The sequence below is a fragment of the Myxine glutinosa genome, chromosome 7 (genome assembly GCF_964187855.1).
Source record: "Myxine glutinosa chromosome 7, kmMyxGlut1.1, whole genome shotgun sequence".
In the NCBI taxonomy this organism is placed as follows: Eukaryota; Metazoa; Chordata; class Myxini; order Myxiniformes; family Myxinidae; genus Myxine; species Myxine glutinosa.
The window spans coordinates 120811786-120883874 of NC_136267.1; the positions used below are offsets into that span (position 1 = coordinate 120811786).

At 46.2% G+C, this 72089-nt stretch overlaps 1 protein-coding gene across 1 annotated transcript; it reads left to right on the plus strand.

Moving 5' to 3' along the window:
- The first annotated feature begins 12305 nt into the window (after positions 1-12305).
- Positions 12306-57590, plus strand: LOC137430810 (receptor-type tyrosine-protein phosphatase beta-like). Its single transcript, XM_078782224.1, has 13 exons — positions 12306-12602; positions 12979-13079; positions 32040-32145; positions 34053-34121; positions 36596-36677; positions 39290-39380; positions 40013-40089; positions 40325-40459; positions 43184-43306; positions 43410-43573; positions 44169-44304; positions 44510-44624; positions 56903-57590. Exons 1-13 carry the CDS (start codon positions 12328-12330, stop codon positions 56926-56928), a joined length of 1500 nt encoding a protein of 499 aa, XP_078638350.1. The 5' UTR covers positions 12306-12327; the 3' UTR covers positions 56929-57590.
- Positions 57591-72089: the final 14499 nt, after the last annotated feature.

The window sequence follows — 72089 nt, forward strand, 5'->3', positions numbered from 1 at the left end:
TGTAAGCTAAACTAAGCTCTTGGGTTCGTACCCCAAAAATGTAAGTAATACCTTTCCTTTATTACTTGAATCCTACAATAACACCAATCCTAATCTTCGGGATTTTTCTGGGTACCATAACCACAATATTCAGCTCTAGTTGGTTTTTTGCATGATTAGGGTTAGCAATCAATATAATAGCTATTATTCCTACAATGCTCTACCCTTTATCTCAACGATCTTTAGAATCTTCTATAAAATATTTTATTTCTCAAGCCGTAGCCTCATCAACAATTATTCTAGCTTCTTCATGAAACTACTTTTCCCCTGGGCAATGAGTTATTTCATTCATGTCAGATAATTTAGCAATTACATTAATTATCCTAGCCCTTCTCCTAAAACTTGGCCTAGCCCCCCCTTACATTTTTGACTCCCAGAAGTATTACAAGGAGTCAATCTTCATATAGGACTAATTATTTCAACATGACAAAAACTAGCACCTTTAACCCTCCTTATTCAAGTTTCCTCTAATCTTAATAACATATATATTCTAATTACTATTTCTGTAATATCAGTTTTAGTAGGGGGCTTTGGGGGCTTATATCAAACACAACTACGAAAACTTTTAGCTTATTCTTCTATCTCCCATATAGGCTGAATTGTGGGTGTAATAGCAGTCTCTTCTCTATGAACCATAGGCCCTCTTCGTAGTTATTTCATTATTATGTGTTTCAGTTAAGGACCTGTTCCCAATAGTTGAATCTGCGTTGCATTAATCAAATAAGAGCAGGCCCACTTCCCTTCAAAAGCGGTGCGAGTGGTGTTCTAACTCCCCACCAGCCGCCATTGGCCATGCGGTCGGGCCGAGAAGAAGCGGGAGGAGCCGCCAGATCACATTCCCAAAACATTTGCAAAAATCACAAAACAACCATGGTGTGGAGTCATGTCATCACCTCAGGTGAGTGGCTGCAGATGGTGCGAAGGGATTTCCATCCTAACTATCCTCTAAATGACTTTAACACTTTTACTCTACCCGGGGTCTTTCCCTGCCAAACCATTGGCCATCTTACACTATGTGGTTCGAAGAACCGAACTCCCATTGACCAAACTGTGGTGCTCACCAATTTGGGGTCTCACTCCCCCGACTCAACTCCCTGTGCCTTCGCACAATTTCGGGGCTGAGTCGTGTGGCTCCCCTAGCAGGTCTACTCACCTGCACACCTCCGCCACTGCAGTTGCCTCCGAGCTTACCTGCTCCTTTCCCTAACCTATCTACCTGGGGAAGGCCCTCTGGCGCTCTCCCCACTCGGTGCCCTCTCTGGCACTGGGCTACCCGGGTCCGTCCTCCGGATCCTCGGGCCCCACTGAACAACTCTACTGGCTCCCAGAGCCCACCTGCGGACTCACCTGGCCGGCATCCTCACAGTGGCGGAGTGCCCATTTAACCACACACTAACAGGCCACACGCCCAGCCATTTCCACTTCACTAATGCACCCATCCAAACACCATTCTACCACACGCACCACAGGTGCCAATATCCACCACAATTTACCGATACCATCTACCTACTCTTAAACTACCCTCCCCGGGTATTCGTGAGGGGGGTCCATCCTCCCCATCCGGTAGGGACGAGCTTTTCTCCGCTCCGTCTCCAAACGCACCTCGCCTTGCATTGCCTTGTTTGATGTGTACCCTTGTGACCTTACCCCTCACTCACCTGTCTTCTGTCTGCCAACCGAGGACTGTGCTCGCTGGGCACCGAGGGGAGCGTGCGGGAGTCCGCCAGGGTGTACCAGAACTCCCACAACCAGCATGCATTGCATTGATGCACCACTTATGGACCACCGTCTTGCGGACAAGCACCACTTTATGGACCCCACGTTTTGGGGCTTGCCACCTCTGCTGGAGCCGGCCACGATTGCCCAGGCTCTTGCTTGCAGACCTCGGTAAGGTGGCACCTATGCCAAACAGGTGGACCACCCTTAGTTGGCCCCTGTGGCCCTAAATAAAAATGGACACGTTTTGTGCTTTTTATTTCCAAGTAGGCCGCATGAAGCGAGAAAACATCAGGAAGAACATCGGCCCAGCAGAAAAGAGGAAGACCACCACCAGTTGTTTTTTTATGTGTGCTTATTATGAACTGGTGACTGTTGCACCGAAGGGTGCTTTTGGTGATTGGTGCTTTGGGTGTATTGGTACTGGTGCGTCGATGCAATGCGTGCTGTCTCCTCCCTCCCAACAGGAATTTCTTTTTGTCTCCCCAAAAGAAAAATCACAGGTCCTGGGTTGCGTCTTGTAAATAGTCAAGTAATACCAATGTAAATAATGCTCCCCCACCGTAAATGTTTAGTTTTGAAAATAATTCCGCAATTCGGTTAGCTGTGGGTGTGAAACTGTTAGGCAGGGTGCAACGCAATTAGCGGGACATATTTATTCGTGTTTTAAAATTATCGCACTCAGGGTCAGATTAATTGTAGAGGGAATTACACCTATGTGCCACACTAAAGGTAAAATTTTCGGGCCGGGACGTCCCGTAAGGAAGGAGGGTGCAGTGTTGGGGATTTGGGGATTTGGGAATTGTGTGTGTAATTTGATGTAAATTTTCCCCTTTTGTATGCTGTAAATATTCACTGTAAATATCACCCTCCAATTGTAGTGTCAAAGATCAAAGGTCGTCTGTAGTTAGGCCATCGCACACACGTAGCAAATCTATGATTTCCCTCATTAGTTATGTCCTTAGTAAATGTAGTTGAAGGTTCTGTGATCCACTAGTTCATTACGTTGCATCGAATTAAATAAGATAGATCCCTCCGACATGGCATCTTCAAAGTGCCAGGTTTATCCACTTTGCTGCATTTTCATCTCCCGTCCACTTTGCTGCATTTTCATCTCCCGTCCACTTTGCTGCATTTGACTCCATTACGCACGAGGTAACCTTGGAGAAGAAAGGCGTGTCTCCACCTCGTCATCGGGGGGGGGGGGGGGCGGGGGAGGAGTCAGCCAAGCGCGAGGAACAAGGCGTGGCTTTGCCAACGCCTCATCAAGAGGGGCGGGATCGGTGAGCCCTCGCACCAATCACGGCTGAGGCGAGCTCACCGAGGGGCGGATCCAACGCACGCGGGTTGATCCCAAAAGCACGTCATAAAAGGGCAAGCGGGGGGTTTTATAGGAGAGAAGCGGACACGAATGGTTACGTGCGCGGACTGCCTCAATGTGCTGCCCCCTTGCGCTGGAGCTTGCGCCGCCTCGTGTCATCTTGGGCCCTGCTGACTGCGGGATCGACGCGGGAGAATCCAGCATCATGCCACCGGCCCCGACACCTTCTCAAAGCGACCTCCATGGACCGTGCCCCGTCCTGCTGGCATTCAATCCAATCGGCAATTTCCCCATTGTGTGAGTCTGCCCGTTTGACCGTCTTTCATGTTGTCTTGGGGTTATAAGTAAGACTGTTCATAGATAAGCTAATAATTTGCACTGTGTCTCCTGCTCTTTCCATTGCCTTGTAAATCATATTCCATTTCTTTTCTGCTTTAGTTGTGTGTAAATAGTAATAAATCCTGTTATTCCCTACTTTGTCTTTTTCTTCTTCATGCTCTTTCGGTCGCTTTAGAGGTTTCCATCATTGCACACCTGTGGCACGATTTGGCCAACGTTTAGGATCGGGTTTAGTACTGTTAATGGCTCGAACTTCGGGTTGCTAAAACCGCTCGGCAACTAGTCCATCTAAAACCGGGGTTCGAGCGGTACTTGTCTCCCTAGTCTGCGGAGGGACGGATAAAGGTATTCGGGATAAACCCTGGACCCATAACCCTGATCCGTTCCATCCCGCGGGAGAGCGTTACAAGTACCAGGACCGGGGAGACGGCCAGCTTAACAGGACAAGGGGCTAGTCACCCCTTGCTAACGGGAGAGCCGTCCCCCGTATCCGTAACAATATTATTGAAACACAGAATACAATTCTTTTTCACAATTCTGTAACTTTGATTGTGCTTTCACCCTTCATGAAATATATATATACAGTCACCTGAAAAAGGGAGTACACCCCATGTAAAGTTTTGACTTTTTCAACATATTTCAACATACAGCTATTTGATCTTCATTTCAACAATATTGATAGATAAAGGTGATATAATATAACAAATATCATGAAACATTTACATTTTGTACTCCATTGTAAAATTTAAATAAACATAAATGCAAATTTCGCATGTGGAAAAAGTAAGTACACCCTTGGCTCTAATAGGTGGTATTGCCCCCTTTGGCAGAAACAATCTCAAGTGGGCGTTTCTTATAACTATCTACCAGTCTCTGACATCGACTGGGAGAAATTTTTGCCCACTCCTCCATGCAGAATTCTTTCAGCTGTGCGATGTTTGAGGGGTTTCTTGCATGCACAGCTCGTTTCAAATCCCCCCACAACATCTCAATGGGATTTAGATCCGGGCTTTGACTTGGCCATTCCAGAACCCTCCATTTCTTTCTTTTCAGCCATTCATTGGTGGATTTACTGGTATGTTTAGGGTCATTGTCATATTGCAAGACCCACCTTCGGTTGAGCTTCAACTTTCTGACAGATGGCCTCACATTATCCTCAAGCACCCTCTGGTACAATGAAGAATTAATAGTGGATTATATGATGGTGAACTGCCCAGGCCCTGATGCAGCAAAGCTGCCCCAAACCATAATATTTCCACCACCGTGCTTTACAGTTGGTATCACGTTTTTGTGGTCAAATGCTGTCTTTGGTTTTCGCCAAACATGTCTTCTGGTACTGTGGCCAAATAGCTCTGCCTTTGACTCATCTGTTCAGAGCACATTGTTCCAGAAGTGGTGGTCTTTGCCTTGGTGTTCATTGGCAAACTTTAGTCTTGTCCTCATGTTTTTTCTGGACAGCAAAGGTTTCCTCCTGGCACACCTCCCATGTAGATCAAATTTGTGCAGCCTCTTTCTAATGGTAGACTCGTGAACTTTGACATCAACAGTGGAAAGAGCGACCTGTAGGTCCTGTGATGACATTCTGGGGTTCTTAGAGACTTCTTTCAGCTTCTTGCGGTCTGCTCTTGGGCTGAACTTGCTGGGGCGGCCTGGCCTGAACAAGTTGGCAGTTGTTTGGAATCTTCTCCACTTGTAGATAATCTTCCGGACAGTCGAATGATTGATTTGAAATTGTTTGGAGATTTTTAAATCCCTTCCCAGACTCGTAGGCATCTATAACATTCTTTCTGATCCCCCAAGGGGGGATTAATCCCCTTGTTCTTTCTGGGCTTGGTGGAACCGAGACTTGAAACGCCCCTTCCGGGCAAACGCAAAGTAGGGTTTCGGGACCAACTCTCGCTCGTACCTAATTCCCTGCGCCGCCACGGAAGTGAGGAAGCAAGCCTCGCACGAGCCACGTGTGGTTTGGGTTTGCCGAGCGGATTGAGTACCACGTGGTCCATGCAGTTTGGGTCGTGGAACCCGATTCGAGCGGTTCTATTCGTACCAAGCTTAGCCAATGAGGAAACCACAGGAACGATCGAATGGAAAAAGGAAGAACACAGGTTTAATTATTCCCACACGTATGTATAATGATCGGGACGCAGAGACACAGAGCAGCACTTAGTCAGTCTTATCTTATCATCCGGACGTGGGCCCGTCACACTCACACAGGGGATTGCAGATAGGTTGATGTTCAGCCAAACGCGTCGACGTGGTCGTCCAGGAACGGCCCCGTCCGGCTCTCCACGGTCCCAGCACGTCCCGCGAAGATGTTAGCAGGCGGTGGAAGGCACCTCGTAGCGCGTCTCCCGAACAAAGGCAGCCGATGAAGTGGAACGGCAAATGCGGGACTCTCAGCATGGCTGGCGATTACACCGCCGTTATCACTCGCGCGACTTAATGCACTGTATACGGATCGGCCTCCAACTCAACCGAGCATCACTTTATAATAGCACGTATTCCGGTTCATGCGCGTCTTTCTTCACCCGCGTATCTCTCACAGTTTTCTGATGCTCACAACTCCTCTTCAACGATTCCTCCAGGTTGGTCAGTGCGCGCGAGTCCTCCTCTCATCACCGAGTCCTTGCGAGTCCTCCAGTCCTCTTACTGCTGCGAGTCGAGTCCTTGTGAGTCCTCTCGGGGGCTTTGTGCAACGGGTTATATAGCTACGCCCACGAACCTTCTGGCGGAAGAAGTCTGGCCACACGAGGCGGAACGGACGCCATTTGGAAGAGCTGAGAGGACTCAGTCGTGATAGAGTGAGCCTGAGTGAGTATATCAAATAGAGTGAGCCTGAGTGAGTATATCAAGACAAGAACAAGATCTAGAAGGAGGTATGTACGGTGCGATTCATATAATATATTGTTTAGTTATCGTCGATGAGGAATATGGGGTCGGAATGGGTGATCGGCCTGGGTGACTTGGTCTCGACTAGATGCTAGGCCGCACCTCATTTTGTTAAATAAAGTGGTCACAAAATATTTTTTGATGGTTTTAATGCTTATCATTAGATGCAGAACGTTCGTAGTGAGGTATAGATATATGGATTGACATCGGATGGCATGGGATTTGGGATTTAGGAACTCCGGGGTTTTTTCATTAGGAATATATTTCGTTAGGAATTAGGAATTAGGAATATTTCATGAGGAATATATTTCGTTGGAGGTATTGACTTATATAGGGTTGGTTTTCTAAAGCTTATATCAGAATATTAACTTATATCAAATGGGTCTTTTGAGGGGAAAGTGTGATGACGTCACCACGTCACGCGGCACGAATGCGTGCCTGTGTCGTTGGAGATACTGACTTCTATAGGGAGGCCCCATCACCCTCCCCCATCACCCTCCCCCATCACCCTGCCATCACCCTCCCATCACCCTGCCATCACCCTGCCATCACCCTGCCATCACCCTGCCATCACCCTGCCATCACCCTGCCATCACCCTCCCATCACCCTCCCATCACCCTGCCATCACCCTCCCATCACCCTTTATTGGACCATTTGACTTCTGTAGGGTTGGTTTTCTAAGGTTTATATCAAAATATCAAATAAATCTTTTAAGGTGAAAGCGCGATGACGTCACCACGTCACGCGGCACGAATGCGCGCCTGTGTCGTTGGAGGTATTGACTTATTTAGGGTTGGTTTTCTAAGGCTGTAGGCCGCACCTCATTTTGTCAAATAAAGTGGTATTCGGGTGGTTCCGGTATTTGGGACCGCAGGGACGGAAAGTGCAGGTACGGGGTGCTTGGCACTCCCCAGCCGGCCCGCTCTGAAGGTTCGGATCGGGACACCGGGATTCATTCCGGTCGCCCGGTCGGCCCGGAGGTGGGGGTGCGGGGCCTGTCACGGAACGTCAAAACAAACTCCTCCCTCCCATCCCATCACCCTGCCCCATCACCCTGCCCCATCACCCTCCCCCATCACCCTGCCATCACCCTCCCATCACCCTGCCCCATCACCCTCCCATCACCCTACCCCATCACCCTCCCCCATCACCCTCCCCCATCACCCTGCCATCACCCTCTCGTTGGAGGTATTGACTGATATAGGATTAGTTTTCTAAGGCTGTAGGCCGCACCTCATTTTGTCGAATAAAGTGGTATTCGGGTGGTTCCGGTATTTGGGACCGCAGGGACGGAAAGTGCAGCCGGCCCGCTCTGAAGGCTCGGATCGGGACACCGGGATTCATTCCGGTCGGCCCTGAGGTGGGGGTGCGGGGCCTGTCACGGAACGTCAAAACAAACGGCCTGCCGGGGCCGCCCAAAAGTCGGGCGTGAGGGGCGCGTCCACTAATGGAACGCGCCTCGCTTCCCAGATCGAGGGCCACGTGGTCAGGAGAACCTCGTCCCTTCTGGTTGCCCTGCCGTCCCGCCGTGGGCGCTGGCAGGGTGTACTTCAAACTAAGCTTAAGTGTCAAGTGTTAAGTTCCTCCTTGCCCTCGCAAGGGAAAGGCTAGGGTCAAGCTCTTCCAAATTTCCAAACACTAGGAATCGGACATCTCAAATTAATTAATTAATTTGTTAACACAGCTCAGTCGCCCGCGACCTCTCCAGCGCGGGCGTCGAACCAGTTCATTCCCGGTGCGGCCGGGCCGAATATCGGCCCGGACGTGGCTGAAGCCATTGATTCCGCCGTAGCCCGCTAACGCGTAGGCTCGCGCGTCCCCGGTCCGCCTGGGCTCCGCGGGTGCCCTACCGTGCCCGGCACTGCTGATCTCTCTTGCTTCCGGGAGTAGGTGCCGGTGCCCGGGGACGGAGTTCGCTGTCTAAACATGGTAGCGCTAGGCCAGTGGGACCGCCGGAACCCACGTGCACTCACAAGTTGTTCTGCGCGTGGGCGGCAGTATCAGACTGGGGCGCCCAAACGCTCCCCGGCTAAAGTTCATCCTGAAAGCGCCCACATTGTGCGGACAAACCAAGTCAAGGGCCACGTGGTCAGGAGAACCTCGTCCCTTCCGGTCACACTGTGCCTATCGGCCGGCCTCGAAGACCGAAATTGTGACGGTGTCACCCGAAATTGTGACGAAATTGTGCCTTCTCTACTGTTATGGTCCGACCATCCAAATCCTTGCCATTCAAATCCTTTTCTGCATCTTTGGCGTCCTTTGTGTTTTCAAACGTGACAAAGCCAAACCCTCTCGACTTTTGCGTCTCCCTGTCTTTTATCAGCCGCACTTCCAAGATTGGTCCATATTTGCCAAAAATAGAGTCCAGAACATCTTCACTTGTGTCAAAGTTCAGTCCACCTACAAAGAGCTTGCCAACATTGCCTCCATCCATGACTTGTGTGTGCTGACACTTAGTTTCAAGGTACTCGACAAGAAGTGCCTGTGCAAAGCGTGACATCAGTACCTTCTCCTTCTCTTCAGAGCGCTTCCTACCCATAGCACGAGTCGCGGCACAGGATGGAAAGATACCCGGAATCTCCCGCTCCAACCGTGCGGTGTTATTATCCATACTAGGCTTTTCAACCAACATCGGATTACCAGAAACTCGACCACCGGCCAAATCATTCCCGATAACAAAAGAGATTCCCTTTACAGGAAGAGTGGCTTGTAAACCTACGGTGACCGGTGCTGACACCAAATCAGACTTCAAATGGATGACATGAAGTGGAGCTTTAACATAGCCACAAACCCCCTGTAAAAGAACACTAACACCAGTTGCCGACTTCTCTGACAATGTCAAAATGCCCTCAAGCATCAAAGATTGATGTGCTCCTGTGTCCCTCAATACCCTAACAGGTCTCTGGTTCGTTAAGTCTCCATCCAGTGACACAAACCCTTCTGAAATAAAAGGTTTGTAACCCTCTTGAACAAAGTCGTTCTGTGATGCCGTAACTTTGGCATGGGAACCTTCACAAGGCACTGTCCTCCAAGGACGATTTCTCGCATTGGCCAATGCATTCAGAGTTGTACTAGTCTGACTCCGCTCCTGATTTTTCCTTTTCAGGGCGTAACATTGGGACATCAAATGCCCAGGTTTCTTGCAAAAAGCACAAGTAGGCCCGGAGGAAAAACTCATGGTCTGCCTCGGGCCCCCCAGAAGATAAGTCTGTCTTGGAACTGTAGTCTTCTGATCCCTAAAAGTCGCGGTATCAGATTTGTCCCCATAGTCATCTCTGGGCCGCCTCCATGAATATTTGTTCTCCACACTTGATTTACCATAACTCCCCTGGATAACTCTAGGCGGGAAGTTAGGTTTGTGGAATCCCATCCTGTGTGTCAAGGCATAGTCATCTGCCACGGTTGCTGCCTCATACAACTCTGGTACTTTCTTTTCATCCAGATGTACTTTAATGTCCGCGTGGACACAGTTTAAATTCCTCCACCAAGATCAATTGTCGCAACAGGTTGAAGTCTTTCCCAATCCCCTTCGAGTCACACCACCGATCAAACATGGTTTCCTTCATTCTGGCAAACTCCACATGGGTCTCACTCTCCCTCTTCCTGGCATTCCTGAATTTTTTCCGGTAAGCTTCAGGGACCAATTCATAGGCTTTGAGAATGGTTTTCTTCACTATCTCATAATCTGCACATTGGTCAATCGGTAAAGCCGAAAATATATCTTGAGGTTTACCCACCAGAACACTTTGCACTAACATAGTCCAGGACCCCACAGGCCATTTTAGCATTTGAGCCACTTTCTCAAAGTGTAAAAAAAACTTGGCTACCTCCTTTTCATTGAAGGGTGGAACCAGCTTCACATGCCTACCAACATCCCAAGTGTTCTGACTAGTTGTCGAACTAGCCGGCATGGATACTACTTCTCTCCGTTCTCCCATTAATTCCAGCTCCTTGAGTTTTAAGTTCCTTCTGATACTCCATGTCACGTTCCTTTAACTCCCTTTCGGCTCTCCTTTCCTCTGCTCTTTCCTCTGCTCTTCTTTCTCCTTCAGCTCTCCTTTCCTCTGCTCTTCTCTCCTCGAGTTCTTTTTCAGCTCTCCTTTCCTCTGCTTTTAACCTTTCCTGGCTCTGCAGTTGCATCTCCATTTTCCGGAGCTCCACATTTTCTTTTTCCTCTGGTAACCAATCCAAGGCTACCTCTTTCCATGTTCCTTATCCCACCAGAGATTCTACCACCAATGTCTGCATCTCTGCTTTCTTCATATTAACTCGGACCTCCAAGTTCAAATATTTCGCCAATATCAAGAGTTCCGATCTTTTTAACGCTTGGAACTGTGCCTCATTAGGGGACGCCGCAAACTTTTCTGCGTCAAACACCATGGTGACTATTAGTTAGCACCTGTTAACCTTCACACAAAAAATTTCAAATTTTCTTTTTTTGAAAAATTTGGGAATGCTAGAAAAAATTCAAAATTTGGGAATTTTGGGAATGTTAGGGAATTCTATCCCGAACGAGTGTGTTAGGGAATTTAATCCCGAACGAGATTTGGGAATTTTGTCAGCAGACGAGCCCCCAATTTCTGTTTCGTGCTCCTCCCCAAACCCCGGTCACGGTGTATCTCCGAGCCCCGAGAGTCACGGCAGAAAGATGTGTTATTCTGTATGTCAAAGATCAATGGTGTAACCACACCAATTGCTACCAACAAACAAGTATTGTATTAAGATCACACAAGAATAACAGTACAACAACAATAGTAATCAATTGTACAACCAATATATATTTCCTATGATGGTACCATCAGGTTCGTACAATATAACTCACTGTGCTCCAAGTGAGCGAAAAGAAGAACATTCCCAATGTCTCTTTTCCGGCATCAAGCCAAAGTCGAAGCATACATTCAAAGCAAAACTGGAATGGCTTCAGAACAAGAACATGAAAGTCCTTGAGTGGTCCAGTCAAGGCTTAGACTTGAATCCCATTGAGAATCTGTGGAAAGACTTGAAGATTGCTGTTCACCGACGCTCCCCATCCAACTTGACAGAGCTTGAGCAAATCTGCAAGGAATAATGGGAGAAACTTCCCAAATCCAGATGTGCAAAGCTGATACAAACATACCCAGAAGACTCTAAGCTGTAATTGCTGCCAAAGGCACTTCTGCAAAGTATTGACTCAGGGGATTGAATACTTATGTAAATTATATATTTCCGTATTTCATTTTTAATTATCTTGTAAAAATTTCCTGAAAAGAAAATATCCACTTTGACATTGTGAAGTATTATCCGTAGATCAGTGACAAAAATTTTCAGTTGAATCCATTTTTAATTCAGTTTGTAACACAACAAAATGTGAAAATGTCAAGCAGTGTGAATACTTTCTGAAAGGACTGTACATACATGTCTGCTGGCATTAGTTGGTGGACGTTAAAGATCCCACAGTGTCCTTCGCGAAACGTAGGCGATCTGTCGTTGGTACCCGAAACAAATTACAAGTTCCTGCCTTGACTTCATGTGTCAGAGTGGCAACCCATCCAGGATTGCACCCCTAGCCAACAAACTGCTTCTCCAGAATGGACTCTAGACACCCATGAAATCGAATGTTTAGTTGTGTGGTATGAGCTTGATACATCGTCAAAAAGGTGTTGTTTTGATATGGAGTGAAACCTCTTAAAACCAAACCCTCCAGAAATTGGAAAATTCATCCTATCACTTTATTTTAGATCAGGGTTTTTCCTTCTCAAGCTACGATTCTTGGCTTTGAGCACCCCGTCGCCCCAATACTACAAATAGGACCAATATATATCCTTCTTTTTTTGAGAAGGATATATACCTCCACGTTTCCGGAGCAGTGAATGAAACTGCTTCATCATGCACCTGCTATCAGGTGACATTAAAGTTGATTATCTGTTGATTAAAATAAAAATCAGCTTATCCTGCTCATTCCTCACAGCTTGTACTCAAACCCTGAAGATGTAAGAAAGTTCCTAATGCATCTTCCTTTTTTCAAAACAAAACCCTTTGTTTGATGTGTACAAATCGTCCAAAACGAGCTGATGCCATTGAATTGTCATTTTCAGACACTCGTGAATTGAGACCAGAGCTGAGCGAGACGTTTCCTTCATACTGGGAATACACTTCAAACTCTTCACTAAGAACATTTGAAACGAGGCCTTTCCCGAATAGGTGTGGACGAGGTCATCGAATGTTCGGCGTCATCGTTGGCAACGAAGATTCTGGGGTCATTTGCGATCAAACAGATTCTCAGTGCCACGGCCCATTGAAGCCAAAGACCCAGTACAGGTCTCGCCTTCCATCACTTCATGTCGGTTGCTTTACTTGTGTAAATTTATCTTGTCAAATTGATCAACGCAATCGTTGGTGTAATCACTAAATTTAATGTTTTTCAGTGATGTCTACTTATTGCATATGCACGACCTCAAAGGGAATTATTTGGGATATTTGAGGCGGGTGTGGTTGCGATCATCGATAAATCTACATATCGTCATTGCATTCCAAATCTCTCTTTCTAAGTTGAATCTCACTGGAAATGCTTGCTATTTTGTGGCATATCTCTGGTTTTTCCATGGTTGTACCTACATTATCTCCAGATCCATTATGATTTGATCAATTTTTTAACTAACTGAACTGTTTTTTTTTTTGTTTTTTTTTTTCTTAGGTTTAGTGTGCGAGCCTTCACCTTCCTTGGAAAATCACCGGACTTGCGTGGATCTCTCTACTCAGACACCTTCTACTCCCTTCCGATTGTCACTGCCGCAGGTGTGAATGCAGTACCACTGACATTATTCTCTCGGCCAACCTGAGGTCCAAAACAATTTAAGGATACTTGCAAAGCAGCTGATCATGACCAAACTTAATCCTTTTATGTTGTGAAACGTCTGGAAAGGAAAATGTGATCGGAACCTTTCTAAACCGAAACATTATTCTGTGCAGCTCCACACACTAACTTTTTATGCGTGGTGTCACCAGTGGTGGATGAGACAGGCTGACGACCATGATAGTTCATAAAACAAAATCGTAGTATTTTTAAACATACTTTTAAATAAAAAAATTGTTGTTTTTTTTTGTTTTTCTTTTTAAAATTTATTTATAAAATATATAATTCATTAAAAATATATATTTATATAATTAAAATCTAAGAAATTATATTTATTTATATTTATAAAATATGTATATAGTATATATATATATATTTATATAATTAATTTTAAAAAATTATAAAATTTAAATTAAATGACATTTTTTAAATTAAATTTTATTTCAATTATTATTATTATTATTATTATTTTTAAACGGCTGAAAATGCAAGTAATTTGCATATAAATGTTATCTTACTGTTGATACTGTTAAAGAAAAGTCCACAGGTGCTCACCATTGATCCATCTACTTTGGGTTTGATCTTCGATAGGTCATATTGATTGACCTACTCCTAGGCCAAAGTTTTCTTCTATTTCATTGCCAGGAAGGCTGTGTCTTGTGCTTTGTCTTCAACATCAGTCTGGTTATTGGCATTACAATTTTATTTTTTTAACCAAGTTAGTCGTATTGTGTGCAAGAATTATTTTGGTGTTCACGGGCCAAGTTGTTCATACACACAGTATACACATACACACAGTTCCACTTCTGAACTGTCGTTACTCCTATGCCCATCTACGGGCATTGAGCTGTTCGGGTTAACGTTAACCCACGTTTCAATAGCTAGTAATTTACCCATGATGAGGTTGCTCCTCCATCACAAAGTGCTACTGAAGCATTCCCCAACCAAAGCAAGAATTGATTTGGCCAAGGGTACCAGCACACCACAATGGTCTACACATTTATACAAGTACCACGAGGTCTTCGATGTCTACAAGTGAATGTTAACAAATAGGACAGCCAGCTTAACATCCATTCTGAAGGGTTAGCGTTAGATGACTGTTTATATTGAACTCAGACTGGACAGCTCAAAGGTAAGGTGTAGGGCCGAGTGAGGCCGCTGTGGGTGGGGCCGAGGAGGCCTGCGTTGCCTTTGCCTGGAATAAAGATGGCGCTTGATGCTCTCTGCGTGTCTGCATCTTTATAACAGACATTACAATTGGCGACGACGATTTTTCGGACCATGGCTACGTCGTATGGAAAGGTCCTGGAGTATGCTGGGGACAACTTTGAACTTTTTGAGCAGCAGCTGAGCTTTTATTTCATTGCTAAGGACGTCGTCGAGGTGGGGAAGCAGAAAGTGATTCTTCTATCATCCCTCTCGCTGGAGGTTTTCCGTTTGCCGTGTGACTTGATTTTGCCGGCGAGGACTTCGGATGACGGTTACCTACAAGGTCCATAGTGAAGACGCTGCATGATCATATTAAACCAGACAAGTCACCACAGTTATCGCAGTACGAGTTCGACAACCTGGTTCAGTTTCCCGATGAGAGGGTAGCTGATTTTGTGGCCAGGATCAAGCATCTGGCGGGGGATTTTTGTTTTGGTGACGATGAACGATCACAAAGATTGAAGGATCGTTTTATCGTGGGTTGCGAGATGAGAGGATGGTCGCGTCAATTTTACTTATCGTTCAAAGAGATTATGTTTGCCAAAGCGGTTGAAACTGTGGCTGTTGTGGAACAAGCTAGAAAGGATGTTCGCGCCATTGTTGGGGAGGACTCGGCTGTTAATGCCATAGCTGCGGGAAGGTCACGTGTTTGCAATTCTTCTGCGGGAGGGTTACATGCTTACAATTCTCCATCTTGGTCAGCGGATCAGAGATCTTCTTCTTCCCGGGTACATGCAAGCAGTGCGTTACAGGGACAACTACCACAGCAGCCTTGTCAGGGGTGTGGTGGTTCACATTCTCATGGGAGCTGTCCATTTCGGATGCGGTGTGTTACCAGTGTGGTAAGACAGGCCATGTGTGGAGGACCTGTCGGGGCCGGGCACCATCATCGGTTGATGTGGTTGGGGCTGGCAGTGAGTTTGATCAATAGGGCTTGTTTCCGATGACGTCAGCTGCGAATCACCCCTTTGTGGTGGCTGTCAGTGTGAATGGCAAGCCAGTCAACTTCACAGTGGACACACTGTCAGTCTCGTGAGTAAACGGATCTGGCGGCAGTTGGGTTGTCCGGTGTTAGCCTTGATACACACTACCCTTCGTACTTACACAGGGGAGATGTTAAAGCCATTAGGCTTGATGGATGTATTGATTCGTTATCGGGACCAGCAAGCGGTGTTGCACTGCATGTGGTTGATAGTTCTGGACCATCTCTACTTGATCGTGATTGGTTGCACACCAATCGTCTGGATTGGGCAAACATTTACAGTGTCCATACGTCATTTGTCTCCTCCGTGCTTGGAGAGGATCTTGGAAAAAACACCAAGTTCTATTTGGGCCTGAACTTGGGAAGTTCAAAGGTGCTCAAGGTCACCTGCACCTGAAGGAGGGTGTCGGTCTGCGATTCTGTAAGCCTTAACCGGTGCAACTTCGCCCTTCTCGATCGGGTCAAAGCAGAGCTCTATCGATTGGAAAAGATTGGGGGTCATTGAACTGGTGGAACACTCTGAGTGGGTGATGCCCGTGGTCACAGTGCTTAAGTGGAATGGAGGTATTCGCCTGTGTGGTGATTTTAAAGCGACTGTTAACCCCAACCTCTGTGTGGAGCAGTATCCACTCCCATCCATTGACGAGATATATTGCAAAGTTGGCGGGGAGTCGGTACTTCACGAAGTTGGACTTACGCGATGCGTACTTTCATCTTGAGATCGCTCTGGAGGATCGTCACCTCCTTACCATCAATACGTGTCAGGGTATGTACCAGTATACCCGTCTTTGTTTCAGGATCACTTCAGCTCCGGCCATGTGGCAGAAGGAGATGAATCCTCTTTGTACCGAATTACCTGCACAATGCTACTTGGATGACATCCTCATTGCGGGCACCACGGCCGAACAACAGCTTGAGAACATTGACAAGGTGATGTCTAAGTTAGCTGCTCATGGCCTTCTCTTGAACAAGGACAAATGCTTATTCTTTCAGAAGCGAGTGGAGTACCTGAGGCATGTCATCACCCCAGAGGGGCTGTCAAAAGCCCCTCAGAAAGTCGTCGCTATAGCCGACATGCCCAGCTCAAGGGACAAAGTTTAGCTTCGTTCCTTCATTGGGCTTGCTCATTATTACCTGAGGTATGTCAGCAACCTGAGCACTGAGCCTGCTCCGCAGACTCACATGCTGCATCGAGATGTTCGTTGGAGGTGGAGTTCGGTGGAACAAGCAGCATTTGAACGAGTGAAAGGTCGCCCTACTGCAGACACGGTACTCGCACATAATGAACCTTCACGTCCTCTCATTCTGGCGTGTGATAGCTCGTCGTACGGCATCGTTGCCGTCTTGTCTCAGGTAATGAATGACGGTGCTGTTCGGCCGGTGTGTGTTGCGTCACGTGCTCCGACAGCAGCAGAGCAGAACTATGCTCAGATTGAGTGTGAAGCACTGAGTTTGGTATGGGGTGTGTTTAAATTTTGTCAGTACTTGATAGGTCGGAATTTTCTCCGACAAACCTATAATCGGCCGCTTCAGTTCTTGTTTAATCCTCAGAAAACCATTCCAGTCACTACCGCTGCTCGACTACAGAGATGGTGTCTTGTCCTCAGTGCGTACCACTATGAAATCAAATTTTGTGCCTCCAAACGCTCGCTAACTGTAATGGCCTGCCCCGATTGCCATCTACAAAGGCCGGTGCCGAACCTGCGGATGAGGTCGAGGTGTTCATGTTGGGACAGATTTAATCTGGTCCGGTAATCGCTGCGGAAGAGGCTGCTGCCATTCGTCGTGATCCTGTGCTGTCACATTTTGCACACATTGTTTTGTCAGGTTCTTGGCGTGAGTTGCCCTTGACGTCAGAGTATGCTCCATACGTATCACGTGCGTCCGAGCTGTCTTTAGCTCAAGGTTGTGTAATGTGGGCCATGAGGGTGGTCATTCCTGCTGCTTTACGTCAACGCTGTCTCAATGAGTTGCATGAGGGTCATTTGGGTATGGTCAAAACAAAGTTTAGCCGGGAGTTTGTTGTGTCCCAGGCTTGATGCGGACATCGAGCGGACGGTAAAAACGTGATACGTGTCAAACTGATGCTGATAATCCCTCACGCGTGTCGTTGTTATGGCCGCCTGTTGATAGAATGTGGCAGCGCGTTCCTGTGGATTTTGCAGGGCCAATCATGGGCCGCATGTTTCTGGTGGTGATCGACGCTTTCTCAAAGTGGCCAGAAGTAGCTATAATGGAGTCCACCTCGGCAGAGAACACGGTGGAGCATCTGAGTATTTTTGTGAACAACGGGGTTCCGGAGATTTTAGTTTCGGATAATGGTTCACAGTTTGTATCTGAGGTGTTTGCTGTGTTCATGCATGCTAATGGTATCAAACACCTGAGGTTGGCACCTTACCACCCAGCTACAAATGGCCAGGCTGAGTCATTTGTCAAAGCGTTGAAACATGCCTTGCATAGAGGCCAAGCGGTTCGATGTGTGCAGAGTAGGGTTGATGTGTTTTTGCATGTCTATCGTAATTCAGTGCATTCTACTACACAGGAAACGCCTGCATTCCGCATGTATGGCCGACAGTTGCAGTCGCGCCTGGTTTTGCTTCGACCTGGTACACCTGAAGTTGTTATGGCAACCAATGTTCGTTCATTCATGGTGGACCAGCCAGTTTCGGCACGGGACTATGTACACCGACAGAAATGGGTGCTGGCTGTTGTGGTCCGACTTTTCGGTCCGGCTAACTACCTTGTTTATACTTCGTCCGGGCTTATCTGGAAATGTCATGTGAATCAGTTGTTGGCTCGCTGGTCTGGTCATTCACCCACAACCAATTCCGTTCCGCCGTGCGATGTGTCCTCATCCATTGAGGTGCCCGTGACCACGTTTCGGCCAGCTGCCCATCCATCTGTGGAGCCTGATGTTCATGGCAGTGAGAGTAGTGTGGATGTTCCTCCGGTTTAAGTTGAGCCTAGTTTAGTGTCCGGCGGGGAGCCGTCATCTGTTTCCAATGTCTCACCGTTGCCGGTCGTGTCCACGGCTCAATGCCCGCATGTTTCTTCTCAACGCATTGTGTGAGCAGCATATTTGAAAGACGATGGGACTTACGGGGGAGGAGTGTAGTGCCGTGTACGGCCGAGTGAGGCCGCTGTGAGTGGTCCCGATAGAAGCTTCTGTGGGCGGGGCCGAGTTTGGCCTGCGTTGCCGTTGCCTGGAATAAAGATGGTGCTTGATGCTCTCTGCGTGTCCGCATCTTTATAACAAAGACCAAAGGTGGGCACAGTTAATACTCGTTGTGTTAAAACCACTTGTATGACCATGCATTCTGGTCCTTCGGGGTCAGGATGCATGTGTTTTGAATGACCATGCGCTTCAGCCTTGGGGTTGAAGTGCATGTGTATGCTAATGGGACAGTCTTGATAGACAGTGTGCCTTGGCCGTGGGGTCAAGGTACACGTCCGAGGCTGTTCAAATGTTTGATTTTTTACCTTTTTTATTATAAAAAAGGCAGGCCAAAGCGCTGGCCTCAAAAAGCACAGTTAATCAAAAAGTTAACTTCGTTATCCGTTAATCCGTTGACCAAAAAGTTAACTTCGATAACCGTTAATTAGTTAATTCGTTTAAAATGTGACGAAAATTATCGATAAACCGTTAACGTTAATTTTTACTATTGAAAAAACCCCCCCAAAAAACAGTTTTTTGCTCTAAAACCACCTAAAAAAAGTGCCAAAACTATCAAAGAAGCCTTTTTTTGGGTGTTTTTAAGGGCTTTTGAACATGGGCCGGCCTTACATGTTAAGGGGCCTGATTTAAAAAAAAAATTGCGGGGCCCACATACCACACTATAGCACAGCACAATACAGAACAGCACACGACAGCACAGTACAGCACACTATAGCACACTATAGCACAGTACACCACACTATCGCACAGCACAGTACAGCACACCACAGCACAGGACAGATGCGCGTTCATTGTCCCCCGTCGCTCAGCGGAGCGAAAGGGAGACTATGGCTTTCCCCTCCGTCCGTGTGTCCGTCCGTGCATGCGTGCGGGCGTGCGTGTGTGCGTGCGTAAGCGAAGGACCGCATTCGAATTTGGTGTGTGGGTGCAACCCACGTCAAAATCCAAGATGGCCGCCGCCATGTATGTCTGATGCCATGTATGTCTGAACCTTGTAACCTGCATATCTTGAAAAATAAGCGAAGAACCAACTTCTAATTTGATGTGTGGGTGTATCTCGCCATAAGGAAGAAAGCTATTGAAAATTGGGTCGCCACGTCAAAATCCAAGATGGCCGCCACCATATATATGTCTGAAACTTGTGAGCGAAATATCTCGAAAAATAAGCGAAGTACCAACTTCTAATCTGGTGTGTGGGTGTGTCTAGGCACAAGGAAGAACGCTGTTTAAAATCAGGCCGCCACGTCAAAATCCAAGATGGCCGCCTCCATGTATGTCTGACCCTTGTGAGCGAAATATCATATCATAGCATGTTTTCTGCGTGTTCCACTTTGTCAACTCACATCACTTCCCCGACGGGGGACCTAGGCGTCACGCTTGTTACCATTCACATTGATATCGCTCGCCAAGCCGATCGTTCCGAATCGAACTGTAATGTATGTTTGAAGTGCCTGCACCTGCAATTGAGAAGCAAGTACATGGTTGTTGTTGTTGGTTGTCCTAAGGGACCCCGAAAAATAAACGGAGTTCCGGCGCGGACCGGAGACGCTGCCCGTGCTTAGATCCCTCCCACAAACCGATCCCTCGCACAACCCGATCCCTCCCACAAGCCGATCCCTCCCATAAGCCGATCCCTCCCACAAGCCGATCCCTCCCACAAGCCGATCCCTCCCACAACCCGATCCCTCGCACAAACCGATCCCTCCCACAACCCGATCCCTCCCACAAACCGATCCCTCCCACAAGCCGATCCCTCCCACAACCCGATCCCTCCCACAAGCCGATCCCTCCCACAAGCCGATCCCTCCCACAAGCCGATCCCTCCCACAAGCCGATCCCTCCCACAAGCCGATCCCTCCCACAAGCCGATCCCTCCCACAACCCGATCCCTCCCACAAGCCGATCCCTCCCACAAGCCGATCCCTCCCACAAGCCGATCCCTCCCACAAGCCGATCCCTCCCACAAGCCGATCCCTCCCACAAGCCGGGTAGACCTTGAAATTTTTGGGTTAGCGGACTTGAGTTAACGGAAGTTAAATGTAACGGAAGTGAGTTTGTCCGATTATGATTTTCAAAGTTAACTTAAAAGTTAAATCGTCAACGAAAAGGTTAACTTCGTTAATTAACGATTAACGGTTTGGTGCCCAGCTTTGACAAAGACATTACAAAAGGTACATTACAGCTGAGCCATTGTGACTCTCCAACACGAAAAATGTTCAGTTGTAGGAGTTGCGGATGACGAGAAGACGAGGCCGTTTCTTTGCTGTTCAAAGCTCCTTTATTCCAACAGCACTCTCTACGCGAACGGAACTCATACAGCTTTTATAACGCCAAAACCCTCTTCGGACCTGCCGAAGTCCGAAGTTGAATGTGGCTCCAACAACCGCACGCATGAAACACCCACACCATCAAAAGCCCCAGTGGCCCGTGCCCGTGGATTATGTCCCAATAAGGTAACCGCTACATGCGCCCCCACAGAATGCACTCGCACGGGCAATGTCAGTTTTTGGGGGGCCTTAACCACCCGGCCGAAACGACTGATGACCCGAGCAGGGACTGTGAGCGGCTTGTCGGTGGGCGGGCCAACCAGGGACTTACCTGACGGGGGACGGCCCCACCGTGGGGTTGAGCCAACCGAGGGGGCTGGTCAAGGCCTTGGGGGAGGCTGCTGAGTAGGAGTTGTAGTTGCGCGAGTTGTCGTTTTCTACACGCGAGTTGTAGTTGTAGAGTTTTCGCGAGTTGTAGTTGTAGTATGTAGGAGTTGCGCGAAGGTGACGAGCAGCAGTGCCGCCAGCGTCAGTGCGCGCGAAGGTGACGAGCAGCAGTGCTGCCAGCGTCAGTGTGCGTGAAGGTGACGAGCAGCAGTGCTCGGCCGCAGTGCGCGCGAAGGAGAGGAGCAGCAGTGCCGCCAACGTCTCGTACCTGCGTCCCTTCGGAGGATCCTGGAGAAGGCTCACCACTCTGGTCGCAGAGGAGGTGTTCGGCCACAGTGCGCGCGAAGGTGATGAGCAGCAGTGCTGCCCACGTCAATGCGCACGTCAGTGTGCGAAGGAGACGAGCAGCAGTGCTCGGCTGCAGTGCGCGCGAAGGTTATGAGCAGCAGTGCTCGGCCTCAGTGCGCGCGAAGGAGACGAGCAGCAGTGCCGCCAACGTCTCCTACCTGCGTCCCTTCGGAGGATCCTGGAGATAGCTCACCACTCTGGTCGCAGAGGAGGTGCTCGGCCGCAGTGCGCGCGAAGGTGACGAGCAGCAGTGCTCGGCCGCAGTGCGCGCGAAGGTTCCGAGCAGCAGTGCTCGGCCTCAGTGCACGCGAAGGAGACGAGCAGCAGTGCCGCCAACGTCTCGTACCTGCATCCCTTCGGAGGATCCTGGAGAAGGCTCACCACTCTGGTCGCAGAGGAGGTGCTCGGCCACAGTGCGCGCGAAGGTTTCGAGCAGCAGTGCTCAGCCGCAGTGCGCGCGAAGGTTTCAAGCAGCAGTGCTCGGCCTCAGTGCGCGCGAAGTAGACGAGCAGCAGTGCCGCCAACGTCTCGTACTTGCGTCCCTTCGGAGGATCCTCGTCGCAATGGAGGAGCCGAGCGCAGACGCGACCCAACAATATGCCGTGTCGCCCGCGGAAATGTTCCGAAGGGCGGACTGGGCCTCAGCCTGCGTGAACCAAACGGCCGCTTGTCGTTCCCAAAACTCCGGCAGTTCGATCGAAACTGCGTTTGCCATGTTCGTTTGAAGCCCCCGAAAACGTTCAGGAACAGCCGGGGTCACCAATGTAGGAGTTGCGGATGACGAGAAGACGAGGCCATTTCTTTGCTGTTCAAAGCTCCTTTATTCCAACAGCACTCTACGCGAACGGAACTCATACAGCTTTTATAACGCCAAAACCCTCTTCGGAGGGCGTGGCTCCAACAACCGCGCGCACGCCACGCCCACACCATCAAAAGCCCCACTGGCCCGTGCCCGTGGATTATGTCCCAGTAAGGTAACCGCTACGGCGCTACACAGTCTTCAAATGCACACCAGATAGTCCTTGAGCCAGACCAAAAGTAATGCTGCGGCGGGGGGAGTAATTCTCATTATGATTTTCCATTAGACCAATGTCTCAAGTGTCAGAAAAGGTGTGATGGACATCTGAGAACGGTAGCTTAGTGCCCGGATGGACGCCATCTTTGAAACCACCCAGCTCGAAAATGCCCATTTGGTGGGGTACATTGTTGCACGTGTATCTGGACTTCTATACTAGCTATCGATGTGCGGTTGACGACTAAATATACGTCCGATGTGTACCGTCTAAATAAAAAATAATATGAAGCATTTTGTTTTAGATTAATTATTATAAAAATCAATTATCGAAAAAAAATCATATATTTTTCAATATTTTATTATTAGACTTGTACTTTTTTTAGTGAAACAACACTGGTATGATTTTCCAAATTATGCATTGTGCTACACCGTTTATCTGTCTATAAAAATAACTCAAAAACGAAAACTTATCATCCACCACGAGTTTACAACAAATAAATGTAAAGAGGCATAAAATGACTTAGGCCGCCGCTGGCATTATCTATTCTGACGATAACGCAAGTTAGGAATGTCGTACGGAGAGGATTTTAACACCATACGATATCTAATAAGCAGGCGGAAATTGTTACATAGGAAATCTGCACTTTGGTGGCCATCTTGGATTTCAAAATGGCCGCCAATTATATTAATTATTCATTACTAGAGTTTGGAAAGACGTATGGAGCTGATTTTAACACCATACGATGTATATTCCCAATAAGCAAGCGGAGGTATCATTGAACATGTCATGTTTTAGTCAAATAACACCGGTATGATCTTCCAAATTATACATTTTGCTAAACCGTTTATCTGTCTATAAAGATTTTCAGGCAATTTGGCCTGCATTATAATAGAGAACATATGCTATACAATATACAGTGCACACAAAGTTAATCATCAGAGTCGCCATCAGAGTCATTGGCATCCTGAGCCACGATAGCATCATCCTGCACCATGTTGGAGCATCCCTGCAGCTTACACACAACAGTGCACTTCAACCCATTCAGTATGCAGGAACAATCTGACGGTCGACACGTCCTTCTGCATGTGCATGAGATGAGATTCAAGACGACATCTGGAGCTGGTAGACCCGCTATCCATCGGATTGTGAGCGAACCGCCATCATCGAGTTCCCAACCATGTCCTGCTGATGGTGTTGGGACGTCTGGTAGGTTTTCAAGGCTGCGTCGCCAGATAGCCGCCTGATAGTTGGCCCTAAGCGTATGCTGCATCAAGGAGTCTTCACAAGGCGGCAATTGTCCAGATTCGATCTGGCCCTTCTTTGCACAGAACATGTGATAACGGAGCGAATTAACACCGACGATCTTCGTGTTCTTGGCGTACAGCTGACACGTGAAGGCCTGAATGCTATTGAAGACGTCTGTTGGTACATTCCACGAAGATCCCAGATCTGTGAATGCTTGAAGATACAGCTCATTCGCTTGCACAAGCTTCAAAGCCTTTATCTTTCCTTGGCTAGCCAGAGCACTCACAGTGTCACACCCGCTCCATGCATGAAGCCCTGGCAATGCACTGCAAACTCCAGACCCCAATACCGCAGCCAACTTTCCAACGTCGATCATTCTGACTCGAACCTTTGTTCCTCGTCTGATGAAGAGCTGACTATCGATGGTTCTGCTGAGATGAAGACTGATGATCAGAACGTCGGTGTCATCTGCCACTAAGATGATCGTCTTGTAGTGGGTAGCGGCGTGCTTTGCGTGGAGAAACATACGCGTGTCTGCTTCCTCGTGGCTACATTCGAGTGCTTGCACCAACTTCCACCTATCGCGGGTCAGTACCAGACATTTTTGACCACAGGTGACATACAGTGTTCTGTTGCCTAGCTTTTCGCGATTTGTTTCATGTTTCCACGACTCCGCCAGAAACACAACCAGTTTCTCCTTTGTCTGGCTGCAAGCAAGGAGACGCCGCCAGTTCATGATTTTGTGTGCGGGTCTGATCTCGCTGAAACTGATGCCTTCATTTGAACCGCGGTTCACACGCTCAGCTGCTTTGATGGATTCTTCTGTGTATGTGTCAAAGACAACATCGATGCGCTCACTGCCTTGACCAGCGTGAAGCGCTGCAGCAAGGATGCGGTCAGATAGTTCTTCGAACGTGTCGTTCTCGCCATGCATCTTTTGTATGAGAGCCATCGCATCAATTATTGTTGCACTTCGCTTGTCAACGTTCTCGGCTGGTTCCACAAGACCTTCCATGTGTTTCGCAAGTGCAGCTTTGTTCGTTTTTTTCATTGACCCATCAACGTTTGCCAAAGACCATGGTAACGGCCCTAGTGGGTGACAAAGGACAAGTTGCATGTCGAGGTTCCTTGTCTTGGCGATGAGTATCATGGTGGCAAACAGTTGTCTGTCAGCTCTCAGGACGATCTCCTTGTTTGTGCCCTTCACAACTTTCTGCTTGATCTTACCAAAGGTCTTCAAGTTTAGCTTGTTCAATGTGTCATGAAAGCCTGTTCCCTCTTCAAGACGTTTCTGGAAGCTTTGATACGCCGCTTCCCCCTTTTGCAGGGTGTTGAGTAGGTCATTAGAAACGTCCTCCCTCGCAGCCGCTCCGGTAGATATACTGAGAAGACATGACGGATCATCGGCGAATGGATTGGTCCAGTCATTTTCCAGTAGATCACAGATAGCTGTGACGCCAGACTCATCACGTTTGATGCGAGAAGTAGACAAGTCAGGGTGCTTGGCGTGAGATGTGTCGCTGCCATTCACAAGGATAGTTTCTCGTAGTTGCCTCAGTGCAGTAGCCCGATTTTCTGCAGTTAGATAGTATCGTGACACAGCCCCTTGTCGAAGACTAAAACCTCGTGTTCCTCCAGCTGTTTGCGTATCTTTGTTTACTGTTTCTTCTGTTGTCTGATCAACAGCGATTCTGGCAAATGGATTCCCTGGTCTAAGCTGTACGGAGAAGTAGCCTTGATTGAAATGCCTGTACAACTCGGGGCATGTTTCGTGGAGTTGCGTCATCTGTGCATAGTACACTGGTAGATATCTAGCATAGTTCACCTTGTTCATTGCGAAACACCAAGGGATCACTCTTCTGACACAAGCCAAGTGAAGCATCCAGTCGCCTTCTCTATCCGCACGAATCAACCCCAGCAGGGTCTCTACCATATCAATATACATCATCCAGAAGCGAGCCAGGTCTCCATGTTTGGTTCGCAGAAAATGTAGGTATTTCGCGAACATGTCAAAGCTCTGTACACATGAATCATCATCGAGAGCAGCAGCGAGAGTCTCGTGGCAAACATCCTCCTTGATGCTGCGAATTTTGAGGTCAGTGCTTCGAATCTGGGGTTCCTTGTCAGGATGATTGCTTTCTATCCACACCTGGAAGCCCTTCCAAATGATGCGCATTAGTGCCTCGTACATCAACTTGTGGAGTCGCACAGCACGGTTGTATTGCTTGCCTTCCAGAACCCTGTTGATGGAACCTTCAGCGATTACTCCTGACTCAACAGCTACATCCCGAAGGCCTGCATCTCCAAACATTTTCCCAATGCTCGACATGAAGTTACAGATGGTATGGAAGTTCCCCATCATGAGCACGATTCTTCCATATCGATAGACATCTTTCCATGCTATTTCGGTCGCCTTAGCAAATAGTGCCTGGTCTAGCACCACCGGTATACGCTCAAGCTGAAGTGATGACATGATGTTCAGAGCTTCTCTGAGGATTTCTTGCACTGTTGCCATATCTGTGGCAGGCGCGTTTATAGTCGGCAGGTAGCCAACTACATCTTCCGTCACCTGAACACGATCTCTAGTCATGATGTTGAAACCAGTCCACGAACTGATTGTCTGGTCGCATGGTTCCAGCATGCGAGTCATAATCCATACGTGATTTCGGCGCTGCGCAAGGGATGTTGCGCCTGCAAGAGTGTCAGAAAGATCTGCAGGCTTGATTGCAGGTGGGCCCTCTCGTTTCCCACCGCTGTATATTGGAACTAAATCGCTGGATGACGGGATAGATCGCTTCTTATCTGCTTTGAATACTGCCGATGGAGGTTGGGGCGGCAAACACGACTGCGACTTCGGTTGGACGATGATACCGTTGACGCGATGCGATGTTCCGCCACCACTCAGCGATTCCTCTAGCCTGTCGATGTTATCGAATGCTAATACAGTCGGGACCGAAGGGTGCACATGTGACGGAAGTGGTACTGTATCTTTCTCCACACTTGCTAATTTGTCTATGCATAGCGCTGTCTCGATTTCTTCCAGAACTGTGTACGAACATCCGTGCCCGAGTCGATTCAATATTCTGATGACCTCTGTATTACCGGTGAGCGTTTTCATGACCCACGGAAGTAGGACATGCTTCGATGTTCTGATGGTACCCCGGTGTACAGCATTGATGATATCTTGAGCCATCGACCATACCAGTGTGTCGGCACGCGCAGAGCTACCCCCACTCCCGCAAATCAAAGTATGCAGAAATACACGAAGAGAATCTGGTATCTTCACGTAATCTGAAGTGAGTTCTGCTGGCTGAGGCGGCCAACGTTCATTGTAATGAGCATCTTTGATCTGGTGTCGCAGTGAAGTAGCTGCACGCACAATGTTACTTTCACCGTCCGTTCGTTCAAATGCTTTCACTTCTGCTTTCAGGTTTACGCACTCTGCAGCAATCTCTCGCTTTGTCAGATTATCGGGCATCAAGTATACACGGTGTTTCACATTGAAGAAGATGAGCGATTCTCCAAACTCTCTTTGTAATGTGCGCTGCAGATTCTTCTTGATGGAGTCACGAACATCAACTGAAAATGTATCTGAAGACAGGATATCTGTTGCAACATCAACTATTGGAACAATCCTCGGGTTCAAGAACAAGTCAGTGCGAATGAAATTGAATATACATCGTATCATTTCTTTTTTCTCGATATTATCTTCAATGTCAGTTTCTACTTGAGGTTTTTGGGGCCGTGTGTAGTTTCTATAGCAGGAGAAGTGGTAGTGAGCCTCAGCTGCAACCATATCTCGTGTAGTCAATGCCAAAACTCTCTCATCATTGCGAGCTGTCGCAGCATCTCTTATTGTCTTATCTGCTCGAAGTTCAACAGCCAAGACAACTGTTTCACGGGTACGACTGCCTGATGGTATGGAAGTTCCCCATCATGAGCACGATTCTTCCATATCGATCGACATCTTTCCATGCTATTTCGGTCGCCTTAGCAAATAGTGCCTGGTCTAGCACCACCGGTATACGCTCAAGCTGAAGTGATGACATGATGTTCAGAGCTTCTCTGAGGATTTCTTGCACTGTTGCCATATCTGTGGCAGGCGCGTTTATAGTCGGCAGGTAGCCAACTACATCTTCCGTCACCTGAACACGATCTCTAGTCATGATGTTGAAACCAGTCCACGAACTGATTGTCTGGTCGCATGGTTCCAGCATGCGAGTCATAATCCATACGTGATTTCGGCGCTGCGCAAGGGATGTTGCGCCTGCAAGAGTGTCAGAAAGATCTGCAGGCTTGATTGCAGGTGGGCCCTCTCGTTTCCCACCGCTGTATATTGGAACTAAATCGCTGGATGACGGGATAGATCGCTTCTTATCTGCTTTGAATACTGCCGATGGAGGTTGGGGCGGCAAACACGACTGCGACTTCGGTTGGACGATGATACCGTTGACGCGATGCGATGTTCCGCCACCACTCAGCGATTCCTCTAGCCTGTCGATGTTATCGAATGCTAATACAGTCGGGACCGAAGGGTGCACATGTGACGGAAGTGGTACTGTATCTTTCTCCACACTTGCTAATTTGTCTATGCATAGCGCTGTCTCGATTTCTTCCAGAACTGTGTACGAACATCCGTGCCCGAGTCGATTCAATATTCTGATGACCTCTGTATTACCGGTGAGCGTTTTCATGACCCACGGAAGTAGGACATGCTTCGATGTTCTGATGGTACCCCGGTGTACAGCATTGATGATATATTGAGCCATCGACCATACCAGTGTGTCGGCACGCGCAGAGCTACCCCCACTCCCGCAAATCAAAGTATGCAGAAATACACGAAGAGAATCTGGTATCTTCACGTAATCTGAAGTGAGTTCTGCTGGCTGAGGCGGCCAACGTTCATTGTAATGAGCATCTTTGATCTGGTGTCGCAGTGAAGTAGCTGCACGCACAATGTTACTTTCACCGTCCGTTCGTTCAAATGCTTTCACTTCTGCTTTCAGGTTTACGCACTCTGCAGCAATCTCTCGCTTTGTCAGATTATCGGGCATCAAGTATACACGGTGTTTCACATTGAAGAAGATGAGCGATTCTCCAAACTCTCTTTGTAATGTGCGCTGCAGATTCTTCTTGATGGAGTCACGAACATCAACTGAAAATGTATCTGAAGACAGGATATCTGTTGCAACATCAACTATTGGAACAATCCTCGGGTTCAAGAACAAGTCAGTGCGAATGAAATTGAATATACATCGTATCATTTCTTTTTTCTCGATATTATCTTCAATGTCAGTTTCTACTTGAGGTTTTTGGGGCCGTGTGTAGTTTCTATAGCAGGAGAAGTGGTAGTGAGCCTCAGCTGCAACCATATCTCGTGTAGTCAATGCCAAAACTCTCTCATCATTGCGAGCTGTCGCAGCATCTCTTATTGTCTTATCTGCTCGAAGTTCAACAGCCAAGACAACTGTTTCACGGGTACGACTGCCTTTTATGAATTTTGAAGCACGCTGGCAAAAAATGCATTTATCATCGTAGACCGTTGAAGTTGATCCTGTCTCTTCCCGTGATGATCGCCGTCGCACCGCATCGCCAGTATCAACTGAAGAACTTCTAGCTGCATTGGTCAAAGTAGCTAGGTGGTTTTTGTGAGTGAAGTCTGATCTACAAGCCCTATGGTATAATATTGGAATATTAGGAAGTTCAACTGCGCCTTCTTGGACTAGCTTTAGAATTGGATAAAAGTTTCTAACTGCGGCTGCGTCACACAATGTCTTCCAAGAACTGTTGCCCGCTGCCTTGCTTAGTTCAGAGAGTGGCGACTTCTTGCTGCACAGGATGCACGTTCCGGACTCAGGTTCAATCTTCGCCCGTTTCGCCTCGACACCGGCCATCTCAGCTGAAAGAACAAAAAGACTGACGTTAGATTACTCCGATATCCGAAAAGCTCGCCAGCTTACATAGACATACTCATCCAAGTCAGTGACCATGTTAGATGGCGCCACAATACAACTCTATAATAGAGTTGTATGTGGCGCCATCTAACGTGTTCACTTTTAGTTCTTAAGCCACCCCCCCCCCCCCCCCTCAGAAATTAATCAGGTCACCGCAACAAATCTCAGACTGAGATATAGAATATAGAATATAGATATAGAATAGACTGACGTCACTTTCGGCACTGGGTTCTGTGGGTTGATTTATCGGCGGGAAATTCCAACTGACATAGTTTCGGTTTGTGGAAAGTGCATGCCTTTTCATATATTTTTTGTGTACACTCGTGGTGGATGATATGTTTTAGTTTTTGAGTTATTTTTATAGACAGATAAACGGTGTAGCACAATGCATAATTTGGAAAATCATACCAGTGTTGTTTCACTAAAAAAAGTACAAGTCTAATAATAAAATATTGAAAAATATATGATTTTTTTTCGATAATTGATTTTTATAATAATTAATCTAAAACAAAATGCTTCATATTATTTTTTATTTAGACGGTACACATCGGACGTATATTTAGTCGTCAACCGCACATCGATAGCTAGTATAAAAGTCCAGATACACGTGCAACAATGTACCCCACCAAATGGGCATTTTCGAGCTGGGTGGTTTCAAAGATGGCGTCCATCCGGGCACTAAGCTACCGTTCTCAGATGTCCATCACACCTTTTCTGACACTTGAGACATTGGTCTAATGGAAAATCATAATGAGAATTACTCCCCCCCCCCCCCCCCCCCCCCCCGGAGCATTCACTTCAAAAAATGGCCGGTTGGCTCAAGGACTAAGATGTCATGAAGCCAAAAAGCTATACGAAGCGAAAAAAAATTCCTGCAATTTCTGGCCCGCTGGAGGGAAAGGTGTGGCCTGTAGAATGGCAGCACTTGTGGCACAGACCACGAACTGACTTTTATATCCAAGATTGAGGCTAATGGAAGAGTCCTCACCTGTATTTACAAGGTTGACATTTCTTCTTCCATACGCAGCACAAGGCTACAGGGTAGCAGAGTTGGCTCAGGGAGCAGCGGTGCTGCTGATGCAGTGCCCTTTGTCAGTTGAGGCAGGAATTTGTAATTTGTTCAGGGTGCTAGAGATGTCACACCTACTCTTCGCGAAGGACACCGTGGGATGGTTAAAGTCCACCAACTAATGCTGCACAGAACTCCCATTTGACGTCCATTAACGAATCACCCTGCCTGTGAAACACATGGAAGACAATTTATAGCTGGGTCGGAATTCAAACCCAGGCTAGATAGCTTTGCGACAACGAGTGGGTGTACCTCCAATCCATCCTTTCAGCCAGATTGAGGCTAATAGAACAGTCCACACTTGTCAATACAAGATTGAAGCTTATGCCACTGTCCACACCTGTATATAATAGTTTGAGGCTCATTAAACAATCTACACCTGCATATACAAGACCGAGGCTCATGGAACAGTCCACACCTGTATATATATATATCAGATCGATCCTGAATGAACAGTACACACCTGTACATACAAGACTAAGATCCATGGAACAATCTACACCTGCATATACAAGTATGGGGCTCATGGAGAACAGTCCACACCTGTATATACAAAGTCGATGCTCATTGAACAGTCCACACCTGTATATACAAGTATAGCCACATTATTTGCCGATCCATTGAAGATTTAGGAACGTTTATCAAATGGTGCAATATTCAGTTGAATCTCGAAAAAACCAGGTTTATACACACAACACACCAACTACACACACACAAAACACCCACCAAAGTAAACACCAACACACACACACAACACACCCACCAAAACAAACACCAACACACACACACAAACACAGGCAACAACATACACGCAACACACCCATCAACATACACACAGCACACCCACCAAAACAAACACCAACACACCCACACACACACCAACAAACACAACACACACACCAACAAACACAACACACCCACCAACAAACACAACACACACACCCACAACACATATACAGACATACACACAGACATACACAAACACATACAACACACCCACCAACACACACAACACACCCATCAACACACACACAGAAACACACACACAACACACCTACCAACACACCCACAACTCCACCTCAAATTTGTCATTGTTCCATGACACCTTGTACACCATTTACAATGAACTCGTGTCATTATGGAATGAATGTCTGTGTTTCCTGTTTGTAATTCGGTGAAAGACCAGGATTTGTCATTAACTCGCATCTTCACTGACTGGTGGATCATTGTGTGTTGACCTTCTTTGACAGAGCCATTGTGGGGAATGATCGGCGGAGCAGTTTTTGCTTTCGTGATGTTTGTGCTCATCTGTACAGTGACAGCCATTTTTTTCTGGAAGAGAAGGTCGGCACAGATGTGAGTCTTTTTTGGAAAGATCAGATATCTATGGTGTTGTGTTGAATTATTATTCGTTTTAAAGGTGTAAAAGGCAGTTGTTGGCTTAATGGTAAACGTGGCTGGTTTAAGATCTCAAAGTCCTGAGTTTGAGCACCTGTCAAGCCGTTGAATTAACACCAGGTGGGTTGACTCAGGCTGTCATCCTTCTGAGGTTGGTAAAATGACTACCAGCTTACCTGGAAGAATGAGCCATTTGAGTATCCTGCGTCGGAGTGGCAACCTGTCCAGGATTGTGCCCAATAGCCAAGAAACTGCTTCGGCAGCCCTTTGCATCTGAAGATACAAAAGCAATAGTCTTCTTCTTCTTGAAGGTGTGAGGAATCATCTTGTGCAGGAATTTTCTCGAATTTGTTTGGGCTGTTGGTGATAACTCTTACTCTTTATGTAAGACACAGTGGGATCTTGAACATCCATCGTAATGCGAGCAGATGGGACACCCAGTTTAACGTCAATCCGAGGGAATTTGCATTTTGTGATGCAAGGACCAATCTGACAGTTCATGATATGGTTAGAAATCAAACTCAGGTTCAATGGCTCGTAGGTAAGTGCACCCACCTGTACACCATGCTGTGGGACGACCTGGCATCGGATACCCCATCCCATTTCTCTTTTCCTTGAAAAAGATTATTTAATGAACATGTCTTATTTAGTTTCCTTGACACAACAGCAAGAAAACAAAAAGTGTATGAGTGTTTGGGAGAGGAAGCGTGGGAATACCGAGTTATAAATAAAGGCTCTGTGATGATGGGGGCATCACTGTGGAATCTTTATTTATAGCAAAATTAAAGTATATTTGTCAGTTGCGTTTCTTATTCTGTCTGTCTGTTTGTCACCCGCCTACAAGTCACAATTCTAAACCGATTGTCAAGAAACTTCACCAAGGTATAAAGGTCGTCACAATTGAGAAGTCTATTGATTTTGAGGTCAAAGGTCACCTGGAGGTCAAATTTCGCAAATCATCATTTTCAATCCAATTGACTTGAAAATTGAACAGAATTCGTATATTATGTCACTGAATTGGGAAACCAACTATTTTAATGTCAAGGTCAAAGGTCAACTCAAGGTCAAACTTCTATTTTCATCTGAAAAATCATCAATTTCCATCCGATTGGCTTGTAAATTGAACAGCATTTGTATATTGAGCCACTGAATTGGGAAACCAACTATTTTAAGGTCAAAGGTCAACTCAACGTCAAACTTCCATAATCATGAATTTTCATCTGAAAAATCATCAATTTCTATCCGATTGACTTGGAAATTGAACAGCATTTGTATGTTGTCACTGAATTGGGAAACCAACTACTTTAAGGTCAAAGGTCAACTCAACGTCAAACTTCTATAATCATGAATTTTCATCTGAAAAATCATCAATTTCTATCCGATTGACTTGAAAATTTAACAGCATTTGCATAGTGCCTCACTGAATTGGGAAACCAACTATTTTAAGGTTAAAGGTCAACTCAAGGTCAAACTTCTAAAATCATCAATTTTATTCTGAAAAAGAATCAATTTTACTCCGATTAGCCCGAGCTTCGGTTAAGATAGTCAATTTTAATGTTGATGACATGGACATTTGATGTATCTATTGCAACTTTTTTGGGGAGGCCAGGGGTGGATTTTGCAAGTATCGTGCGAGCACGTCTTTCGAGTTTATTCATTAGTGTGTTTGTTGAGTGTTTTATTTACACCTCATTTGTTCCAATTGTAATTGGAAGGAAACGTTTGTGCAAGTCATGCTTTTTCATGTTTGTTTAGCAGTTATAATTGAATATAACTGCATGTCTTATGAGTGGTGGCCTGCGTTATTTTCTTTGCATGCCATTTGTGTTTTCAACTTGATAACAACGTTGAATGTTTCGTTCCAGACATCGATGCCATGGTCACGGCGCCATTAAACTTCAAGATAACATCGCTTGTCAAAAGCCTTGCCGTAGGTCAGTGTGGGTCAGTTGAGAGTCGGAATGGGGAATTCAGTTGTTTGCTTGGATGTCTGGATTTAAAAAACCATACGTTATTAAATCATCATGATTTATTTGGTTTGTACAAAGTTTAATTCAACCCATTCTGGCCAACACTGTATAATTGTAAATTGGTGCAAGTACACAAGGATACAGAAGGAACTTTGATGCAGGAGGATGCCATTTAGCCCATCTTCTCTGTGACATATACCTAAAATATATACACATTTTGAAGAACAATACCTGAAACAAACAACGAAGTTTATTATTGTTCTTTGGTGCAACACAAAACAATGAATTCAAATTCAAATGAATTCAAATACTTGAATGCTGATAACCATCTTGAATGCTGATAACCATCTTGAATGCTGATAACCATTTTGAATGCTGATAACCATCTTGAATGCTGATAACCATTTTGAATGCTGATAACCATCTTGAATGCCGATAACCATCTTGAATGCCAATAACCATCTTGAATGCCAATAACCATCTTGAATGCCAATAACCATCTTGAATGCCAATAACCATCTTGAATGCCAATAACCATCTTGAATGCTGATAACCGTCTTGAATGCTGATAACCATTTTGAATGCCAATAACCATCTTGAATGCCAATAACCATCTTGAATGCTGATAAGCATCTTGAATGCTGATAACCATTTCAAATGCAAATAACCATCTCGAATGCTGATAACATCTTGAATGCTGATAACCATTTCGAATGCAAATAACCATCTTGAATGCTGATAACCATCTCGAATGCTGATAACCATTTCAAATGCAAATAACCATCTCGAATGCTGATAACCATTTCGAATGCAAATAACCATCTTGAATGCTGATAACCATCTCGAATGCTGATAACCATTTCAAATGCAAATAACCATCTTGAATGCTGATAACCATCTCGAATGCTGATAACCATCTCGAATGCTGATAACCATTTTGAATGCAAATAAGCATCTCGAATGCTGATAACCATTTTGAATGCAAATAACCATCTTGAATGCTGATAACCATCTCGAATGCTGATAACCATTGTGAATGCTGATAACCATTTTGAATGCTGATAACCATTTTGAATGCAAATAACCATCTTGAATGCTGATAACCATCTTGAATGCTGATAACCATCTTGAATGCTGATAACCATCTCGAATGCTGATAACCATTTCGAATGCTGATAACCATTTCGAATGCTGATAACCATTTCAAATGCAAATAACCATCTCGAATGCTGATAACCATCTCGAATGCTGATAACCATTTCGGATGCAAATAACCATCTCGAATGCTGATAACCATTTTGAATGCAAATAACCATCTTGAATGCTGATAACCATCTCGAATGCTGATAACCATTTTGAATGCTGATAACCATTTTGAATGCTGATAACCATTTTGAATGCAAATAACCATCTTGAATGCTGATAAACATCTTGAATGCTGATAACCATCTCGAATGCTGATAACCATTTCGAATGCTGATAACCATTTCAAATGCAAATAACCATCTCGAATGCTGATAACCATCTCGAATGCTGATAACCATTTCGAATGCAAATAACCATCTCGAATGCTGATATCCATTTCGAATGCAAATAACCATCTCGAATGCTGATAACCATCTCGAATGCTGATAACCATCTCGAATGCTGATAACCATTTCGAATGCTGATAACCATTTCAAATGCAAATAACCATCTCAAATGCTGATAACCATCTCGAATGCTGATAACCATCTCGAATGCTGATAACCATTTCGAATGCAAATAACCATCTCGAATGCTGATAACCATTTCGAATGCAAATAACCATCTCGAATGCTGATAACCATCTCGAATGCTGATAACCATCTCGAATGCTGATATCCATTTCGAATGCAAATAACCATCTCGAATGCTGATAACCATTTCGAATGCTGATAACCATTTCAAATGCTGATAACCATTTCAAATGCTGATAACCATTTCAACTGCTGATAACCATCTTGAATGTTGGTAACCATCTCGAATGCTGATAACCATCTCGAATGCTGATAACCATTTCAAATGCTGATAACCATCTTGAATGTTGATAACCATCTTGAATGCTGATAACCATCTTGAATGCTGATAACCATCTCGAATGCTGATAACCATTTCGAATGCAAATAACTATCTTGAATGCTGATAACCATCTCGAATGCTGATAACCATTTCGAATGCTGATAACCATCTCGAATGCTGATAACCATCTTAAATTCTGACATGAGAATAATATTTTAATGCACAGGGGAGGGTGTCAGGTACACTCTGTACATGGGGGAGTAAGGCCAATAATCCTGTTGCATATCATATGTAAGAAATGTATGAGCTACTCGCTTGCTCTGTATCTTAACGAATAGTAAGTTTGGTAAAGCGTTATTATCATTATGATGGTCATTATTCATTTTCCTTATCCTCAGGCCTGTTGAGTTGCTGCAATTTGAAAACCACTTCAAGAAGCTGCAAGCCGACTCCAGCTACGTTCTCTCGCAAGAGTTTGAAGTAAAATTACTTCCTTGTATTTTTATTTTTTCAATGCGGATGAGAGATGAGTTTTAGTGGTCAAATGGCACATCTAAACTGGTACATTTTAGGAACCCTGACCTTGGTACATCTAAACCTTTATTTACTTACAAGGCCTTCATCCGCAGTTTGATGGAGTACTGCTCTTTTCTCTGGGCCGGCCGCCCTGCTCCACACCTTGCTCAGCTTGATGGCAAGGAAGCCAAGACCTTCAAAATCGTTTGAATCTGCCGTGGTGAAGCTGAGTCTCTGGGCCGATCACTTTCACATCGCAGACAGGTCGGTTGTCTCTCTGTCTTCTATCGCCTCCTCTCCGGTCTTGCACACTCTGGCCCTTCCGTGCTCTGCCCCAACACAGGGGTGGGAGGCAGTTCAGGGTGAACACCATCTGCCAGAAACCCACTTCTGGTGAGACTGGTAAAATCCAGACTCACTACTCACCTCCACTCATTTGTTGCCCTTCTTTCCCACCTGTGCAACCAATGTCCTCAGTCTCTTCAATCTCATTCTTCACTCCAAGTCTTCAAGACAGCTGTACACCACCATTTCAGATCGTCCCCAATCAAAAACCATGATCGTTTCTATCCTTGTTAAGTATACTCCCCCTCCTCCCCTACCCCAAGCCCACCTCCTTCCAAATTTCCATTTTTTTCTTCCCGAGAGTTTGCTTCTGTATCCATCTTGCCCATCCCATGCATTTGTCCAGGTCTCCCTCTATTTTATCCTTCAATCCTGCTGTTGGTGTTTCCACCCTCTCTCTGCTGTTGGTGTTTCCACCCTCTCTCTGCTGTTGCTTTTGTTCTGTTATGAGCTAGTTCAGTGTACTGAGCCTTGACCCTGCACATGAGCGCTTCCATGAGCCTTGACCCTGCACACAAAAAATATCTTGAAACCCTTCACCGTTTCATCTTATGAAGAAGGAATCTACATCAGACTATCAGGCTTCTGGGCCTTCTATTCCTGGGCCCTGCCTCTTTGAGGACCTCTGACCATGTTCCTGTCAAAGGCCACATCTCTTTGTCTACAGTGAGGGAGGAATCTGAATGCCACAGCATATGGCTCTTCACCTTTTACAAACTAGCAGGGACTGCATTCTTCCCTCTCACAAAAGGATTGCACCACCAGCCATCTCCACAGCACCTGGTGTTGATTCCACTTGGGAATACCTTCACAAAAGTCTACTTTCTCTCATGCGCCTGTGGTGAGGCAGTTTCATTCTGGAAGTTTTTTAAATTTTTTTATGGAAGGTTAGTCTGACTAATAAACTTTAGTTCACTCCATAAGGCTCCACACCAAATGTGTGTCCATAGCGAAGCAAGCCATAAAACATCAACTTACAAATCTCAACGCTGAACTCTCCAACGTCCAACCAGTCTCCTTCCTCCAAGTCATGGTGGTGCCCTGTCAACACTGTACCTGGTGTATGTTTACTTCTATTCCATCCCTCACCTTAATTGGCTGCAATGCAGACTCTGCCCAAGATCTTGCATATAGGAACTTAAATTGCAAGAAACTCATTATTATTATTACTTATTAGGCTTCCAAGCAGACAGGTGGGAGGCTTATTGTCGTTGGGATTATTACTATTGTAGCTCTTTTGTTTTTTTGCAAAATGTCCGATTTTTGCGAAATGATTTTCCAATAAACCGTTACACTATGCCAATCTATGAATGATTCGCTATCTATGATTCGATGATTCACTATCTATGCAAATCTATGATTGGCTATGCCAATGTGCGAATTTTTATAGCACACCCTTGGAACATGATCCGAAAGGTTTTTTTTTTGTTTTGTTTTTTGACCCTTTATTGGTGGCCATCTTGGATTTTGTTCCAAACAAACAATCTCCAGAACTACTAAACCGATCGTCATTAAATTTGGCAGATGGCTCAAGCACCCCAAGGAGGTATTTAAGTGTGAGTTTGAAGCTTCTGCTCTAAAAACTCTGAAGGCTTGCTATTGGTAGAAGGTGTGCAAAATGCTTTCTCTGTGTAGTTTGGCCAGCTGATGCTGAATGGGCCACAAAAAGTAACATACTTTACATATTTCTTCCTGCTGATGATGGATTTGGGCTCCATTTTCCCCAAAAACATACGAAGGGGCTCCATGTGGGTGGCAGATCCGTAATGCTTGGATTCTGGCAGCCCTGCTCGCAGTTCTAGTTATTCGTCCCTACCCGGAGGGGACTATAGGTTTGCTTTCCATCTGTCAGTCCTACCTGTGGTTTTCTGCACCTTTTTTCCAAATCCTTTAACATATTCATCTGAACCCTGGAACATGGCTTTATTATGATAAGTTGCAGAACATGTTTGAGTTTTGGGACGTTTTGCCAATTTTTCACAGAGTTATGCTCTTTTTGCTTGGAACAAGAACATTCATAGGGACTGTTAGGGGACATTTGTTGCAAAGCAATTCTCCCTCTAATTATTATTACTGTATTGTTAATATTATTATTATTCAGACCTTTGGTCTTATCTCTGTTCACTGTTGTAGGCCTGCCTAGTCCAGCAAAATTCCATCATAGTTGTAAAAAACGATTTGGAAAGCATTCATCAATTCTTTCTAACAAATGTATCAAACTTGTTTCTCAGAGTCTTAAAGAAGTGGGGAGACATCAAAGCCAAGATTCTGCATTGTTGTCTGAGAACAGAGGGAAAAACCGTTACAATAACATCCTGCCTTGTGAGTAACTCCCAGTTGCCTCTATTGCCATGCCCTGCTCTCGATTGGCACCTGTTGTTCACACAAACCAAAATGTGCATGAGCATCCTTCGGCTGCACAAGTGATGATGCCAACAATAAATTGTTTTATTTTTATGGATAGCACGCAGAGGAAGGGATAAGCCTGTTGGCACACAAGTGGCCCTTGGCAGTGAAGACATTGCCCAACACCTCACCTCAGGTGGCTGAAAAAGGCCATTGACGGTCGCTCTGGAGTGAGTGGTGGTACTTATCCAGATTGGCTAGGAAAAACTACACTACCACTGTTGGTTTTAATTCGGGCTCACCTGCTCGGAGCAGTTTTTTTTGAAGGTCCTCGAAACTCGCCTTTCACACTTCCGTGATTTGTTGATATAAGGTCAGCACGAGAAGTCAGGTAGTAGGAGTTGGCCTCGAAGACACTTTTGAGATGACCATAAGGAGGTAATTTGAGGAGATGAGGTTGTCATCCCTCAACCCCACCCTTTCGACCCTAAAATGGAGTCACAAAATGAATGTACGAGTCGTTCATACCTACCTGTAAAGTGTTGTGAAAAGCATGAATGTGGGCTAGGTGTTTCCTACATTTCATCCTTCACTAAATGTTTTGACAGATGACTCCACTCGTGTGAAGCTTTCCTGCCTTGATGATGATCCAAGCTCTGACTACATAAACTCGAATTACATTCCGGTAAAGATCTCTTTCCTAGTTTTTACCAATTTGGGTCACACTTATCCTACTGGAAAATGAGTGACATGTCATGTGATCTTGAGTACAAATTGAGCTATTTGGCAGAGAGAACACAATGTTGATGCAGTTTTGGTTCTGGTTTAAACAAAGAGACATTGATATGTACTTATTTACACATTTTAATGTACAAAGGTGCTCAGCATTTATTGATTATACACAAGATGTGCATTTGTAGGGCAGCAGGTTCCGGCGTGAGTTCATTGCAACACAAGGCCCACTGCCTGGCACAAAGGATGATTTCTGGCACATGGTGTGGGAGCAGGGTGTCCACCACGTGGTCATGCTCACGCAGTGTGTGGAGCGTGGTCGGGTGAGTACGAAGCACAATTGGGGGTTCTCACCATTGTAAAAAAAAAATCGACTCGCTCTAAGATAGCTCTCAGACGTTTTGTGAAAGCAACGAGCATGGTGCATCATGGTTCCACCTACAACCCACCCTTATTACAATTCAGTCATGGTATTCCTGTTGCTGCATTCATTTTGCCTCTTATCCCAGCTGGCCAAAATAGATAGGTATCATTGCTAATGTCTGTAGCAAGCAAGGAGAGATTGGCCCAATATCACTCACTCACTCATATAAATATGTACTGCACTTAGTACTTTCTAGGTGGGCTGTAAAGCTGGAATTTTGCACAACAATGTAACTCGTAGCCACGATTCCTGGAAAAATCACAACTATCCGTAAATGAAAATATTTGTCTGAAAGTCGGCCATCGGAGCTTCACTCCCATTTACGGAGGGTCACGTGACCAAAGACAAAATGGCACGTTACGTGATATTGCATGCGCACGATCGCTCGACAAATAAACTGGTGTTTCTCGGTTTTGTGGCGGCATGTTTCGAGAAGTGTATACAACACAACAACAACATGCATTTTAAAGGCCATTTTCCCTACTAGAGCGGGGGTTAGCCTTGCGGTCCCCATGACAATGTTCTCCATTTTGCCCTATTTTCTGCATCTCTCCTTGTTAGCCCCCTTGCCCGCATTTCGTCTTCCACCATCTTTAGACAAGTCTTTCTCGGTCTTCCCCGTCCTCTACTTCCTTCTACATTCATTTCCATCACTCTTCTCAACCAGTCACTTTCATCCTTCCTCAACACATGACCAAACCATCTCAACCTGTTCCTCTTCACAGCATCAATCACAGGCTCTATTCCCATCATCTTTCGCAATTCATCATTTGTCTTCCTCTCTCTCAACGATACTCCGCACATCCGTCGAACCATTCGCATTTCCACCCTTTCCAACCTTCGTTGCTGCTCTACGTTCATTACCCATGTCTCGCTCCCATAAATCATAACACTTCTCACACATGCAGCATACACCTTTCCCTTCAGCTTCAACGACACTCCCCTCATCATCAGCACACCACTCAGTTCCCGAAACTTCTTCCATGCACATCTCACTCTAGCAACCGTTGCCGAGTCTGATCCACCTTCTCCATTCAGCATGTCTCCGAGGTAGCAAAATGTTTTCACACCTTCCAGCTTCACGCCGTCTCCAAGATCCAACTCAACATTTCCTCCATCTGCAGCTCCCTCTGTGCACATCTTACATTTGAATGTAGCTGCCACACTGGTTAATGAGCCTCTCAGACCACTACATTTTTGATGAACCCACTCAGCGCACATTGTACATTGAATGGAGTTCACTCCGACACCCTTCCTACACACAGCACAGGGCCACTTCCCAGTTCTTTCAACCTCACCACATGCTTTACCACCTGCCATCACCTTCGTCTTTCCGATATTCACCTTCAGACCTTTTGTCTCCAAACATTCCTTCCACCTGTTCATCTTTTCCTTCAGTCCATCCATACTTTCCGCAATCAACACCAGATCATCTGCATACAACAACTCCCACGGTAAACCCTCCTTTACGTTCTGAGCCAGCACCTCCATCACAGCTACAAATAGTTGTGGACTTAGTACCGACCCCTGATGCACTCCCACCTTCACCTCAAACTCACCACTGTTCCCGTCCTTCGTCCTTACAGCTGTGCGCTTGTTTTGTGTGCGCGCTGTACGCGCGTTTCGAGAAGTGTATGTGGGTTTTTATCATAACCGGATGGTGTTCAGTCATAAAAAAGTAGTAAACATTTATCGTTTATGGACGATATACAGTATAGAATAGAAAATATTACAGTGCATACTTTTAAGCAATGAATGTTGAAATATACAGCGCAACCTCTATAAAACACCCTATTTAGAACAAACTTCCACTTTTCACTGCAACATGCAACATGCAGACTTATTTTAGAGAATGCATATTTGTACCCTGCTATAACTACTCTTCAATAACTCACATACTCTTCACAAAAGATTGAAATGGAATCTTTAATGTCCACCAATAAATACTTCTGGCAGACTGGTCCTACGGCAATGGGAATGCCATTAAATCTCAGTTTTATCGAAATTCCCATTAAATGCAGAGCACCCTGATGACCTTGCATCAATTGACTTGCAATGCAACTGTGAAGCAGTACCTCCACTTCAACACATTAATGTACATTTGACTACACTAACTCCAGAGTTTGCTAATTCAACTACAATAACTCCAGCGTTTGCTAATTAAACTACACTAACTCCAGAGTTTGCTAAGTAAACTACACTAACTCCAGCGTTTGCTTATTAAACTACACAAACTCCAGCGTTTGCTAATTAAACTACACGAACTCCAGTTTGCTAATTAAACTACACTAACTGCACAGTTTGCTAATTAAACTACACTAACTCCAGAGTTTGCTAATTAAACTACACTAACTCCAGAGTTTGCTAAATAAACTACACTAACTCCAGAGTTTGCTAATTAAATGACACTAACTCCTGCGTTTGTTAATTAAACTACACTAACGCCAGAGTTTGCTAATTACACTACACGAACTCCAGAGTTTGCTAATTAAACAACAATAATTCCAGAGTTTGCTAATTAAACTACACTAACTCCAGCGTTTGCTGCACTAACTCCAGAGTTTGAATTTGACTACACAAACTCCAGGGTTTGGTTAAAAGTTGAAAATTTTGTCTCTCACAGGTAAAGTGTGACCACTACTGGCCATTCGACCAGGATCCAATTTTCTATGGTGACCTCGTTGTACAGATGCTGTCGGAGTCAGTGCTGCCAGAGTGGACTCTTCGTGAATTTAAGGTTTTCATGGTACTGTTTGTTTTTCTTTCCACCTTTATTTTCATTGATCGACCACATTCATTCGTTGGGTACGACGGCATCCCACAACTGATTAATGGAGTGTTTCCAACAGGAAGACCCAACCCTAAGACCAAGAGTTGTGCGCCAGTTTCACTACACCGTGTGGCCTGACCATGGTGTGCCTGAAATGGCAGGCTCACTTATAAAGTTTGTGAGGACGGTACAAGATTACACGAACCGCACGCCTGGTGCAGGACCCACAATCGTGCATTGCAGGTGTGTATGCTGCTGTTCGACCGACAGATTACCCCTCCATTATTATAACTAGTGGGGTCACCCGTCTGAGCATGGAGGTGTATCGTTGCGATCCCACGGGCATGAAGGTGTATCGTTGCGATCGGTGCAGCCATTTTTGCTGTATCCGGGACAATAACGTTAGGCGGGAGTCCAAACCTGAAAATGCTGGAGACCAAAGGCTGAAATTGGAAAAACAATATAGCCTATTTTACTCGAGGGGGTCCCAGGATTACCCACCCAAAATTTTGTTGCGATTGGTGCAGCCATTTTTGCGGTACGTGGGAACGGACGGACACAGACGGATGGACATTTGGTGAATTATAGTAAGATAGGCAGCTTAGTGTCCACTTGAAAATAATTTTGGAGTGCTTTAGGTGAAAAGTAAAGCTGACCATTATTCAAAAGCAGTAAAGTAGGATGAACAAAACATTGGAGCTGTTTCATACCAAGTTAGGAAGATCTTGTTATCACGTTGAGGAACAATTTCTTTGACCACACACAGGTTCAACACACAGTTGTAAAGTAAACTGTGACTACTTACAATGTGAGCAAAGTTCTTCCTGTGACCGTGCAGTGCTGGTGTTGGACGAACTGGAACACTCATCGCACTTGACAGGATTCTGCACCAAATGGACACCGCTTCCTGGGTGGACATTCACGGCACGGTGATGGATCTGCGGAGCCACCGCATCCTGATGGTGCAGACAGAGGTGCATAAGCGCGTGTGTTAGGACCATACACCTACCCTCATTAGATCGTGAACACCACGGACGGGCCAGCATAATGAAGTTTCAAGTGTCTTGTTGACTACAAACAGCAGGCCATGTTTATGATGATCTTTGATGCATTCTGCACGAGTCAAAGAGCAACTTTGGTAGCATGATGCTTCTTTATCATTGTATCTTCTGCTTTTAGTGTCAATATGCCTTTCTACATCAATGTGTCATTGAGGAGATTTGGCTGAGGAAAGCGAGAAGCCTCCACGGCAATGCTTCATGCGCTTCCTTTGAGAACATCGGTGACCTATCCGGTGCGTATGGCCAAATAATAGTCAATTTATTTGTTTATATGGCACTGTCTTACGAATTGACTCAAGAATATGTGAAAATCTATATTTTTAACCACATTATACCTTCCGATGCCATGGTTGGGAACCCATGCAACTGCCTGGTCACCAATAACTTTTTGAGTAGATTAATCTACCTAACCTGTCCAGTGCTGTCTACTAGGTGGTCCAGTCCTCACTTTATGGTTGACACTTAAATGCACTCATGTCGTTGGGCAGTAAAACCCTGTTTACCTTATGAACCCATTTGACGCTAACATGATGATGTCCTACCTACCTGCTTATTTTTAACAGTCAAGGCTCATGGAAGAGCTAGAACAAACAATTGATCAGGATGCAACTTAAGCAATCAGGATGCAACAAAGGGAACAACATAAAGAGAAGGGGGGAATGCCAACATCATGGCCGAGGGAGAAAACAAACTGAGATGGACAACAAGGGATGTGCGGGTAAGGATATGGGGAATGCAGGAGGTGGATAAGATCGATAGAGGAGCAAAAATTAAAAATAAATTGGAGGGGGATGGTTTAACAGGTGTAGAAAACATCATGGTTTTGGATGGGGGATGATCTGAGATGGTGGTGAACAGCTGTCTTGAAGCCCTGGAGGGAAGGATGAGATTAAAGAGAATGTGTAAGTTGGGTCCACAGATGGGGAAAAAGGAGGAACAAATGAGTGGAGGAGAACAATGATTGTGGATTTTGGGAGTTTCACAAGAAAGTGTTTGCTGGTGGACTGCGTGCCCTCTGGAGACACGTAGGAGGGGGGAGGATGGGCAAAACGCAGAGAGGGCAGAGGGTGAAGAAGACAGAGAGAGACCACTGAGCGGTCAGCGATAGCAAAGTGATAGGGCCATAGACACAGCTTCGTCGCAAGAGATTCCAATGATCTTGAAGGCCTTGGTTTCCATGGCATCAAGCTGAGCAAGATTTGAGGCAGGGGAGCCAGACCAGAGGGGAGAGCAGTACTCCATCAACCTGCAGATGAAAGCCTTGTCGGTGAATTGGGGCTCATTTTGTGTGCACACAACCTCTGCAAAATGGACTTCTCAGGATTCCCAAATTTGATATACGATGGCAGACCTCATGGGTGGGGTGGTAAAAAAAAGTTAATGGTTGAAGGCACAGAGGAAAATGGGGCTGAAGAAACAAGAGGAGGGTGGATGAACAGAGCGTATCGGAGTGAAGAGGTTTTGGGAAATAAGCTTTGTGAAAACGAAAAGAAAGACATGTCGGTGAAGAAAAAGAATGAATGGATTGAATGAATGATTCATTCATGCCGGTCATTCATTCATTCATTCAATTAAGTAGTAACAGCGCATGGGAGACTGAGTTCACTTTCTTTTCATACTGTTGTTATTGGGTTTTCTTGGGGGTTTTTTGGAGTTCAGAGTTTTTTCCTTGTTTGTAATTTTATGGAGCGAGTAGTGGAAAAGGATTCAGCTGAGGGAGGAACAATACCTGGGGCAAAAGGAGTGAAAATGAAGCATGTGCGATCAAAAACGGAGGCAGAAGGAACAACTCGACCAGCAATTCAACACAAGATACAGTTTGGCACAGAAAAAGTGGACAAAAACATGACCAGAAGCACAGGAATGACACTAAAAAAGTAAAACACAATGTATCATGTCCAGGGAACTTAGCTTTGATGAAGTGGAAGGAGGAACTGCTGATCTGACGACGTCCGTGTGCAGTAAACCCCGAAACTAAAAGTACTTCCTACTGTCACCTTAATCTGGTTCTGTGCTCCAGCAGCACCATAAGCACCCTGGTACTCGCACAGAGCTGTGGTCTGGAATACGTTGTTCGTAATCGCATTTCTCAGTGTACAACCTGTTATACGGCAGACAAAAGGGAATGAAAATGCTGGCTCGCGTGAGATGCAGCTCAGATCTGAGATTTAAATAATACATTTTTAATGCTGTGCATTTATTGAGCTAATTGACTGTATTAGCACACTTATTTTATAATAAATCGTATTATCATTACACTTCGGATGAACAAATTGTGCTTTATGAAAACATGTTTTCCCTAACAAATTCGAACCAAACTGATCGCTGCTTATTTCATAATAATTTGTTGAATTACTTGTTAATTATTGTTATTACTTGTACATAATTACTTGCAAGTATTAAAATGTGCAGTAACCGGTGTGTACCCCGGTTTAGAATAGGTACACCGTATCCCTGCGTGTCGAAAGAGGTGACTAAAAGGGTTGGCGTCAGGAAGGGCATCCGGCCATAAAAACATTGCCTCAAAAAGAGAACCATGACAATTACAACTACATATGGGCAGGGTACAGCCCGGAGTGAGTGAAAGGTTGATGATGGTGAAAATGATGATTGGAAAGCTCTTGGTGAACATCATCTCGGGGTATGCTCCGCAGGTTGGTCGGAGCGATGAAGAGAAGGACAAGTTCTGGTGTGCTATAGAGAAGCTGATGGAAAACGTGAAAGATGAGGAAGTTGTTGTGGGAGGAGGAGACCTAAATGGACATGTGGGAAGGAGTATGGATGGTTTTGAGGGAGTTCATGGGGGTTATGGATATGGTGTGAGAAATGGAGAAGGTGAAAGGATTTTGGAGTTTGCTGATGGAGCTGATTTGTTGAATTGCAATACTCAGTTCCAGAAAGAGGATAATAAGCTTGTTACATACACGTCAGGTGGGTCGACGACAACCGTTCACTACCTGCTGGTGCATAGGCGAGATAGGGGGCACCCCCGGGACACAAAGGTGATCCCGGGGGAGGAGGCTGTTTCACAGCACCACTTGGTTGTCTGCGACAAGGGTGAAAGGTGCGAGGAGAGCTCGGCGGGTGAAGTACCAACCGAGAATGAAGGTGTGGAGGTTGAAAGACGTGACAGTGAGGGAGGCATTAAAAGAGAGGCTGAATATGGTCGAGGATGATGTGGTTGAGCTTGAAAGTGGTTGGATGTCAATGAAAGATAGTCTGTTGGGAGCCGTTGGTGAGGTATGTGGATGGACAAAAGGACCACCGAGGCACTCGGAAACATGGTGGTGGGATGATGAAGTTGGAAAGAAGATTGACGAGAAGAGGAAGAAGTTCAAGGAGTGGCAGAAGGCGAAGGGTATGGGGGCAGAAAAGGCAGAGCATGAAAGTTATAAGGCAGCAAAGAAGGCTGCAAAGAAAGAGGTAGCAAAGGCACAGGAGGCATGTTGGAAAATGTTCGGAGAACATTTGGATTTGGAAGAGGGTCAGAGAGCAGTATTCAGGATTGCAAAGCAGATAGCGAAAGAGAGGTGTGATGTGATGGGGGTGAGTTGCTTGAAGGATGAAGTGGGACAAATTGTTGTGGACCCAGATGGAATTAAAGGAAGATGGAAGAGATATGTGGAAATGCTGTTGAATGCAGAGAATGAATGGGATGGCAACACAGAGAGTAACCCAGTTTTAGGACCGGCAGAGAAGATAACCGAGAAGGAAGTTGAGGAAGCGATAAAAGCAATGAAGAGTAGAAAAGCGGGAGGGCCGACGGGAGTTGTGGGAGATATGTTGAAGGCAGCAGGAAGTTGGGGTGTGAAGAGAATGACAGAGATCTGCAATCTGGTGGTGATAGAAGGCCGCATTCCAGTGGATTGGGAACTGAGTACCCTCGTCCCTCTATACAAGGGGAAAGGTGACCCTCTGGACTGTGGCTCGTATCGAGCGATAAAGTTATTGGAGCATGGAATGAAGGTATTGGAAAGGGTGTTGGAGAGGAGGATAAGGAAGAAAGTGAAGATTGACGAAATGCAGTTTGGATTTATGCCAGGAAGAGGAACGACAGACATGCTTTTTATTGTGAGGCAGTTGCAGGAGAAGTATATGGAGAAGTGGAAGAAGTTGTTTCTTGGGTTTGTTGATCTGGAGAAAGCATTCGATAGGGTTCCACGTGAAGTAGTGACATGGGCATTGTGGAAGTTAGGAGTGGAGGAATGGTTGATCAGAGTGGTGATGGCAATGTACAAAAGAGCGCGCACAGCTGTCAGGACGAAGGACGGGAACAGTGGTGAGTTTGATGTGAAGGTGGGAGTGCATCAGGGGTCGGTACTAAGTCCACTGCCATTTGTAGCTGTGATGGAGGTGCTGGCTCAGAACGTAAAAGAGGGTTTACCGTGGGAGTTGTTGTATGCAGATGATCTGGTGTTGATTGCAGAAAGTATGGATGGACTGAAGGAGAAGATGAACAAGTGGAAGAAATGTATGGAGACAAAAGGTCTGAAGGTGAATATCGGAAAAACGAAGGTGATGGCAAGTGGTAAAGCATGTGGTGGGGTGGAAAGAACTGGGAAGTGGCCGTGTGCTGTGTGCAGGAAGGGTGTCGGAGTGAATTCCATTCAATGTACAATGTGCGCTGAGTGGGTTCATCAAAAATGTAGTGGCTTGAGAGGGTCATTAACCAGTGTGGCAGCTACATTCAAGTGTAAGGTGTGCACAGAGGGAGCTGCAGATGGAGGAAATGTTGAGTTGGATCTTGGAGACGGCGTGAAGCTGGAAGGTGTGAAAACATTTTGTTACCTTGGAGACATGCTGAATGGAGAAGGTGGATCAGACTCGGCAACGGTTGCTCGAGTGAGATGTGCATGGAAGAAGTTTCGGGAACTGAGTGGCGTGCTGACGAGGAGGGGAGTGTCGTTGAAGCTGAAGGGAAAGGTGTATGCTGCATGTGAGAGAAGTGTTATGATTTATGGGAGCGAGACATGGGTAATGAACGTAGAGCAGCAACGAAGGCTGGAAAGGGTGGAAATGCGAATGGTTAGGTGGATGTGTGGAGTATCGTTGAGAGAGAGGAAGACAAATGATGAATTGCGAAAGATGATGGGAATAGAGCCTGTGATGGATGCTGTGAAGAGAAACAGGTTGAGATGGTTTGGTCATGTGTTGAGGAAGGATGAAAGTGACTGGTTGAGAAGAGTGATGGAAATGAATGTAGAAGGAAGTAGAGGACAGGGAAGACCGAGAAAGACTTGGCTAAAGATGGTCGAAGAAGAAATGAGGGCAAGGGGGTTAACAAGGGAAGATGCAGAAAATAGGGCAAAATAGAGAACATTGTCATGGGGACCGCAAGGCTAACCCCCGCTCTTGCAGGGAAAATGGCCTTAAAATGCCTGTTGTTTGTTGTGTTGTATTACAGACTTGGCATTTAATATGGAATTTTTTTTTTGTGGGGGTGAACTTACTTTTCAAGATGTCTTAGAACCAAAAGTTCATTGGAATTATGTTGAAATTATTCCAGATTTTGTTTATGTGACCTTTAAAAGAAACAAAAACCACATTTGACATTTCGAAACAAATAAATTGATCCTTGAAAGTGATGTAAACTAATATCGAACTCAATTAATGGACAGTACTGTGTTAAACTTCTGTACGTTTTCCAGAAGTATCTCTTTATTTTGCACGTTAGCCAAATTTCTTTTTAACAAAAACAAAAGTTAAATTACGACTGGGATTACGGACAGTAAAATTACAGTTCAGTACTTCGTGTAACCCCCACGAGCATTCAGGAGAGCACGTACACGTTGAGGCATGCTGTTCACCAGATTTGCCAAGGTTTGGACAGGAACCGCTTGCCATGCAGTGACAATAGTCTGCTGCAATTCACGCACAGAGGTCGGCTGCTGGTCCAAGTGGTCGATTTGACGCGTTAATTCTGCCCACAAGTTCTCTATCGGATTCATATCCGGGGACATGGCAGGCCACTCCATATGCTCTACACCACGGTCAGCAAGAAAGTGTTGGTTCATGCGAGCACGATGAGGCCGTGCATTGTCATCTTGGAAGACAAAGTTTCCTCGAAAGGCTGCACGAGCAAATGGAAGCAATGTTTCTTCCAGAATGGCCCTGTGCTTGAACTGGTTCAGGTTTCCATTCAGAACAACCAGGTCAGTTTTGCCCCCTGCATGAAAAGCAGCCCAAACGGTCATCCCACCACCTCCAGCTTGGACTCTTGGCACTATACAATCTTTGTTGTAGGCTTCATGCACTTGTCTGCCCACTCGGACGTGGCCATCTTGACGATAGACCAGAAATCTAGACTCGTCACTGAAGATCACGTGATTCCAGTGTCCTGGCTGCCATTGACGGTGCTCTCTGGCCCACTGCAATCGGCGCTGGCGGTGTTGTTTGGTCAGGCATGGCTTTCTCAGGGGACGCCTGGCACGATAGCCTGCTTGAACCAATCGTTGGTTGACTAGCCTTATGGATACAGGCACATTTGTCAGTTGCTGCCACTCAGCCTCAAGCCGATTAGCTGACTTGGTACGGCCATTGCGGACTAACCGGTGCAGCTGGCGATCATCCCTCCTTGTGGTTCTGCGGGGACATCCTGGCCTCGGTATTGGAGTAGGGACACCCCTCTGAGCATTTCGTTTCAGGATCTTTGACACCTGACCTTGAGTGATGCCATACTGCCGAGCAATAGCACGCTGTTTCATGCCGTAATTTCGTAAAGCCACCACTCCATGACAAACAGCATTGTCGAGTTGACGGACCATCTCCAGAGGAAGCGGCAATAACTTTTGAAGACGTGCAGCAGTTGTTTTCCACTAATACAGAACGCAACAACCCTTGTATACCCGACTGTGAAGCCAATCATCAAATGCACATGTCCGTACATTTTGCCACACCACCTGTGATATAATCCTGTTGTTGACTTCTTGCTGCAACAGACAATCAGTGACATGGTTCTTTTAACAAATAAATCACCAAAGTGTAAAAGAAACTCACCAGATTGATATACTGAGTTAAGAAAGTAAACCCAAGTCAAGAAAATATATATATTCCATATTAAATGCCAAGTCTGTAAAATGTGCAGTAAGAGGAGTCGGAATTGTGAACGAAGCAGAAATATTTTTATTAGCCCGTCCCCTGCACAGCAGGAGACGAGGTATCGTAATCACTTCTGTGTATCTATTTGTCTGTCTGTGTGTGTGTCTGTCTGGGCCGTAACCAGGGGAGTCAGGTGGGTCTCTGCCTCAGGGCCCGAGCTTCTCTTGTCATTTTTTTTTTTTTTAACAGTACAGTGAAACCCCACATCGGCTCATCCTCATTTCCTCATCGTTACATTTAAACCCAGAAGCTGATTTTGCTTTCCTTGCCGGTTTTCTTGCCAGAAACAAAACAGCATTTACCGCTGTTAATGGTACAGTTTCAAACTTTACAGAAAATTGCTATTAACCAGAAATGTGCGTTGACCAGAAGCACAGGAGTTAAGAGTTTGTATCCTCTTTGTACCCAAAATAAATGGGTTTGTATCCTCTTTGTCCAAAAACAAGACCGAAACCGAAAGTCTAACAGCAGTTGGGATTGCGTGGCCGGGCTTGTAATATATTATAAACCACAAACACACATGATTAGCTTTTTTAACAGTCGCTAATGCTGTCTACAACATTAAACAAATAAATTTGGAGGAATCCACTTTTACTTTTACTTACGTGAGGTAAGTTTTACTTACAGAACTGAGGGGAGATCCACTGTAATCTATATACCCCACCAGGGTTGGATTAATAACATGCTATTAAAAAACCGAGCTGAATTTCTTATTTCCGCGGTTGTTCGGACCGTACACCACTTATTATTGATTCATGAACCATACACCGCTTCAATCCATTAACTTTGTATTCACGACATGGGGATTAAAGTGTTATGGTCATATTTACTATATTATTAGCTCACCTGGAACGAGTTCAGGGGAGCTTATGCGATGGCGCATTGTCCGTCTGTCAGTCCGTAAACACTTGAAACTTCTTCTCTGAAACCGCTGATGGGATTGCGACCAAATTTGGCACAAATTATATTTGTTGTGTTGTGACTAAATTTTGTTCACGGCATTTAAAAAATCAGGGTCTAACGTGGTTTAGCGGGATCAAAGTGGATCCAGGTTTGACCCCCCAAAATAGGAATTTGCTTTTTCCTCTGAAACTACATACACTATTTCGATGAGACTTGACCACAACCTTCATCACCCGTGCTGTACCAAAGTTTTTTCACGGCACTAAGAAAATCAAAGTCTAAGGGAGTCTGGGGGGGTCAAAGTGGGTCCAGGTTTGACCCTCCAAAATAGGTATTTGCTTTGTTTTCTGAAACTACACACACAATTTTGATGAAACTTCACCACAACCTTCATCACCCGTGATGTACCGAAGTTTGTTCACGGCATTAAAAAAAATCTGCCCCTTTGGGAATATATGGGGGGGGGGGGGGGGGGGTTCCCCCCAAAATAGGTATTTGCTTTCTTCTCAGAAACTACGCACAGAATTTTTATGAAACTTGACCACAACCTTCATGTACCAAAGATGAACCAAATGATGTTCCAAAGTTTGTTCATGGCATTAAAAAATGTACAGTATACTGTTTATTCTACCAGGTGAGCACCAAGGGTATTGCCCCTATGTTTATTATTACTGTTATGAAATCGATACTACTGAAACGATACACTACTGTATTAAGAAACCTGGGCTTAATTTGTCCGAAATGGCCCGAAGGTGAGGCATGAAGCCTAAGGCCTGTACGTACCATTTTGTTGGAAGAGCCGTAACACCGATGCTTTTGATATTTGATGGTCATTTTAACAATCAGTTTGTTTGTGTTTCACACAGAATGAAAATCGTAAAGGTAGAGCATGGCGATTGTGATATATGACAGGGTCGACAATATGTTCGGCCTGAACAAAATTGGAATCAAAATGCCGGAGTGTGGAGAGTCAGCCGCCATACCACCCTAATGACATCAGATGTAATCACATCACACTTGTCATGTGACCAGATCCTCAGCTCTGATTGGTATACATTTGAGGGGACATACATACAGACGGACAAACACTGTTCTAGATGGATTTGCCCTATGGGCTACGCCGTAAAAATTATTAGCCATCTTCTCAACGTACTTTTTTCCAATCTTATGGAGAAAGTGTTCAACAGTCGAGGGTGCGAATTGACTCGATCTGTCCAAACGTCCCGCTATCTCCTTTATTTTCGATCATACGGCTAGATAAAAGTGACAATTTTTTTTTTTTTTTTTTTTGTTTTTCATTGAAGAAAGTTCCTTAAAAGGTTATAAAAGAGAGAAAGGTCCGGGTGGGAGTGGGGGTGGGGGCCCCGAGGTTGTTTGCCTCGGGTCCCGTGCTGGCTCCCTACGCCTCTGGCCGTAACTCTTTACCATTTGAGCTATCGGCATCACATTTTTACCAAATCTTTAATGTGATAATACAGAGAAGGAAATTAATAATTTTGTCAAAAGGTCAAAGGTCAGCGTCACATAAAATCATTAATTTTAATCCAACTGACGTAAAATTTAAATTTACCATTTGAGTTTTGTCATCAAATTTTCACCAAAGCTTTATTAAGAGAATTTGGAGAAGGCAAAGTAATAATTTGGTCAAAAGGTCAAAGGTGAGCATCACATGAAATCGTCAATTTTCATCTGATTGACCTGAAAATTTAAGAATTTGCATATTGGGTCACCGAGTTGGTTCACCAATCAAAAGCAACAAGGGGATTTTTTTTAAATATCAACAGGTCAGAGGTCAAGGCTGCATAAAATCATAAATTTTCATTATGTATTTTTTTTAAAAACTGTTTTCGTTATTTTGAGCGTACAAAAGAAGAAGTCTGAATACAAACGGACACAGATGGGCTTTCCATTTTCACATGATTTCTTGGTTCCCTTTGTGATGAAAAACGAAAAACGTATGAGTGAAGCGAATCAGCATGAACATGTATGCCATATAAGAAGAAGCACTCGTGAAAGAAGAAGCCGTCAAAGCACTCGTTCAAAAAGCACTCGTTCGTATCATTGTTTCCGCACACAGTTCATGTTAATTTTGACTCTAAATGAGGATGCACACAGCAGTAAAACGTCAGTGTGCTCTTACATTCCTGCTTCACTCATTTAACCCGCTTCTGGTCACATGCATAATATAGTCTTCCACATGGTCTGCATCACAAACATGACATGGCCTGTATTGCCTTCCGTTAAATTGCAAGTGCAGCATCAAAGAAAAGCTTGATTCGGAGACTTGGCTCCTCGCACACAGATTGGCGACACCCTCAGAATGTAACGGCTTGTGGTTTGAATGTAACGGCAGAATGTAACAATGTAACCTCAGAACATGTAACAAGGTACAACATGCCATCTTTTGAAAAGGGTGTGGGTACCACCCACATCAAGCTCTTTCGGCCGAGTGAAATCTTTCGCCTCAGTTTTCTGATTGTTGGGTGAGTTTTTCCAAGGTTTATGGTAAAGGTGGGTTTTCACGGGACACGCGAACGGTTCGCGAAGGATGCGAATGTCGAAAAAATGGCAAAGTCCAACATTCGGAGAAGATTTTCTCCGAATGTGTCGCGACAATGGAGCCGTAAACTATTCTTGCGCAGTTTGTGCGTAGTTCTCACAACGTATGGGTGAATGTCGTGTGTAGCATTGCCGAACTATGGCCAGTCCACATACACGAAGAACACGCGACTAAAATGCGAACAACACGAATGTTGGACGAATCTCGGGCAACATTCGTGCGGACATTTCGCGACACATGCAAACTTTTTGCGCATATTTCGCGAATAATGAACGTCGTGCGACATTCATGCGAAATTTGTACATATGTCGCGCGATTAGCTTGCGACCGGCGATCCGACCGACACTTGGGCAGTATATAAATGCCTTGAAATGTATTGCCAGCAGTTCTTGCCCATAGGTCAGTAACAGAAGATGGACCAGCAAGCTCTGAAATCTGTCCTGTCCATTGATGAAGAGGAAGCTTTTGATATTGAAGAGGAAGCTATCTCTGAGGGCCTTTCACTCACTCACCGCAGGCAGGTAGGTGGTCTTTCTGTCTTCTACCGACTCCTCTCCGGCCTTGCTCCCCCAGCTCTCTCTGTGCTCTGTCCCCCAAATATTCCTACAGGTCGCACAAGATCTGCCAGCAAGCCTCTGATGGTTAAACTGCCGAAATCTCGGCTCTCTGCTCACCTTCACTCCTTCATTCCTCTTTTCTCCCGCCTCTGGAACAAACTCCCACACTCCCTTCAATCCCACTCCTCCCTCCAGGTCTTTAAAACAGCTGTTCACCACCATCTCCTATCTTCCCCCATCCAAAACCTTGATCTTTTCTACCCCCACTAATTCACCCCAGATCCACCCTGTTTGTAATTCCAACTTCTTTCCTGGTAGTCCTGGCAGTGTCCATATGTTTTATGCCTCTCCCACCCCCTTTCCCATGCCTCCCCCCCAAAGCCCTCTCCCTCCCACAGATCTCTCGATGTCTCCATGTCTCTCGGTTCCTGCTCTCAAATGTTGTGTTTGTGTCCTTCCCCCTCTCTCCCCATCTTGTCTACCGCTCCCGATGTTATTTGTTTTATGTGTCGGTTTGTCTTTCTGTGTGATAAATGTTAGCTCTTTCACGAGCCTCGATCTTGTATACAAAAAAAAAAAAAAAACACTCTGCTGCTTGTTGCTGTGGGACTGTGTTGGAAGCGCAAGTGTGAAGAAGAGGAAGGAAAGGCACCAGAGAAAAAGAGAAAGCAGTATGTAAAGACTGTGTGGGTCCACAACTGGTTGCTGGAGCAGCAGAGACTTCAGCATGGTTGGTACGGACAGCTCATGGAGGCACTGGAAGAAGGAGACCTGACAACATACAAGAGACTGCTCAGAATGGATCCTGACCTCTTCAGGGTACTGGTGGACAGACTCACTCCCCGACTGCTGAAGCAAGACACCAAAATGAGGAAAGCTCTACCTGTTGGACTCAAGGTTGCCCTGACACTGAAACTGTCGGAATCTGTTTGGGGTTTAACGAAGATTTTGCGAACATCACGCACGTCGTGAGTAGGTCGTGCGCATATGACGAAGCTTTTTAGACATTTTTGAGAGCAAATCACGACCCGGGATGCTGGAAACGTTCGCTATAAATTTCAAACATTTTTGAAATACCCGCCGAACAAAAAACGACTCCTGCGAACAATCGACGACGCTTCCGAACCCCCGCGCATGTTTGGCGAACTTTTGGAGCCTAAAATACGAATGTTGGACTTTGCCATTTTTTCGACATTCGCATCCTTCGCGAACCGTTCGCGTGTCCCGTGAAAACCCACCTTAAGGAGTGATGTGGAGGGGCAAATAGCAGTAGAGGGTGACAAATAGAGTAAAGTTGCACCTCGATAATGAGCCTTAGGCCTACTTAATGATGTTTACCTCGTATGTCTATGGAAAATGTAGAATGTTGACATCTCACGTTGTTTTGTTTCAGATGCTGGCTCTTTGGAGTTTCGGTAATGGAAGTTCTGATTCCATCTCGTTTGGAAGAGCATTGTGGATACAACTACAACAGTGATTTCAGCTTTAATTTGCTCCTTCAATGGGCATTAGCCATGTCATTCCATCCTTACTTGCACCTTGCTTGTATATAACTTATAAATATTAAAAACAGGACAATGCAACATTGGTTTATTGTGAATAAATGTTTTCGTATAAAGTTGTGTAATAATACGTACTGTTGTGTCCAGAGTGTGTAAAAAGTTTAGTTGCCTTTCGACACCATTTTGTCGAGAGGTTTAAGGAAAGCCATTTCAATGGACAAGAGCTTCAGCACATTAATGGCAATAATAATAATATAATAATAATGATAACAAGAATTATAACAACAATAATTATAATATTAAAACTGCACTATTTATAATTTTGTACAAATTGATAAGGGTTAAATAAATGATGGGATCAATGATCGCAAATGTACATTGGAGCCACCAGGTGATGGGAAATATGGTGCCATTGATTTGAATTGACGTCACCATTTTGATATAAGCGATGTGAGACGTGAACAGATAAACCGACCTCTGAGTGCAATGCCTTTCAACCCTCCTCCTCCCCCCCCCCCCCCTCCCTCATTTCCATGCAATGACTGAATTAAACAATTGCTTTTAACCATTTTGTGGTTGCCAAATTGTTTTCTCTTTCTTTCTCGCTCTCCATCAAAAAAAAAATAATAATAATAATAATACACCACATGACCAAAAGTATGTGGACACCCAAACATCACACATCTTCCAAATTTCTTCTGCCTCTGGAACAAACTCCCTCACTCCCTTCAATCCCACTCCTCCCTCCAGGTCTTTAAAACAGCTGTTCACCACCATCTCTTATCTTCCCCCATCCAAAACCTTGATCTTTTCTACCCCTGCTAATTCACCCCAGATCCACCTTGTTTGAAATTCCAACTTCTTTCCTGGAAGTCCTGGCAGTGTCCATATGTTTTATACCTCTCCCACCCCCCCCCCCCCCCCTTCCATGCCTCCCCTCCCAAAGCCCTCTCCCTCCCACAGATCTCTCGATGTCTCCATGTCTCTCGGTCCCTGCTCTCAAATGTTGTGTTTGTGTCCTTCCCCCTCTCTCCCCATCTTGTCTACCGCTCCCGATGTTATTTGTTTTATGTGTCGGTTTGTCTTTCTGTGTGATTAATGTTCGCTCTTTTACGAGCCTCGATCTTGTATACAAAAAAAAAAAAAAAAAATCATGGTCATTAATATGGAGTTGGTCCCCCCCCCTCCCCTCCCCTTTGCTGCTATAACAGCCTCCACTCTTCCGGGAAGGCTTTCCACTCGATGTTGAAACATTGCTGCGGGCATTTGCTTCCATTCATCCACAAGAGCATCAGTGAGGTCAGGCACTGATGTTGGGCGATTAGGTCTGGCTCGCAGTCGGCATTCCAATTAATCCCAAAGGTGTTCAATGGGGATGAGGTCAGGGCTCTGTGCAGGCCAGTCAAGTTCTTCCACACCGATCTCCACAAACCATTTCTGTATGGGCCTCGCTTTGTGCATGGGGGCATTTTCATGCTGAAACAGGAAAGGGCCTTCCCCCAAACTGTTGCCACAAAGTTGTCAGCACACAATCGTCTCGAATGTCATTGTATGCTGTAGCGTTAAGATTTCCCTTCACTGGAACTAAGGGGCCGAGCCCGAACCATGAAAAACAGCCCCAGACCATTATTCTTCCTCCAACAAACTTTACAGTTGGCACTATGCATTCAGGCAGGTAGCGTTCACCTGGCATCTGCCAAACCCAGATTCGTCCGTCGGACTGCCATATGGTGAAGTGTGATTCATCACTCCAGATAACGCGTTTTCCCCTGCTCCAGAGTCCAATGGTGGCGAGCTTTACACCACTCCAGCCGACGCTTGGCATTGCGCATGGTGATCTTAGGCTTGTGTGTGGCTGCTCGGCCATGGAAACCCATTTCATGAAGATCCCGACGAACAGTTGTTGTGCTGACATTGCTTCCAGAGGGAGTTTGGAATTCGGTAGTGAGTGTTGCAACCGAGGACCTTGTGTGGCGCACCACTTTGCGGCTGACCTGTTGCTGCTGCTAGACGTTTCCACTTTACAATAACAGCACTTACAGTTGACCAGGGCAGAAATTTGATGAACTGACTTGTTGGAAAGGCAGCATTCTATTACGGTGCCACGTTGGAAGTCACTGAGCTCTTCAGTACGGCCCATTCTACTGTCAATGTTTTTCTATGGAGATTGCATGGCTGTGTGCTTGATTTTATATACCTGTCAGCAATGGGTGTGGCTGAAACAGCCGAATCCACTAATTAGAAGGGGTGTCCACATACTTTGGTCATGTTCTGTGTGTGTATATATATATATATATATATATATATATATATATATATATATATATATATATATATATATATATATATTGTTGCGGATCTCTCCGTCGGCCTTCTTCCCCTTATCAAGGGGGGATCAACCCCCTTGTCTTTGACTGACCGACGTGAGTCCTGAAGTTGCACAGCTACCCCCGAAGAGGCAGGTGCACAACCTCGTTCGTAACCGCGGACAGATGTTAATTGCTGAGCGGTCTAGCAACCGCGGCACGAACCATTAGCAGAGACTAACCCGATCCTGAACGTTGGCCAAAATCGCGCCACAGGTTTTCAATGAGGGAAATCACAAAAACGACGGATGTGAAGAAGAAGAAGGCAAAAGTAGGAAATACCAAGATAATTTATTACTACTATTTACAATTCAAAAGAAAACAAGGAGGAGGAAGGATAATAAAATAAAGGCAGAAAGAGGGACGGACCAGAAGGACACAGTGCAACACTAGCTTAACTAAACGGTCTTACTTCACTCCAGGACAAGACAAAAGACAGACTACAAGCACACTTACATGGGGGATGAAGGCAGGAACGAAGGACTGGAAGGAGAGGAAGGTTCAGCTGGAGCAGAGGAATGGCTGGACAGACGAGGCGGGATCACAAGGCAGGGAGGATGCGGGTGGTTGGTATGATCGCGGCCCGAGTTGAGCAGCCGCCGACTCTCCTCAACCGTCTCTCGTACGGCGACGTTGCTTTTGGCTGCAGCTGCCGTCACCTCTCAAGCTGCCATGGTCAAAACGGCGATGGTCTCCAAGCTCGTTGGTTCGTGGGGGCTCCCTTGGTCATCCACTTCCTCAATCCTCTCAGGTGGGGGTGCGTCGCGTGCTTCCCAAAGACTCATCTGCCGCATCCCTCAAAAGGCTCGCGCGGGCGCTTTTATATCGCGCCTCGCGATCAACCCGCGCCACGCCCGTGCTGGTATCTCACCAGTCCTGATTGGCGGGTGGGGGCTCGCTGGCTCCACCTTCCGATGACGATGGTGGAGACACGCCTTTCTTCTCCGAAATTACCTCGTGGCTAATGGTGGTGCAGTTGGCAATTGTTGACAAATGGGGAATTGGAAGGGAATCTACCTTATTTCAATTTGGTGCAATGCAGTGTCCATTAATGGAAGACAGAGCCTTAAACTAATACACATAATAAGGAGATAACTACTGAAAAGGGAAAGCTATGATTTGCTACGTGATTGTATATGGACCAACTAAGGGACGACCTTTGACCTTTACACACAACACGGAGGGTGATATTTACACACAAAAAAAACACAATTCTCAAATCCACAACACTGCACCCTCATCCTCTTAGGCACGTCCCGGGCCTATTAAACTTTTACCTTTAGTGTGGCACGTAGGTGTAGTTCCCTCTACATTTAACCTGACCCTGAGTGTGACAGTTTTAAAACACAAATAAGTATGTCCCCCTGCTGCATTGCACCCTGCCTAACAGATTTACACCCACAGCTAACCGAATTGCGGAATGGTTTTCAAACTACACATTTACGGTGGGGAGCATTATTTACAATTGACGCTGGTATTTACAAAACTAACCCAGGACCTGTGATTGTTCTTTTTGGGGGGGAGACAGCCTGCCCTGCATCGACGCACCAGAAAGCACCAAAAATGTACCAAAACACCATAAAGCACCAAAAGCACCAACCAGTGCACAGTCATCACAGTTCGTAATAAACAATAAACACACCCCTGGTGCTGGTCTTCCTCTTCGGCTCCCCCTGCTGGCTGTTGTCGTTCTTGATGTTGTCATTCTCATCTTCTTGCTGGCGGCCTATTTGGATATAATAAAAAATGCACAAACGTGTCCGTTTTTTATTTATGGCCCACAGGGGCCGACTAGGGGTGGTTCACCTGTATGGCATAGGTGCCATGTGACCAAGGTCCGCCAGCAAGATCTCGGGCCATCATGGCCGGTTCCAGCAGAGGGGCCATGCCCCAACCCGTGGGGTCCATGAGTGGTGCTCAGCCACAGACATGTGGTCCATTAGTGGTGCATCGATGCAAGCAGCTGGTTGCGGGGGTTCTGGCACACAATGGCGGACTCCCGCACGCTCCCCTCGGTGCCCAGAGAGCACAGTCCTCGGGTGGGAGACAGGGGAACAGAAAACAGGTGAGCGAGGGGTAAGGTCACAAGGGTACACATCAAACAAGGCAATGCAAAACAAGGTGCGTACGGAGAGCGAAGTGAGAAAGCTCGTCCCTACCGTACATCACCCCCCCTGTTACCTACTCGACCCTTGCCCTTACCCCATATGTACACAAATCTACACATTTACAAATTCGTCGCTACCGTCACGTCTTCCCCATATCTCCCCTATACCAAATTCGTCCCCACAATCCCTCTAACCAAAATTTGCCATCATCCAAATTCATCATGAATCCTCATAAGGAGGGAGAGATGGAACATCAGCACAATGTCACGCCCACATCATGATGCGTCTCACATCCAAACATTTGCACAAAAATAATAAAAACCTGGCATGGTGTGGAGTTTTGTCACCTCAGGTGAGTGGATGTAGATGGTGCGAGGAGATTCTTAATCCTAACTACTTCCTAAAGGACATTAACACACTTTACACTACCCGGGGTCTTTCCCTGCCAAACCATTGGCCAACTTACTCTATGGGTTTTAAGAACCAATTCCCATTGACCAAGCTGTAGTGCTTCATCAATTTGGGGTCTCACTCCCCCGATTCAACTCCCTGTGCCCTTGCACAATTTCCGGGCTGAGTCGTGTAGCTCTCCCAGCAGGTCTACCCACCTGCACACCTCCACCACTGTAGTTGCCTCCGAGCTTACCTGCTCCTCACCCTAACCTATCTAACTGGGGAAGGCCCTCTGGTGCTCTCCCCACTCGGTGCCCTCTCTGGCACTGGGCTACCCGGGTCCGTCCTCCGGATCCTCGCGCCCCATCCACAACTCTAACGGCTCCCAGAGCCCACCTGCGGCCTCACCTGGCCGACATCCTCACAGTGGTGGAGTGCCCATTCAACTACACATACTAACAGGCCACACGCCCAGCCATTTCCACGTCACTAATGCACCCATCCAAACACCATTCTTCCACACGCACCACAGATGCCAATATCCAACCACAATTTACCTACTCCCTCTACCTAACTCTTAAACTACCCTCCCCGGGTATTCGTGATGGGTCCATCCTCCTTTCCCCCATCCACACCTTCGCACCATCCACTCCACTCCACAGTTTCCACCATACTCACTCCATACCATCCATTCCATACTCCATATATTCCATACCATTTATTTCATACAACCATTCTCCATACACCTGTATTTGCACACCTGTGCCATCACTCCTGGTGCTTCCTGCACCCTCCTTCCTCCAGGACCATTCGGTCAACACAACACACAATCACCATTACTCACTCATACACCTGTTCCATACACCTTTTCAGTTGCACACCTGTGCAATCACACCTGGTGCCACCACTCGTACACCTGATGCTTCCTGCACCTTCCTTCCTCCAAAGCCATTTGCTCAACACAACACACAATCACCATTACTCACTCATACACTGCTCCATATACCTGTTCACTTTTAAACACACACGGCATCATCTGATCTACCTGGTGCCCTGCTAAAACTCGCGCTTCCCCGTCGCCCCTTATATTATTGCGCTCCCTCGTCATTATTATCCAACTACCCTCTCTATGTCCCCGACTACCTGTCCAATGTTGCTACTTACCTTACCGTTACCTATGGTCATCTCTAGGCCTCTACACATTTTATCCTAAACCTCCCAGGCTAGTTTTCACTGCCAAACCCCATAAAACTATTGCTCATGTGCCCCCGGGTGTGAGGGATGGCAGAGTTGCCATCCCTGCACATCGGGTATCTCTCACTATAAATTTTGCCATCAATTTTTTTTTTTAATCACAAATTCCCTATCCCTACCAAATGTCCATTAACTTGAGCCTCGGTGCGTCTTTACATCCTCAAAGCGCGGCTTCGTAAAGCCGAGCAATGAATGCGGGTGGTTTGGTCGCCTGCAGGTTGGGTCCGTCCGGCATTCACGATTCTGGGGAGGAGGCATGCTCGGCCCGAGATTCCACGCACCATCGCGGCGCGGCACCTTGCGGTCTCCGGCCCGATGACCGAGGCTCGCCCGGTCGGAACTCCGTCCCCGCCAGGGAGTGAAGGTCCGACCCGGCTCCCCTCCCCCGGAATCGCGCCGATCGCCGCTCTGACGCGGCTCTGACCATTCAGTGCGGGGCCCGACCCGAATCGTGCGCGACGCTCCATAGCGGGGAGACGCAGCATCGATCCGCGCGAACCTTCGCATCCAACAAAGCGCGATCCGCGCGAAGCTTCGCATCCAACAAAGCGCGCCGCGCACCGAGTGCCCGCGTCGGCTATCCATCACCCTAAACGCTACCCTGTTCAACGTCGATGCCTTACTCGCATGCTCACACGCATACGCGACTCTTTCCACACTCACCAAGCCCGGCGTTCCAACGCCGCCCGTACATTCCACACACTCCGTCCATTCCACCAACGCACTCCCTGTTACACACCACACCTCTCGCGCACACTCGCCGTTCGCACACTCCCTTAACACACCTCGCGCACCGTCTTGCGCACTCTCCCCACTCGGTACGTACTCCGTACCACTCACCATGGGCGTGCACTGTCGCATCCACCCACTCACGCGCTCCGATGTGCCCTCCCGCACACGCGCCACAACCAACTCAGGTGTGCTTCCTCGCACACGTTAAACCACCACCTTACTCTCCGTGTCACACTCACCCTCGCACGTACACTCCGTATCGCTCTCACTCCCTGTGTCACACTCTGTACACCCCGACGTGCATTCTCGCTCGCACTCGGTTTCACACTCGCGCTTTGTAACACGCTCACTCTTTGACGCACACTTTTTCCTCACACGCATGCCATTCGCTTTAAGACAGCACACAACGGACCCTCCACGAACGCCCGGGGGCTTTTGCGATCCCAAGCGTGCAACAATTCTCTTCGCGCCGAACACTCTGCCGAAAAACCTCTTAGCGCCATACACAGCACGACTCACCTTTGGGATCTTTTTCTCCACGCGCACCTGCAAATCTTTATAAGGATTAGCAAGTACGGCATCAGGATGTGAATTCAGACTTTGTACATAATCCATTTCTCCCTTCAATTCCCAGGCTACCTCTGTCGTCTTTTCAATTTCAATTCCCACTACTTTTTCTTTAACGACCGTTGGCTTTATTAAAATTCCCTCGACTTCAGCGGTCGCCGGCTGCCCCATACCCCGGGTCGCGATTTCTACCCCGGTCCAGTTACCTGTGCTTTTCTCCACTTCGCCCAACCAGTGCTCCTCGACCCGCTTTACCTCGTCGTGCACCCTTGGGACCCTCTCGCTCAACATGCGATCCATGGTCTCCCCACATTTTTGTGCGCTCTTCCCACATTTCCGTATGCTCTCCCCACATTTTTGTATCTGGTTTCCCAATTTCTCCCCCTCTATTCTCAGCATTGCGGTGAATTGCGCCATGAAGTCCCCCACATCAAAGCCCGCTGCTGCAGTCATGTGCGCCGCGCCATTTGGTGCTGCTGCCACCTCGTGCGCGAGGGCGCCATTTTGTGCGCCTGATACCCCCTCAACCACATCCTCATTGCTCTCCTCCTCCATTTCTTCCCTCTGGTACTGGGTTACCCCTAACCCCTCTTCTAATTCCCCCACCGGCATCCTGTCGCCTTGATCATCCATGGCGCGATTTTCAAATTTGGGATTTTTTTTATTTTTTATTAAATTTTGGCCGCTCTAAATTTTGAGCGCGCTATTCGCGCTTCAGGTCCGAATCCGACACTCCTGACACCAATTTGTTGCGGATCTCTCCGTCGGCCTTCTTCCCCTTATCAAGGGGGAATCAACCCCCTTGTCTTTGACTGACCGACGTGAGTCCTGAAGTTGCACAGCTACCCCCGAAGAGGCAGGTGCACAACCTCGTTTGTAACCGCGGACAGATGTTAATTGCCGAGCGGTCTAGCAACCGCGGCACGAACCATTAGCAGAGACTAACCCAATCCTGAAAGTTGGCCAAAATCGCGCCACAGGTTTTCAATGAGGGAAATCACAAAAACGACGGATGTGAAGAAGAAGAAGGCAAAATTAGGAAATACCAATATAATTTATTACTACTATTTACAATTCAAAAGAAACCAAGGAGGAGGAAGGATAATAAAATAAAGGCAGAAAGAGGGACGGACCAGAAGGACACAGTGCAACACTAGCTTAACTAAACGGTCTTACTTCACCCCAGGACAAGACAAAAGACAGACTACAAGCACACTTACATGGGGGTTGAGGGCAGGAACGAAGGACTGGAAGGAGAGGCAGGTTCAGCTGGAGCAGAGGAATGGCTGGACGGACGAGGCGGGATCACAAGGTGGGGAGGATGCGGGTGGTTGGTATGATCGCGGCCCGAGTTGAGCAGCCGCCGACTCTCCTCAACCGTCTCTCGTACGGCGACGTTGCTTTTGGCTGCAGTTGCCGTCACCGCTCAAGCTGCTGTGGTCAAAACGGCGATGGTCTCCAAGCTCGTTGGTTCGTGGGGGCTCCCTTGGTCATCCACTTCCTCAATCGTCTCAGGTGGGGGTGCGTCGCGTGCTTCCCAAAGGCTCATTTGCCGCATCCCTCAAAAGGCTCGCGCGGGCGCTTTTATATCGCGCCTCACGATCAACCCGCGCCACGCCCGTGCTGGTATCTCACCAGTCCTGATTGGCGGGTGGGGGCTCGCTGGCTCCACCTTCCGATGACGATGGTGGAGACACACCTTTCTTCTCCGAAATTACCTCGTGGCTAATGGTGGAGTGCAGTTGGCAATTGCTGACAAATGGGGAATTGGAAGGGAATCTACCTTATTTCAATTCGGTGCAATGCAGTGTCCATTAATGGAAGACAGAGCCTTAAACTAATACACATAATAAGGAGATAACTACTGAAAAGGGAAATCTATGATTTGCTACGTGATTGTATATGGACTAACTAAGGGACGACCTTTGACCTTTACACACAACACGGAGGGTGATATTTACACACAAAAAAACACAATTCTCAAATCCACAACAATATATATATCTATCTATAATTCCAGTAATCTCTGTATGTCTGTGTGTATGTCTGTGTGTATGTCTGTGTGTTTGTCTGTGTGTTTGTCTGTGTGTTTGTCTGTGACCGCTGTTTCTCGACAACCACGGGTCCGATATACTTGAAACTTGCCAGATATATTGCTGGGGACCTGAGGATGTGCCTTTTCAAGGTTTCATATTAATCGGAGAAGTAGTTACCGAGCTATGTCCAAAAAACGATTCAACCAATCAGAGAGCAGCGAGCTATCACGTGTGCCGAACGTGGAGAACAGACTCTGCCTCGGACGGCACATTTGAGAGCGTATTCATTTATTTCACGTTGGCAAACTATGTTGGCGCTATGTTGGCGTTAAACTATGTTTTAAAACTAATTAAAACTAATTTGCGATTCATCGTAACTGCGATATGCGACCTTCCGGACAGTCAAATGAGGACGTCACTTCCGGACTTACGGATAGTCATAGTGACGACGTACTGATGCTGAACGTGGCGAGCAGACGCTGCCTCGGACGGCACATTTGAGAGCGTATTCATTTATTTGACGTTGCAATCTGTGTTGATTGTTGTAAGGTACGATCGATTGTAGTACACGTTTATAATAACTCTGCCGATACAGGCCCGATTAACTGCAGCGCCATCCGAGCTGCGGCGTCGGGACGACACATTCATTGTACGGTCACATCACGCACTTACGGGCACGCCCATGGGCCCATGGGCGAAGACATTTTTTTTTTTTTTTTTGGCAAGGAACGGGCACCCACGTACGGGCACGTCCTAGTATATACAACAACAACAACATGCATTTTAAAGGCCATTTTCCCTACTAGAGCAAGGGTTAGCCTTGCGGTCCCCATGACAATCTTCTCCATTTTGCCCTATTTTCTGCATCTCTCCTTGTTAACCTCCTTGCCCACATTTCTTCTTCCACCATCTTTAGCCAAGTCTTTCTCGGTCTTCCCCGTCCTCTACTTCCTTCTACATTCATTTCCATCACTCTTCTCAACCAGTCACTTTCATCCTTCCTCAACACATGACCAAACCATCTCAACCTGTTCCTCTTCACAGCATCAATCACAGGCTATATTCCCATCATCTTTCGCAATTCATCATTTGTCTTCCTCTCTCTCAACGATACTCCGCACATCCGTCAAACTATTCGCATTTCCACCCTTTCCAACCTTCGTTGCTGCTCTACGTTCATTACCCATGTCTCGCTCCCATAAATCATAACACTTCTCACACATGCAGCATACACCTTTCCCTTCAGCTTCAACGACACCCCTCATCAGCACGCCACTCAGTTCCCGAAACTTCTTCCATGCACATCTCACTCTAGCAACCGTTGCTGAGTCTGATCCACCTTCTCCATTCAGCATGTCTCCGAGGTAGCAAAGTGTTTTCACACCTTGCAGCTTCACGCCGTCTCCAAGATCCAACTCAACATTTCCTCCATCTGCAGCTCCCTCTGTGCACACCTTACATTTGAATGTAGCTGCCACACTGGTTAATGACCCTCTCAGACCACTACATTTTTGATGAACCCACTCAGCGCACATTGTACATTGAATGGAGTTCACTCCGGCACCCTTCCTACACACAGCACAGGGCCACTTCCCAGTTCTTTCCACCTCACCACATGCTTTACCACTTGCCTTCACCTTCGTCTTTCCGATATTCACCTTCAGACCTTTTGTCTCCATACATTCCTTCCACTTGTTCATCTTTTTCTTCAGTCCATCCATACTTTCCGCAATCAACACCAGATCATCTGCATACAACAACTCCCACGGTAAACCCTCCTTTACGTTCTGAGCCAGCACCTCCATCACAGCTACAAATAGTAGTGGACTTAGTACCGACCCCTGATGCACTCCCACCTCCACCTCAAACTCACCACTGTTCCCGTCCTTCGTCCTTACAGCTGTGCGCGCTCTTTTGTACATTGCCATCACTACTCTGATCAACCATTCCTCCACTCCTAACTTCCTCAATGCCCATGTCAATACTTTGCGTGGAACCCTATCGAATGCTTTCTCCAGATCAACAAACCCAAGAAACAACTTCTTCCTCTTCTCCATGTACTTCTCCTGCAACTGCCTCACAATGAAAAGCGCATCTGTTGTTCCTCTTCCTGGCATAAATCCAAACTGCATTTCGTCGATCTTCACTTTCTTCCTTATCCTCCTCTCCAACACCCTTTCCAACACGTTCATTACATGCTCCAATAACTTTATCACTCGGTATGAGCTACACTCCAGAGGGTCACCTTTCCCCTTGGAAAGAGGGACGAGGGTACTCGGTTCCCAATCCACTGGAATGCGGCCTTCTTTCACCACCAGATTACAGATCTCTGTCATTCTCTTCACACCCCAACTTCCTGCTGCCTTCAACATATCTCCCACAACTCCCGTCGGCCCTCCCGATTTTCCACTCTTCATTGCTTTTATCGCTTCCTCAACTTCCTTCTCAGTTATCCTCTCTGCCGGTCCTAAAACTGGGTAACTCTCTATGTTGCCATCCCATTCATTCTCTGTATTCAACAGCATTTCCATATATCTTTTCCATCTTCCTTTAATTCCATCTGGGTCGACAACGATTTGTCCCATTTCATCCTTCAAGCAACTCACCCCCATCACATCACACCTCTCTTTCGCTATCTGCTTTGCAATCCTGAATACTGCTTTCTGACCCTCTTCCGAATCCAAGCGTTCTCCGAACATTTTCCTCCATGCCTCCTGCGCCTTTGCTACCTCTTTCTTTGCAGCCTTCTTGGCTGCCTTGTAACTTTCATGCTCTGCTTTTTCTGCTCCCGTACCCTTCGCTTTCTGCGACTCCTTGAACTTCTTCCTCTTCTCGTCAATCCTCTTTCCAACTTCATCATCCCACCACCATGTTTCCGAGTGCCTCGGTGGTCCTTTTGTCCATCCACATACCTCACCAACGGCTCCCAACAGACTAGCTTTCATTGACATCCAACCACTTTCAAGCTCAACCACATCATCCTCTACCCGACTCAGCCTCTCTTTTAATGCCTCCCTTACTGTCACCTCTTTCAACCTCCACACCTTCATTCTCGGTTGGTACTTCACCGCCGAGCTCTCCTCGCACCTTTCACCCTCATGTCGCAGACAACCAAGTGGTGCTGTGAAACAGCCTCCTCCCCCGGGATCACCTTTGTGTCCCGGAGGTGCCCCCTATCTCGCCTACACACCATCAGGTAGTCAACGGTTGTCGTCGACCCACCTGACGTGTATGTAACAAGCTTATTATCCTCTTTCTGGAACTGAGTATAACAAATCAGCTCCATCAGCATACTCCAAAATCCTTTCACCTTCTCCATTTCTCACACCATATCCGTAACCCCCATGAACTCCCTCAAAACCATCCATACTCCTTCCCACATGTCCATTTAGGTCTCCTCCCACCACAACAACTTCCTCATCTTTCACGTTTTCCATCAGCTTCTCTATCGCACACCAGAACTTGTCCTCTTCATCGCTTCGACCAACCTGCGGAGCATATCCCGAGATGACGTTCACCAAGAGCTTTCCAATCATCATTTTCACCATCATCAACCTATCACTCACTCTAGTCACACTCACCACACTGTCTACAAACTCCTCAGAAAACAGGACACCAACACCATTCACGCCCTCCAGGCACCCTTGCCACACAAACTTGTATTTCCGTCCCTGCCTACCCTTCACCATTCTCACACCACTTCCCTTCCATCTCGTCTCTTGCACACAACATATGTCCACTCTTCTTCTGACCAATACTTCCACCACTTCTCCTGATCTCCCTGTCATTGTCCCTACATTCCATGTCCCAAACCTCAGGAACCGATGTCCACTTCGGGCTGTACCCTGCTCATATGTACTTGTAATTGTCATGGTTCTCTTTTTTGAGGCAATGTTTTTATGGCCGGATGCCCTTCCTGACGCCAACCCTCTTAGTCGTCTCTTACGACACGCAGGGATACGGTGTACCTATTCTAACCAGGGTACACACTGGGAAACGTTTAAAACATGGACATTCTGGGGGGGGGGGGGGGGGGGGCGGCGTCCATCACGGCTGCGGCTTAAACATATTCCAACAATATCCAAACAGAACCATGAAAACCATGAAAAACAATCTGGGAAAAGTCTCCAAGCGAGAACGTGGATTTGAGAAAGAAGGAGCAGAGGCGGAGGAAAAACGAGATACAGGGGGCGGGGCACAAGTCGAGACGAGGAGGAGAACGAACAAGCACGTGTCCGGGAGGAGAGAAGAAATCGACATAGAATTCTTTGTCTATCCGTTTGTCCTGTTTTTAAAAACGCTGGACAAAGGGTAAGATGCCCGCGAGAGGCAGGGGGGAGAAAAGAAAATCAAAGAAACAAGCAAATACTATGAAGGAAAGAACTTACACTCACAAAACACCGACGGGGGGGGGGGGGGGGGGGAAGGAGCCCGGAAAGACCAGGCCGCGCACGAGGCGCGAATAAAAAACGACCAATCACACACAAATCCGCAACAACCACAAAACCAAAACTAAACAGAAACACACAACAACACACACACAACAAAACAACCAGCAGAAACCCAACAAAGACACGAATGGGAAAACACTCAAACTTCCATGCCGTGGAGAGATCGAAGCAAGCCTCTTCGCCCGAGGGACCGGAAGTGCCCGGTCTTCTTCTGCTTCTTATATCTTCTTCTATATATATATAAAAGAAAGTGTTTGTTTGTTTGTCTGCACGCGCTAATCTCCTGAACGGTGAAAAATAGGAGGAAGCCTCTAAAACCAAAAATGTCGGGACGGGCCCCGGGAAGGTTATAGGCTAGGTGGCGAGGCCGGTCGAGGCCCATCTCGGCAGGGCTGGGCCCATTTTGCAATTAAAAGCTGAGCTGAATTATAGTAGTCAATCTTCTATGGCCGCGAGTAATTCATTGAAAAAGAACCCGGGCAACGCTGGGTGCTTTCGGCTGGTGCATGTATGTATGTATGCATGTATATATATACAGACTTGGCATTTAATATGGAATATTTTTTTATGGGGGTGAACTTACTTTTCGAGATGTCTTAGAACCAAAAGTTCATTGGAATTATGTTGAAATTATTCTAGATTTTTTTAATGTGACCTTTAAAAGAAACAAAAACCACATTTGACATTTCGAAACAAATAAATTGATCCTTGAAAGTGATGTAAACTGATATCGAACTCAATTCATGGACAGTACTGTGTTAAACTTCTGTACGTTTTCCAGAAGTATCTCTTTATTTTGCACATTAGCCAAAAAAATTTTTAACAAAAACAAATTTAAATTACGACTGGGATTACGGACAGTAAAATTACAGTTCAGTACTTCGTGTAACCCCCACGAGCATTCAGGAGAGCACTTACACGTTGAGGCATGCTGTTCACGAGATTTGCCAAGGTTTGGACAGGAATCGCTTGCCATGCAGTGACAATAGCCTGCTGCAATTCACAACACAGAGGTCGGCTGCTGGTCCAAGTGGTCGATTTGACGCGTTAATTCTGCCCACAAGTTCTCTATCAGATTTATATCCGGGGACATGGCAGGCCACTCCATATGCTCTACACCACGGTCAGCAAGAAAGTGTTGGATCATGCGAGCACGATGAGGCCGTGCATT

Bases quoted from the DNA above. Each gene is read 5' to 3' on its own strand.
- LOC137430810 (XM_078782224.1), top strand. From the start codon at position 12,328: ATGTGTACAAATCGTCCAAAACGAGCTGATGCCATTGAATTGTCATTT. The intron at 39,381-40,012 runs GTGAGTAACTCC...ATGTTTTGACAG, and splicing joins TTACAATAACATCCTGCCTT to ATGACTCCACTCGTGTGAAG. The intron at 43,307-43,409 runs GTACTGTTTGTT...TGTTTCCAACAG, and splicing joins GTGAATTTAAGGTTTTCATG to GAAGACCCAACCCTAAGACC.